The sequence below is a fragment of the Perca flavescens genome, chromosome 8 (genome assembly GCF_004354835.1).
Source record: "Perca flavescens isolate YP-PL-M2 chromosome 8, PFLA_1.0, whole genome shotgun sequence".
NCBI classification, from domain to species: Eukaryota; Metazoa; Chordata; class Actinopteri; order Perciformes; family Percidae; genus Perca; species Perca flavescens.
Window position 1 is genome coordinate 13,726,531 of NC_041338.1, and position 72,089 is coordinate 13,798,619.

General features: G+C 43.8%; 2 protein-coding genes across 4 annotated transcripts; both read right to left on the reverse strand.

Annotated features, from left to right (window-relative positions):
• Positions 1–7,305: 7,305 nt before the first annotated feature.
• Positions 7,306–55,425, reverse strand: dusp8a (dual specificity phosphatase 8a). Of its 3 annotated transcripts, none has more exons than XM_028585576.1 (7): positions 55,158–55,425; positions 47,865–48,281; positions 35,546–35,684; positions 12,047–12,213; positions 11,776–11,935; positions 11,395–11,518; positions 7,306–11,001 (listed from the first exon to the last, which is right to left on the reverse strand). In XM_028585576.1, exons 2-7 carry the CDS (start codon positions 48,099–48,101, stop codon positions 9,774–9,776), a joined length of 2,055 nt encoding a protein of 684 aa, XP_028441377.1. In that variant the 5' UTR covers positions 48,102–48,281; positions 55,158–55,425; the 3' UTR covers positions 7,306–9,773. The 3 variants fall into 3 exon arrangements, with proteins under 3 accessions (XP_028441377.1, XP_028441378.1, XP_028441379.1); XM_028585577.1 differs by lacking the exon at positions 55,158–55,425 and adding an exon at positions 54,894–54,973; XM_028585578.1 differs by lacking the exons at positions 35,546–35,684; positions 47,865–48,281; positions 55,158–55,425 and adding an exon at positions 17,596–18,431.
• A 4,028-nt stretch (positions 55,426–59,453) lies between these two features.
• ptpn5 (protein tyrosine phosphatase non-receptor type 5) lies at positions 59,454–65,840 on the reverse strand. The gene is made up of 12 exons (XM_028584489.1): positions 65,571–65,840; positions 64,812–64,934; positions 64,569–64,664; positions 64,017–64,273; positions 63,481–63,673; positions 62,896–62,980; positions 62,493–62,572; positions 62,160–62,297; positions 61,949–62,059; positions 60,213–60,373; positions 59,773–59,886; positions 59,454–59,547 (listed from the first exon to the last, which is right to left on the reverse strand). Exons 1-12 carry the CDS (start codon positions 65,838–65,840, stop codon positions 59,454–59,456), a joined length of 1,722 nt encoding a protein of 573 aa, XP_028440290.1.
• Between the last annotated feature and the right edge of the window lie 6,249 nt (positions 65,841–72,089).

The following is a 72,089-nucleotide window of genomic DNA, read 5'->3' on the forward strand; positions in this document are numbered from 1 at the left end:
GACTGATCTAGAGAAGATCTGTGTGGAGGAGTGGGCCAAAATCCCTCCTGCAGTGTGTGCAAACCTGGTGAAAAACTACAGGAAACGTTTGACCTCTGTACTTGCAAACAAAGGCTACTGTACCAAATATTAACATTGATTTTCTCAGGTGTTCAAATACTTATTTGCAGCTGTATCATACAAATAAATAGTTAAAAAATCATATATTGTGATTTCTAGATTTTTTTTTTTTTAGATTATCTCTCTCACAGAGGACATGCACATACGATGACAATTTCAGACCCCTCCATGATTTCCAAGTGGGAGAACTTGCAAAATAGCAGGGTGTTCAAATACTTATTTTCCTCATTGTATATATATATATTCCTAACACACTTTGCTGGTACTTTAAAGAGGCTTATTTGATCATTTTATCATTATTATCCTATTATTATATATGTCCCATGTAAAAAAAAAAACATTGTTGTTTTTGTTATTGTCCATATCTTTTTTTTTCATATATCATTATAAGTTTAATAGACGAAAATGACAAAGGTGTGTTTTAATAGTGTTTAAATAAATATACAATTAATTTAAAGAATTTTAATGGAAATGTTATCAAATTGGACAAAATTAACCACCATATTACAAAAATCATTGAGGTTTGTCCCTGTCAAGTTTCATTAGCATAAGATGATAAGAGAGAATTTTCTTTCTTTTTTTTTTACCGCAGGTATGTTATAAGAAGAAAAGTTGTACGTACCCCTGATCATCTAAAGCTAAAGATCTGCGGACAATTACGATATGCTGTTTAAAGTATACACAAACAAGGCTCTACATTATAGATTCATTCGGGAATACCGTCATGGTTAATGCCAGAAAAAGATGACCTTTAATTTAAGTCAGTAAGAAAAGGAAAGTATTAACAAGACTGCCAGGCTTTCCCAGAGGACCAGAACCCCTGACAAAGGTTAGGCAGTTATGGTACCTGGGTTGGTCTGGTTGTACCGTTTGCCACCTGAGGGAAAACTAACACTTACACGTGTCAAAGCCAAATCTCTAGTTAAATGACGAAGAATGAAGACAACTGAGATGATTTTATTTGGATCCCCCACCTATACAAAAAACCTGAGTAATGCCCTTGGCCCTTGGTCATTAAATTTACAGTGCGAGGTTTCTGACCTCGCACTGTAAATTTAATGACTCTCTTAATTTTGATAAACAAGTTGTTAAAAGTAGTTTTTACCAACTTAGAACAGTAGCAAAGCTGAAATACTTGTTAACTAAGAACGATCTCGAAAGACAATCACTCATGCCTTTATTACCTCACGCCTAGATTACTTTAACTCACTATACACTGGCCTAACACAACATAATTTGAACAGACTCCAATTAGTCCAGAATGCTGTTGCTAGACTCCTCACTGGCACCAAAACGTATGACCACATAACTCCCGCTTTAGCTTTAGCTTCATTGGTTGCCAGTGAAATTCAGAATCGATTTTAAAGTTTTACTTTTTGTTTTTAAAGCACTCCATGGTCAAGCCCCTCCTGTCTACTTACTCTGCCACCAGGGCACTCAGGGCCACAACCCAACAACTCCTCGTCATCCCCCGGACACGCCTAAAAAACCAGAGGGGACCGAGCCTTCTCTGTAGTAGCCCCCAAACTCTGGAATTCCCTCCCACCCCATATCAAATCATGTAATGCAATTGCTAGTTTTAAATCAAATCTGAAGACGCATTTTTACTCTCTTGCTTTTAACTCCCTTTGATTCCTATATAGGTTGTTTTTTTTATACAAACGTTGTTCCTTTGTTGTTTTATTCTATGTTACATTATTAATTCTTTCTTTGCCTAATTATATTCATGGTACCTCGCACATACGATTATGTATTTTTAAGGCATATTGTTTCTGCCTTCACTGTTTTACCTGTAAATCACTTTGGGTCAACTGTTGTTCGTTTAAATGTGCTATACAAATAAAAATGACTTGACTTGAGTGTAATGAGTCTAGTTTTCATACCGGTCCTGATCACTCAGAGAGGTGAGGCAGCGTCTGACCTTGTGTCAACAGTGCCACATTGACCTGAAGCGCCGTCTTCTTCGGTGGTGGTCCGGGATGTGGTTTTTGGAGGTGCAGACGCTGAGCCATGGGATATGCTGTGTGTTGCCGACTACAGTGGCAGAAAGTGTGTGTGTGCGTGTGTGTGTGCGTGCGTGTGTGTGTGTGTGTGTGTGTGTGTGTGTGTGTGTGTGTGTGTGTGTGTTGACGCATTGATGGGGTTTGGACCAGGGCAGAGAGTGCTGATGGGGCTGATGCTGGGAGAGAGAGAGAAAAGAGAGAGAGAGAGAGAGAGAGAGAGAGAGTTGCAGTTTGTTCCACCATTAGAAAGACAGAGTCAGATGTCAGCACCATCAGCTGCTTTAGTCAGCACTTTGAACACACACACACACACACACACACACACACACGCACACACACACTGACAGTGAGGAGGGGCTGCCCTTATGTTACATACAGCACACAGAGAGGAAATACAGTACTTTTTCTCTTTGTCCATTCATTTGGTTTGGTTGCTGAAAACAGAAGCTAAGCGAAACCCGAGGACTGGCAGACTGATGCACATTCAATCTGCCACTGGCTTGACTCGCGGAACAAAAGTATTGATCGCCTCTCACCTTCCTGTCAGGGGACAAACCGAAAACCTGCTGACTTCGATTGGGAGCCAGCAGTAGGTGGCAGCAGTCAGTTACACAACACCCGCCTGAGTAATCAGAATGGCTGTCTACTTTCTGGTGTCTGTGTGCACAAATCAAGCCACTTTAGACTCCATCAATGCCTCAACCTCCTCAAATCAACCAGATGGATCCCTGACAATTTCTATAACTTCTTTGGCTGTTTTCATATCAAAGGCTCCAGACAGCACAGTGTGCTCCTCGCAGCCTTTCTTTGTTTTCCGGTGACTTGCCAGTCTAGACACCCCCTCTTGTCTCGCTGTAACGCTGCGGTGTGTAATACGCAGGTGGCCATGACAACACTAACTGCATTAAGTTGGATTACCTGAGGCCTGCTGAGCCTCAGAGACAGCCAAGGCCCTCCTCTTCACCACAGGCCTCACAAATACACACATACACACATATAGACGCACTTCCCTGCTGCCCTAATGATCTGCCTGCCTTCATTTATTCAGCTCATTTCACTGCGGTGAGTTGTAAATCATGTTGAAATGAAGACAGACTGATGAATTGTGCTTATGAACTGCACAAGGGCAGCAGCAGGAAGATAATATTGGACACATATGTTTGTACCAAAGCTCTTGTTGGCCTGGCACAGAGGAGAGGAGAACTACCACTGTGCTGCCCGGCCTTCCAGCCCACAGGGCTCAAGTTTTTGCCCGCTTGCGTGAGAGATGGATAGGGATGACAGAGAGGTTAGAGTGAGGGAGACAGACAGAGAGAAAGAGAAGGACAAGCAGGCTGCCAGACTACAGGGTTATATAAGGACAAGAGTTTTCCATGAAAAAAAAAAAAAAAAAAAAAAAGGGGCAAGAAATGCTGTTTGGAGTCACTCATCCTTGGTGACGCGTGGAAAAGTGTGGAATGCTGTGCTGACGCAACTTTCGAGCAGTGAGCGTGTGTAATGAGTATGTGTTTGAGATGAAAGTGTGCGAAAAGGGAGCAACACAGAGAGAAGACAGAGAGGATGAGAGAGTGGGCATGTTCTGTGAAAATATGTGTGAGTGCACTTTGGATGTGTGTGCACATGTGTGCGAGTGGAAAAGCAGAGATAGAGTGCCGTAGCCTGCTGACGTAACAGTTCCTAACTGTTTCCATATAGAAGGCCTGGGACCAGGCGCCAGGCAGCCCCTTAGCATGGATACGTCTGGTACCCATCAGACGATGTGAGAGGGAGGATACTCACTCACACGCATGCTCGCACACATGCAACAAACATTCGTGCACGCTCGAATGCGTCACACTTTTCGTTCAATTTAAATGAGCTTTACTGGCGCTAAACATGACCATTCATTCACATCCACGCAAATGCATATACACATTACGCATTTTCCATGTAGAAACACACACACACACACACATGCAGTTACGGAGAAACTTAAACAATGCCGGCCACATCTATACACACATACTGGGTGGACAAGCAGCAAACAGTACATTCATACAAACATGCACACATACAGATAAGTGACAAAACCCGACTAAATGAGAGCCTAACTAATTGTTGGAATTGTTGGGGCTTTGTAAATTATAGAGTGTGGTCTAGACCTACTCTATCTGGAAAGTGTCTTGAGATAACTCTTGTTATGATTTGATACTATAAATAAAATTGAATTGAATTGAATTGAATTACCGAATGCAGATTGGAGCAGAAACAATGAAATGTTCATTGAGAAAATACAATTGGCAACTATTTTATAGATGGATTTCTTTTTTTCTTCTTGCAAAAATACCACACGTTCTCCGGTTCCAGCTTCCCAACGTGATGACTGCTGGTCAGACGATGCATGACATTTAAAGGCATTACCTTGGGCTTTAGGACATTGTGACGGACATATTCATTATTTTCGATCATTTTATAGATCATGTGATTGATCGAGTAAATAATCAGCACATTAATGAATAATAAAAATACTTCACTGTTTGGGTTTTCCTTTGTCCCCCATCTGTATTTGTGCACATACACATTCACATACACACAAGTGCATACACTTACATGTGCAGATCTCTTATACATGCATAGAAACACATATATACACACACACACACACATATATATATATATATGTATATATATATATATATATAACTAGATGTTGTCAACAAACAAACATTTTGCATTCTTTCGTGCTGACTGTCTGGCTTTAACCTTCTCATATATTTGTTCAGTTCGTAGGGTGGCTAGTTCAAGGCCCGCACGGACCTAAGTAGGGATCGTGGACTGCTGGAGAGGTGCCAATTCAACTCCTGGGCACTGCCATGGTGCCCTTGAGCAAAGCACCGAACCCTCAACTGCTTGGAGCTCTCACACCTCTGTCTATGGATCCTGTGTGTGTATTTCGGCATCGGCAACATCTGAGTGTAAAACAATTGCTCCATTGACAGAAGTGCTTCTTTCTATCTTCAATATATGAATGAAAACTAAACAAAAGGGATAACTATGCAAAACTGCATCAGAAAGCTATTTCTGGCCACGGTAGGAGTTTACAGTGCGTTGGAAACAAGAAACCTGCATAGAAGTGCAGACCTCAGCACAGTGGACGGGAGACTGTCGACGGGGCAGGTTACCCGAGATGCAGATCCATATGATACGAGCTGAGGGCACCTTGAAAAAAGAAAACACACATCACACACAGAGGAAGCATATTGTGAAAGGATTATCCGTTATGATCCAGGTGATATATAGAGACACCAACATGCCGGGCAGGCCGCTCAAGTTAGAGAGAATGAGAGTGAAGAAGAAAGTGGGATTTACTCCATTACCACACTGGTCTTGTGATGGGGAATTCCCATTATGGCAATACAATTAACACACACACACACACACGGACGAGCAGAGGGACTCAGCTGGAGATGCTGGTGATGTCATTACCTCTGCCTGTCTCCTATTGGATTCAGTGAAAAGCTCATTAAGACAGCATTGTGCTCATTGAAAAAGGCCAAGGGCCATCTGGTTTTGCATCTGTATGTACGCTGTGTGTGTGTGTGTGTGTGTGTGTGTGTGTGTGTGTGTGTGTGTGTGTGTGTGTGTTGAAAGGACTTGCTCCATCTTCTTTGCTGCTTCTCCTTACCTCACTCAGTCCCAGAACAACACGCTGGTTGTTCTGGCTAGATTAAACCAAACGGTCGGGCTTTGGGAGGGTTGCTTTGTTTGCCGAGAGATGTTGTTTGATTGCACGAGGTGAAATTCCACCATGACATCATGAAACCAAAACTGCCTTTGTAGTCAAGCCCCCATTGAGGACACTCGATGAATTGCATCCAAATCCAGCGGAGGAGGACGCCGTTTTTCGTAAAATCGGTGTACTCTGTGTCCTCTGGGTGCAAATACCCCTCTCTTTGTCTTTCTCTTTCTCACACATGCAACACAGACACAGACACAGACACACACACACACACACACACACACAAACAACTACCTCACCTCATTCTCTCATCCCCTGGAGGTAAGCACTGTTCAAACACATCACATCATGGCAAACACTGCACCCTCAGTAGCCGCCCTTCCACTCCATAGAGTCAATCTGAGAGAAGATGGAACATCAGGGTGACGTGGGTTAGAGGAGTGGCTAACAGGTCACTTCTTCTTCTCTTTTTAAGACACATACATATATATATATATATATATATATATATATATATATATATATATATATATCTCTCTCTGTCTCTCTCTCTACTGTGGGACTGTATCACTGATGGACGCCACACACACACACACACACACACACACACACACACACACACACACACACACACACACACACACATACGCACATTTGAGGTAGCCTGCCTTAGGGAAACATTGTTCTTGCTAATATGCTACTTTGCTTTCTCAATCTCCATCTCATATCTACAGGATCTATCCAACTTTTAATTTGTACACTTTGTTTTTTGTTCAGAATAAACAGACAACATATAATGTCTTAATTATTGAGCTGCAGAGGTGCTAGTAGGCAGATTGAGTTAGTTTTGGGTGGACATGATAGAGCTAGGTTAGCTGTTTCCCCCAGTTCCAGTTTTTAAGCTAAACTAAGCTAACCTTGTCCTGGTTGTATAGCCTCATATTTGAGCACATTTAGCTGATGATACCTTTGCACTTTTACTACAAAGTATTATTGTTAGGGCTTTACTGTAACTTAAAGTAAGACCATTTTTTTTACATTGTGGTACTTTTTACTCTTAACATTTGTATTGAATTGTCTTTCAAACTTATTACACTATACGCAATAATTTGATGTAAACTTAATACAGCTAGATTGCCTTTCCAGAAAGTTATTTGGAACGCATCTGCTCTATTAAATAATTCACCATCCCATCAGCAGTTAGAAAGCTTGTGGGACAGTCTGACAAAAAAAAAAAAAAAAAAAAAAAAAACAATCAATGAAGCTGTGTTGTGTGGTCAGAGTGGAGTTGGTTAAACACAAAATCAATAGCAAGACTCCAGGACTCGGGATGTCGTAACGTGTTGTTTGTCTGTTTGGTGGGATTCCCTTCCCGGGCCCCAGGTTAGCCCCCCATACAAGCACACAAGAAGAAGAAGAAGAAGAAGAAGAAGGAGAAGAAGAAGAAGAAGCAGAGAGTTTGTATTTTGTCATGTCTGTATTTTTGTCTCATCTTCACAAAACATGTACAGGGGAAGGAAAAGCCTTTCAATAGAACCTGAGGTATTTTTGCATCAAGCAGCCTAAGGTATCAGGATTTTCTTTTAAAAACTCACCTAAGTTCTGAGTTCTTAGATGAGTTGCTATTTACACAACAACATAATAATAATAATAATAATAATAATAATAATAATAATAATAATATAATATTTCGATAACAACAATTTTAGCAAATGGGACAGCCTGCATCATTTTTGTTACATGTCATAAATAATTCTAACAACATTTCTTAAAAATATAGGGAGGAGGGAGAGGAGAGGAGAGGTTGCTTGAGTCTCGGGTGAACAGAGGAATCTAGCTGAACTTACTGTAGCTGCAGCAGCCCAGGGTCAAAGGTCAGAGAATACCAAAGCGAAAAGTTAAGCAAGGGTCAAAAGAAAAAAAAAGAAAACCCATTTTACATTATGAATAAATAACCACCTCGCACCAGGAGAGCAACGTTTTCATTTCGTTCAACCTCAAGATATGAAGTTGCGCTTTCTTTTCATTCTGTTTTGTTACGCTGTTTTCATCAAAGCTTTGGAAAATAAGAAATAAGACCAAAAAAAAAAAATTTAAAAAAGGACAGAGAGGGGGAGAAAGCGAGGGAGCTTTACGGACATGCATTGTGCTGATGTACCAGCAGCTGTACCTGTACCCAGTGCCGGGGGCTTGGCTCACTGAAAGATCCCCTGAGAATGAACAAAAGGGTGTGTGTGTGTGTAGGGCCTAAGCTTTGAATATGTGAAAAGAAGTGTAAGTGCATACAGTAAAGGGCATGTGTGTGTGTGTGTGTGTGTGTGGTTTCAGCTTTGGTGGGACGCGCTATGATGATGACGAACTGGTGCTGGCTCAGAGAGAGGACACTGGTGCAAGTCTAGAAATCTCAAACTGGTTGAAGAGTATGCATTCGGCTGCATACACTTTTTACTTTACTGTTACTGAGCGATCAATGTGTGGGGCTACTTTGTCTTCCTCTGCACACAGTCAAAACTGTTAGCGCTTGATTGTGACAAATCCATGAATACACACTTATCCTGTTTCAGTGGGACGTCTGTGCCGTCATCCAAATATGAAACAGTGGCTCTATATTTATACTATCAAATCTTAAGACCTTGCTTTCCAAATGATCTCGTTGCCATGGGTGTGAGGGGTAACTTAACTTGGTTACCAGAAAGCAGAAAAAAAGTGCATTTCAAAGTCATACATCACTCTCCAAAGAAGGAACGGCACATATTGCTTGAATTTGTTGAATGTGTGTATTTGTTTGAGTGTGTGCTCATAAATACCATACAGCAAATAATAATAATAATAATAATAATAATTCAACAAAAGAAAAAAGAAATAAATCCACAAAACATTATATTATTTCTCATTACCAGAATGAACCAATACAATAAATTAAAACTATAACTGAACAAAAAAAGTCCATTAAAATTGCTATATGTATTCATATTGTATATATAGTATTTGTGGGTCTATAAAGGAGCTGAAGGGCCGTTAAAGCGAACCCTCGCCACCATACTGAAACCTCAGTCCCATCACGCTGTTAACACTGAAAACAAGGGAGCCAAAGTCAGGAAAGACACACTGTGCTTTAAGGTGGGGGGGTGGGAACACTGCCTTGCGCTAAGAGTCTTTAAAAGTCTTTTCAGCAACAAAATGCTGGGGATCCTTCATTGTTTGGATACAGTACCGCCGTTAGATGAAGTCCTTGGGATCTCTCTCCCTTGTGCTGTGTGATGTGATGAGACGGTGCTGTTAAGGAGTTTGTTTCTTTTAAATTGTTTTTGATGTTGCTATGCAGAGTCTGTAGCAGGCAGAGCCACTGGGAAGAGGGAGGGGGTGGACGTAGCCGTGCAAGGTTCTGAGGCTTTCGGACACTGGGGTGAAGATTTGGGAGGAAACATGGGACTTGGTTCAAATCACAAGCTATACACCCACTGAAGTACACTACATTTGACCGGCAGGCGAGCAATTTGTGTCCAAACTCTGTCAAAATAGGGATATTCTATATAGTAGGGATGCAACATGACACTTGTCCTGGGTCGTTTCTTTTTTATCTCTCACAGAGCTCAGAAAAATTAAGAGTTTCAGTACCTATAGTCACCCCCTTAACCCCACCCTCCCCCAGACTTTTATTCAGATTTGTACGAGAGTTCAGGATGGCTAAGGATCACATCACAGGCTCTGTCTCACGTGTGAACGCTAGTTTGCTTGCTAACCTTTTTCACATGAACTCTCTGCTTGTGTATCTGGTTGTCCTTCTCTCAGGTGGAGTCTTTAACACTGTCTGTGAGGGGAGCACAAAATAAGCCTCTTCTGCTCCCCGTCGTATGTCCTTCCTTTTGCACTCCCTCCGACCAGGTCCATTTGTGCCCCCAAGGGACAGCCCCGATCATGTTCATTATCTGTCAGGACACCTCGATGATCTCCATGCTCCCAGAGAAGCTGGACTGCTTCCCGATCTTCCCCAGTTCTTCTCTGGATCGCGTCTCGGAGATGCCCTCCTCGAACTCCATCTGACAGCTGCGCCGCTTGAACTGCTTCTCTGACGCAGGCCCGCCGTTGTTTGCGCTGTTGGACAGGGTCACTGTGGTCGACGACGGAGAGTCCCGGTGGTCTCTCTGGGTCTGTGGTGATGAGGGCTTCTCCCTCTGGGATTTGTCTCGTAACCGCACGCCTTCGCTGCACCCAAACGCCATATACGCCGAGCTGCTCCCGAACCTTACAGACGACTCCTCTCCTCCTCCGTCCCCTCCTCCTCCCAGCTCCATCTCTCTCTCACCGCCCTCCACCGCCCCAAAGTGCCAGGGAGCATCTGTGGTGGGGGTGACTGGCGTGACGGGAGTGGTGGCCTGGACAGTGTCTCTGTGTTTGGTCCACATGGCCCCAGACCCCAAGGTGGGAAGGGAGGGTAGTGACAGGAGCAGGGAGCCCTTTAGGTTCTCGTCCACGCTGGGGCTGTTGTGGTCCAGCGACAAGCTGAGGGACAGTGGAGGTTGGTGTGGTTGGGAGTGGACCGGGGAACTGCCGGAGCAATGCTTGGGTTTTCTCCTGGGTCTGGATGAGGAAGAACCAGACCGATGGACTGGACCCAAACCTCCAATGCTGCCCCCGCAGCCCGGTGAGGGAAACGGTGAATCGGCGGAGCTGGGGCTGTCTAGGACGGGAGACTGGGAGCAGACACCATTGGAGGTGCCTGTTCCTGGGCTGTCAAGCTTGCACAGCTTGGGGACGTCTTCAGAGTGGGTGGGTGCCAGGCTGGGGCAGGGGGTACTGTTGGGAGAGTAGACCGACTTAATGTCCAGGGAGAAGGAGCGTTTAAGCCGGTTAGTGTCCATGATTCTCTCCGCGGAGAGGTGTAGGCCGTTGAAGCCTTGCTGAAGGGAGGTGGGTGATGGCACCTTGGGTTCCGGTGGGATGTGTTGGTCTGCCACCGATGAGTCGTAGTTGCTGTGGTGACCGTTCATCTCGAAACCCCCGTTAACCTCCGAGCTTTGCTTAGTGTTGTTATCAGAGATCTTGTCGTCGGTGGTCGAAGTTAAAGCTTGCAGTAATCGCAGACCCTTCTCAAACTCCAGAAGCTGACCCAGGAAGTTGAAGTTGGGGGATATGGACGGCCTTCGGTCCTTTACAAACCTGTTAAGAAAGAGAAGAAAAAAAAAGAAAGAAAAATATTAGTCACAGGAAAACAGTTTTAACAAGGCCACTCTTGAAGCACTATCCGTGGCCAAGGTCTGAGAGTAAATCATGTCTGTTTTCAATTCATAACACATACTGAGGGGTCAGAATGACCCCAGATGAACTATAGGCGTAGGGTGTGAACAGTTTGACTGATGCACAACACATAATCCTGTGCCATGTCCAGACAAGGCAAAGCAAAGCTTTTTGTCCGCACTGTTTCCTGGCAGGCATCTAACATTTTTTTATTATTATTTCTCATCGTCTAGCATTACTTTCAACAGTGAGTTGCCTTTTTACTGGGGCTGACACCTTAGCTCAGTTGGTGGTGGGTGGGAGGAGCAAGCGTACCTGTAGGCATCATCTGATGACAAGCCCATTGTCTTCATGATGTATGCAATGGCGATGGTTGCTGAACGCGAGATTCCAGCCAGGCAGTGCACAATGACTCTGCAGTTCGACACCTTAGCTTTGTCTGTCGGGGTGAAAACGAACAGGTATGAATACACGTGTTTAGACCAAAGTGTCTGGGGACAATCAGCGTCTATTGAAAGCCAACTGGAATTGTAAGGGGTGGGGGGGCACCTGAACGGATGTGCTATACCTGACCTATGTTGTATTGAATATCATGGCATTTGTCAACACATAACTTGAAATGAATTCACTGCCTGTGCTAATCTTCAGCCTCAATCCAAACACGTGATTGTTTTATTACATTTTCCCTCCTCTTACCTATGAATTCATTAGTTTTGTCCAGCCAGGGAAGCAATTTCTCGCAGTAGTTGTCATTGACTGGGATGCGCATGAAGTGGCTCTCGCTGATAAAGTCTGGCTTGGGGCAGGTGTTGCTGGCATTCAGCACATAGGTGATACCATTCTGAGCCATCAGATCCTGCAGAGATAAAGATACAATGACTTCACGGTCATGTTTTGTTGCTAGGTAACAATAACAAGTCAAGTTCTCTTCCAATAAAATGAGTGAAAAGATGCAAAGAAACTCCACCTTGTTGAGGACGTCCTTCTGTGAGCCCAGGTAGAGGTGTGGCAGGATGCGAGTGGGCCCTACATTAGCCACAGGCAGGCAGGGCTGGGACAAGCTCATAGGTAGAGAAGTGGCAGGCTTCCCTTCACACAGGCCGGGGAAACAGGAGGTAAAAGCAGCAAAACCTCCTGCAGAGAAAGAAGAGAAGGAGAGAAGGGGTTAGGAACATTAATGATTCTCCACAGAGCAGTCACACAACACACTGGGAACTCTGCAAAGACTCCTAAGAACAATGCGCCACTATTAGCAGAGCAAACAGACATTCTGTAGGCTTTCAGAGGTGAATCTGGGCTACAATGTCTGGGCTTAGTGCAACATGAGCAAAAAAAAGAGTTTCTCTGAGCTTCTGTGTGCGAGTTAGGTTAACTGCTGGGCAGCAAGGAATGTGTGTGTCTGGCCCTTTAAGAGGCAGGCGGCTCCACTTTTGGCATATGTGTGTGTGTGTGTGTGTGTGTGTGTGTGTGTGTGTGTGTGTGTGTGTGTGCTCTGTTTCCTGCATGAGCTCATGTCCTGTAGCAGTGCATTGCGTCAGGCTGGGGGAATGAGAGAGGCCACAGGTGCAGGGCCAGGACAGAGGCCCAGTAACATCCCCCCTGACGACCGCACAGCACACACACGGCCGCACACATACACGCACGGTCATACAAATGCACGCATGCGCACACGCACACGCACACGCACACGCACATGCACACAGGTTGACAAGATGATTCTCTCCAAGAAGACATGATCTTGCAGTCAACATATGCTCAATATTGACTCTCACTGTCTGTAATTCTCCACACACACACAACACACACACACACGCACACACACGCACACACACACACACACACACACACACACACACACACATCATTACTCTGCAGTACTGCGGTTGTATAACTACAGGGTGAGGGCCAACGAGAGGAGGTGGGGATGAGGTGTGTGTGTGTGTGTGTGTGTGTGAGTCGGTAATGACCTCGCTGAAGAGTGTTGGAAGGGAGGGGAGTGCTTCAAGGAAACCCTGAGCCCCAGAAGGGAGATTAGAACCTAATCTAGGTTCAGCCCTGCCTGACCCAATCTGGGACGTAGCACACACACACACACACACACACACACACACACACACACACACACACACACACACACACACACACACACACACAGTCACAGAGTGAGAGTGAGTTAGACATGACATCACTGTTCTAAAGTAGCACACACAGCACAGCGCAGGCAGGACATTGCCTTCCGTTGTAACACACACCCAGCTGTGCTACTCATGTAGCGCGCACACACACACACACACACACACACACACACACACACACACACACACACACACACACACACACACACACACACACACACAGGTTGTGCAAAAATCGTTCAGAGGATAGCAGCTTTGGCATTTCGCAACACAACAGCTACGGACTCTGGAATAGAGCCTAAAAGCTATTCTGGGTGCACTGTCCCTTTAAGAGCAAAGTGAAGAAGGGTTGTCTGTCTTTCCAGCTATTAATGGCAACCGGTGGAGCAATGACATCAGCGCTCTACATGGGGTGGGGGTAGATGCATAGATGTACTGTAGATGATCAGCTACGATACAGGAAGGAAAGCATAATGCAAAGAAGGTGAGGCTGATAGCTGCTGTGCTAGCGTGTGTGTATAATCTAACATTTTTGGGCTCTTTAGAGTAGACTAAACAGCCATTTGTAGTTCACAATTTGGCTTTAGATGGTGCTGGCACTGTACAATTTCCACCCGAGCCTCTTTCTAGAGATCTTATGGGCGGCCCTACAGTGTCAGTAATTGATAAAACAGAGGGAGGAAGGGTAGTTCTTTGAAGGGTTTCTTCCTGGTTTCTCTGTTGCCAAGCTGCTGCTGTGGAGCCTGTGCAAACACATACACATACACACGCAAAGAAAATAAATGGTGTTGCATAGCCCCCCACCACAGGCATATATATATATATATATATATATATATATATATATTGTATCAGTGTGAGGAAGTGGTATGTTCCTGGAGACAGTTAAATCAACAGGAAAAGCCTCACGTCACACAGCAACCATTTCCTTTTCTAAGCGAGGACATTGTTAGAGAGTTGCTAGAAGGACAGGACGTTTCACAGTGGAGACAGTGTTTGTGTGCGTTTAACACTGAAGAGAAAGTGTGTGTGTGTGTGTGTGTGTGTGAAGGGAAGTGAACACATGAATGATACACTCTAAAAATATTCGCGCCCTTTGATCTTGTGTGTGACTGGGAGAGTGAGTTAGGGGGTTACTGGCATGAAGGGAGACTGAAGTCAGAGATAAGAGAGCAGGACTGAGTGTGCCTGCCTGCCTGCCTGCCTTGTTTAAGGGCTATGACATTACAGTGACGTTACGTCAACACAATTACAAACACCTTCCTTGTAGTCAAAGCTTTACACGGTTGCCGCAAAAAGTGTTAGTCACACGAGATAGCGTGTTATTGTCTCCTCGTCACCTGACCCCACTCTACTTAGGGTTGCCATGATGGCGAGGTAGGGAGGTGCTGTTAATGACAGTTGGCTCAACGTGTCCCCCCCTGAGTGCTGTCAAGATGGAATTAAACACACACACACACACACACACACACACACACACACACACACACACACACACACACACACACACACAGCGAGCACCAAAAAACCCAGAGACATGGACTCACATTCTCCAAAAGACAACGATGACACATCCGTCCATTCCAATCTAAGCATGCAAAGCACACACACACAAACACATTGTACACTCATGCTGAGGTCACTGAAAATACCCCGTGACACACACACACACACCAGCCCAGCTGTCTGTGGAGATGACATCAGAAAGTCAACTGGGAGAGATGAGTTCACCTTCAAGCGCAGCATGATAATCAGCAGAGACTTGCTACGTTAAACTCAAGAGATACTGTACAGCTAACTGGCTGCACAAGTCAGGCTAACTCCTGAGTTTCCTTCGTCCTAGGGTAAGGTTGTATCCTTCCCCGACCGTTCTCAGTAGAAAATGAACAGAAACACGTTTTCTGCTGAACAGAATTTTTGGCTGCTGACATTTTCAGTCACATGCTGAAGTAATGATCTTGTGCCACACAGAAATACTATTCAAACAGTTATCATTGGGCTTCCAGATCACGTTTTTTTTTTTTTTTTACAGCGTTATGTCATGTATCACGTACTTCTGGAAAATGTACTTGGACAGGATGTGACTAACCCAATTTTGAAGACACAAGAGAGAGAAAAAAAAAAAAAAAATCACACAACCGGGAAAGAGGGCACTGTGTCGCCATTGGCAGTGCTAGCCAGCGGTGACTTCCTTTTTCCGTTTTCCTCTGCCCACTTCATCACTTATGAAACTGCTTATTTTCCTCTTATGCCCTGTCAGAGCCGAGAACTCAGGAACTCAGGCCTCTTTTGTTCACTGGTTCCCCCCTCGTCATCACGCATTTCCTACAACTAAATATTCCCATTTCACTTCAGGAGTGCAGGTTATTATCTCACAGACGCGTGTTCGGTAGAAGCTATTTGGATCAAATTCTGAGCTTTTGGGGGTCCGTGCTGCAGATCGATGCAGAAAGCTGAAAGACGAATGGAAGCGGAATCCCGGAGATATTGACCGGACGAACAGAGACACACAACACCAGCTTGGCTGTTATGGTTAATGGGAGCTCTGCTGTTACATCACTGCTGTTGGTACAATTGACTGCCTCGTCAATACAAGCTCACCCCCTCCCTGTCGCCTGTGTGTGTGTGTGTGTGTGTGTGTGTGTGTGTGTGTGTCTCTGTGTAGCTTTCTGTTGCCCTCTTTAACTTGTCTGTTACACACACACACACACACACACACACACTCCGCAGCCTGGGGTCATTAATCTGCCAGAATGAGTCTCCCCACATCCCTCTGTCCCTCCCTCCATCGCTCTCCTCTGTGGTTCATATCGGGGGGAGACATGACGCCATCCTCTGTGCCCCTCCAGCTGTCCTCTCCACTATGAAGGGACATTAGCATCTCAATGTGACCACCCCCCCCCCCCCAACATGACATCATTGCAAACATGGTTACGCTGTTTATCCAGATAGCGGGTGTATGTCACTTTGATCAGCTGCTGTTTCAGCAGTACTGTGCTATATCGCAATACAGGAACATAAACCATCCTGTAATTTAGCCTGAATTCACAAGTCTATTTCCACAGAGGCATGTTAAAGTGCCTCAAAATAACACGTGACAGACACAATTCTATTTATTACCTGCTGATGGCAAATGTGTGATTTGTTTTTTTTCTCTGAGCTGACTAGTTTAACACTTCGGCTGCAAACCTGACTGAGATGGACTGTACATGCACATGTGCACACAAAGAACCACCACACAACAAACAGTGTGAAGTGTGGCAGGTGTGGACGGCTGCTGTGCTAACTGCTTTGAATCAGCTTTCTGATATGCACATAGCGTCTACATTTGCATACAAACTTTACACCCATATTCTCATACGTTTATGAAGCAAAGGATCCAACCAGCATTTTTTAATGGCTTGACTACTATTTTCTGCAATATGCGTGCAAGTGTGCTGGTATATAAAAAATGATTTTTGTTTCACAGCACCTCAGCTCTGCATTGCCTCATCGCTCTGTGTGAAAGGTGTTATGTTAAACACCTGCAGTGCACACTGCACACGTATTGATAACATAATCTCCACAAGACACCATTCTGCAGAGGGAGAGGGAGCAGGAGAGAGAGGAAAGCCAAGAGCAGAGGAGAAGAAAGGGAAAGAGAAAGAGGCTTTTGTGATAGTTTTACATCTCAATGACCACAGGCTGAGAGAGCATGAGCACTATGTCATACCGCGGGTCACAGCTCTCTTTCTTCCCCCGCCCCCCCACACACACGAGTCCTTTTTCTCTGCTCCCTTTCCTCTTCTCGCTTCTCGTCTTCATAACGTCATCCCCTTAATCCTCTGTCTTCCTATTCTGTCTCTCTAAACACATTAACTGCGCAAACAAAAAAGGTGAGAAAACAATTAGCGGGCGTTTTGCGATGTATTCTTTCAGCTTGTTGTAGCATTGATCCAGTACACGTCCTTAAAATTCAATTCACATCTATCTTTCGCTTTCAGCAAGCCTGGACTGGAATACATCAATATCTGAGAGCCCACTGTGTCTTTGTACTCATCTGCAGTGCACACACTGTTATCAGTGGCTTTCCTCTCATGCTGTACACACCTTCAACTCTCTACAACAGTGGTGCATTTTACAATCCCCAAAAACTTCAGAGTTTACATTACATTAAATCCTACTCCTCGCTCTTTGCGTGTTCACTATGTATTACAGCTCTGTTACCTCTGTATACAAAGGCCTATACATCCTCAACATGTATTTTTTTTTTTTTACCAGAGAGGGATACTCTCATACCCTTATTAACTTGCACCGAAACACACACACACACCCACACACACACACACACACACACACACACATCACTTTTTTTCTGATCTGAATCCAGGTGGATACACACCTCGTAGCTCTCTCCCCTGCTTCATCCGGCGGACCCTTATTTTCAGCCTCATGTCCGTGTCCTGCAGGTCCGGCCAAAAACAGTCCTCCGCTGGGGCAATCACCACATCCAGAGGCATCCCCCAGAACACACTATGTGTCATACACGCACACACAAATGGAAATGTTCTGGTTCCCCCTCACCCCCTCCTTGGAGCAAGCCCTCGCCACGCAAAAAAATGTTAGAACAAACAAACAGAAGTGTTCTCCCTAGAGGGCTGATTGAGATGAGCCCACAGTCGGAGTGTTACAATCCCACATAGACAAAACTCCTGCTGGTGCTCAAGCCCACTCTGGTCAAGTCAGCTGTTCCAGTGTCCAGGCGGTGACCATCAGAGATCAGACCCAGCACAGACAAAAACTAGTCCAAGTTGTATGTGGACATGCTCCTCAAGTTCACCTACAGTATGGGCAAAATGCAATGACCACACAAATTCCTAAAATGCTCCTGCGTCAAAATTCAGTAAGTCAGTGGTTTGGTGAAGAATAGTTGCCACACAGAGACCAAAAGGAAAAAACAAAACAAAAGTGAGTAGTCTGTATTGCCTGGACGTATAAGCCAGCTGCAATGAGCCTGCAGCTGGTTTACAGAGCGCCTGTGTGTCCCTCTGAGCGCTCCCTCTGTCTCTGTGAGTCCACAGCCACAAGAGCAGCCCACTATTGTTGTGCTGCTCCACTATCCCCGTCTCTCATTCGCTCAGTCACTAGCTTACACTCCTCCCTCTCCCTCCCTCCTTCTCTCTCTCTCTCTCTCTCTCTCTCTCTGCAAATAGGATGACGGAGCTGCACTCTCTCCTCGAGCTGTGGAGGGGAATGAGCTCACTTGCCGTGAGCTCAGACTCTATCCTCCCTCCCTCTCTCCCTACCTCCTCCTCCTCCTCCTCCTCCTCCTCCTCCTCCTCCTCTTCCTCCTCCTCCTCCTCCTCCGCTGCTACCTCCCTTGCACCCTCCCTCTCTTGTGGAGCCAGCGCTCTGTCATAGCTAATGTCTAAGGCATGTAACCACATTCCTTACTCACCCAACAAATATGCGGCCACCTCAGGGGCCTAGCTGCGGAGCAGGAAGGAGGCTCAGCTATACGGCTGATACATACACACTGCTACAGCACTATGTGCTGTTGATTACAGGGAGGAAAGGGAAATTCTTGTGTTGATGTGCACGGCAATGTGCTTCTTAAGATGATATTTGCAAGTTTGCTAGGGTTTCTGTGAAAATGTCAAAGCAATAATAAATAAAAACATGACAGATTCATGTGTTTGAAATGCCCTGTATTCACATTTAATTTATAATAAATACTGAACAAGATTATACACCTTTAATAAAGCACTGGAATGCCTACATTTGGTTGACTGCCTTAAATGTACTGTAGCTTCGAAGCCCATTACGTTTGCTGCCGAGGGGGATTACGAGTGTCAGTGTGTTGAAAACTGATTTGTCTCTGAAGGTGAGGGAATGTGTGCGACTCCACCACGTTTCCTGCGCTGGTTCATGTCTAACGCGCCTGTCTTTGGACACTGCTCTCCTGTTCGAGGAGGAAAGGAGAGAGGGAGAAAATGAAGCTATAGAGAAAGGAGGAGTAGGAAAAAAAAGAAAAGAAAGCAGACCAAACAGGAAGGGAAGACTAGAGGGGATGAGAAGACCAAACAAGCTCGTGGTCGGCAGCCACCATCCCATTTGACAGGCCACAGACTTCTGGTACTTTACTATGGAATGACAAACATGTAGGCCACAAGTCCAGCTCCATAGCTAGACTTGTGGCCTACATGCAGCACAGGACTTAACATAACCGCTGGAGGAAACTGAATGCTAACTAATTATGATGCTAATACAGCTATTTTAAATACATTCTTAAGCCCCAAAATGTTAACATAGGTATGTATAGCTGATCAATTTAACATTTTAAGTCATTTAACTTCTTACTGGTAATAAATAGCATAGATTTTTTTTAAAACAGCACCTGTCTGACCGTCGATCAGTCTCAGGTTGAGACATCACGCTACACTGATTACATTCAAAATAGGTCAGATGGGCTTCAAGTACATTCGGTCATCGCCACAGTGAGCCACGCTCCAAAAAAAAAAAAAAAAAAAAGGCAAATAAGATTGTACAAGTAGTCTAGTAAAGGGGCCAGCTGCATGCTCACTGACTGACCTCATCTCATCCCTGAAAACCCCTGAATGATCACACACGGGTGAGAACAGCCTTATGTCACCGTCTGTTTAACTGCGGGTCACTCGGTGTTGATGAGATTGGTAAAAAATGCAGACATTGGTTTTGGGAGGATGTCAAACCAAGAACAAACGTGGGGGATTACACACACACACACACACACACACACACACACACACACACACACACACACACACACACACACACACACATTCATCATTCACAGGGAGGAGAAGGATCCGGAGATGAGAGCTATATACATCTGAATAGGCCTGTGGAATAAAATCAACTCTTTCTGTCATATAATACACGCTCATTTAAAAACACGCAACCTGACAAACACAGCTAGCACGTAATTGAACTTTTATTGTAATTAAAACCCTTTATTTTCTGGAGTTGGGAAGTTTGCACACACACACACATGCACACGCACACAGCTGGTTGGAGCAGGTGGTCACCTAAGGTCGCTACACTTCAAAAACACAGATCATCTACCCGGTTTGGTTTTTCTGTCTGTGTGGCTCGAAGCCATAAAACCAGCTTTAAAAACACACAACTTCCTAACACCTGCAAACCCAACAGCAGTGGAAGCCAACAGCAACAAAACAAAGTAGCCACTGGTGTTTTAATAGTCCAAGTCTTTTGAAATCCTAAAGCAAACACCGTGCCCTCACTCTCGTTACACCCCTCTCCTCCTCCAGTCCTCAGCAGGGTAACAAGGCTCAGAATAGTAGGCGTGTTAATTAGAGGATTACAGCCAAGATGCTATAAATGACAGCCAGGCCTTCTTTATTGACTGCACATGTGTGCCCTGCTGCGACAGAAATAGGTAGGACGGTCACTCCAAACACCCCCCACCCCCCAGTGACATCTCTTAGATTTAGAGCGTGCTTTTATGGTAGAGGACTTGTTACTGGGACAACGCACAGTTTACACAGAGACCAGCCAAAACACATAGGGAGAGAAGTGGAGATGAGTATGAAATGGGGGTGTAAGACAGAAAGAGAGAAGGTGTGTAAAGGCCAAAGGGGCCTTGGAGAGTAGAACAGCATGGCACAGGCTTTCTGCACTGGAAGTCCCATGTGTTTTCAATGGTGCAAAGAGTAGGAGAAGAAATCAGAAATCAGAAAAGGGTGTATTGCCACAGTAAGTTACACTTACTGTACGTGGAATTTGCCTTGGTGATCGGTGCATACATAACAAACAGACACATTAAACATATATTCGAGAACGAATGTACAAGCAATGTGTTAAGACTAATATATTAAGATGTAAAATGCTTTCTCCGCACTTGACTACTGTCGAAAAAAACAAGTGAAAATGTTTTTTGTAGTTTTGTGACTGCAAATATATAATGTACTGAAGTAATGGCGCTGTAAACTGACAGGTGTGACCTGAAAGTTGCTTATCTTCTCTCTGATCTGCATTATCACTCTAAACACTTTTCGCACTTCGCCTGTAATTCTTGTACAAAGTATACTTAACATTTACTCAATTTTACGGGTTTTGTAGATGGTCGTTGTTTTTATTCTGTTCTGGAAGAGAACAAGAATCTTGTGTTTCTCTTTCACAGCTGCACTTTGCAAAACCAATCGCCCTTTGGCTACAAATAACGTTGATTTCTTTAGTGAAACCTGTGTTGTTCTAATCCACAGTTTTCAAGAAACAGAGCCTCACACCTATCATCACAGTCTAAGATGACCAATTCAAACAATAATTCCTAAACAGTCTTAATAATAGATTTATATTCTACACAAAAACCTAGCATGGAAGTTTGTACTAACATTAGAATATAAATCAAATATTTATCATTTGATATATTTCGTCAGAGCCCGTACCCACATCACTCCTCTGTGAGACAGGCAGTGAAAGGAGAGTCGTCCGACACCACAGATCATCTGTCAGGATATCACGGAAAAGAGAGATGTCATTCTCCGGATAGGGCAGGTTAGGTGATGAGTTAACGTGTGTGTGAGTTCATCCTTGTGTGTGTGTATGTGTGTGTGTGTGTGTGTGTGTGTGTGTGTGTGTGAACCCATGTGTTGCAACCATGTGTGAAGAGGATGAACGGAGCAAGGTGAGAGGAAGACAAGAGAGGACATTGCTGCGGGGGTTAGACAGGACAGGGTAGACAGTTATTTGCTCCAACATGCGTAAACACACTTAGGTGCACAAGTGTGGGTCTGTATGTGCATGTGTATTGGTGTGTGTGTGTGTGTGTGTGTGTGTGTGTATGTGTGTGTGTTGATAGTGCTGGTTGTCAGGGGATCAGTAACAGGCTTCTCTTTCAGTGATGTAATGCCTACAGGAGAACACAGCTGTCATGCCTGGGGGGTGAGGTAGTCACCAGGGGAGGAAGAGGGGAGGATAGACGGAAGGGATGGAGCAATTGAAGGTGGGGGAGGTGCTGGAGGAGATGGGGGAGTGATTAGGTAGCTGGGGGTGCTGGAAGTAATTGGGGGGTGTTTGAATCCATAGGGAAATGGTAGCTGAAATGATGTAGTCATATTGCAAGGGGACATTAGTGGTGGTGTGGGTAATGGCGTGTGTGTAGACAAGAAAGGACCTGGACTGATATGAAGGCGAGGTAATTTATTCATCCATTAGATATGTCTTGATCTAAATCAGGAAACCTTTTTTTAAAAAAGACCTATAATTTTGTTTGGGCAAAAGTCTTTATTTAACACTGGCGCATTAAGCTAAAAAAAACGTTATATCCCCATATATATATATATATATATATATATATATATATATATATATATATATATATCTGTGTGTCACTGTCAATATTCTCTCCTAATTTATTAAAACTCCCATTAAAACTCCCTTACTCCCGTTTTCAGACGGATAATTGAGCCGATTATGTCAAAAAGAAAGGTTGAGGAGATGAAGACGAGAGCAAGATGGAGGGATGGGCTTCTTAGATGTAAAGACAGCACTATAATTAACTACTTGGTCATGTGGGTGGGTGTGCTCATGCATGCGGTAGTTTCATCTCTATCTGTGCAGCCTGGAGGGAGGCCTGAGACGCATCAGTCATGCAGAAGACCCCCTGCCCTCCAAACAACTTAACCCCCTGGAAGAGCTCAGCACCCGGGGCTACTGCAGCAGTAAATCTATCTCACTAGCAAGAAATTAGTTTACACACACACACACACACACACACACACACACACACACACACACACACACACACACACAGATATACAGATATATACGCTCAAGCAAGCGCATATAGAAAGACACACACACACACAAAGAAAGAAAGAGAAGAGGGTAAGCTATCAAACACACCGAGGGGGGCTTTCAGGACCAGACGGGCCCTCATAAACCAGATGCACTACTTAAAAAATCTCAGTTGGAGATGTTTAGCGTTGTGTGTACGTGGAGAAAAAGGGGGGCAGTTAAGGCTCACAATGTGAAATGCTGCTGGCCACCGCAGGCATGTGCTTACAGTATGTTTGCATGCACATAAAGCCTGTGTATTCACTTTGTGTAAAAGTGTGAGTATATAAAATGAACGTTATTTTTAGCCGGGAGGGAGACGGCTCACAGCTGTTTTCTGAGGTTGTATATAGATGAGTAATGCATGTGTGTGTGTGTGTGTGTGTGTGTGTGTGTGTGTGTGTGTGGAATTGAGAATAAAAGGTAAATATGAGCAGGAACCATGCATCAGTCTTCAGGAATAAAAACTTAAAGAATTTGTGTGTGTGTGTGTGTGTGTGTGTGTGTGTGTGTGTGTGTGTGTGTGTATGCGCAATCCGCTTTCGTCTAATTTCCCCAGAGGTGAGTTGGTCTACACAGGTTCACTAGAGCATAACGGATTTTTTCTTCTAAATGCTAATGGCCTGGGATGTTAAGTCAGCTGGGATGCTGGGATGCACAGGGTTCCTTGCAGCACTTGAAGGCAACAACACACTGAAAACACACCTGAGCTCTCTCTTTCTTACTGTCTCTCGCATGTCTGGCGCGCGCACACACACACACACACACACACACACACACACACACACACACACACACACACACACACACACACACACACACACACACACACACACACACACAAGCAGTGTAATGCACTGCTCCGACAGAGAGGAGCTGACAGCGGATCAGTTTGTTTTTAATGAGTTTGTACCACTGGTACATGCGGACTGACAGGCAGGTCTCAGATCAGTTCAGTGTTAGTTAGCTATCAGTGCAGCGGGCAGGCTGACAGACACAGTGTCCTGACAGCAGTGCTGGAAGCCAAGCCATCTGGTCCACACACACACACACACACACACACACACACACACACACACACACACACACACACACACACACACACACACACACACACACACACACACACACACAGTCTTGTCTACCTGTCTCATAATTAGCTCAGGCAGTGTCAGACTGTAGCAGGGTGTTTGCCTGTAGTCCATCCAGAGTGTCTACCTGTGCCTGTCACTGACCGGTATGATCAGTTTCCACCCAATATTCTTTTATACAACAACTCCTATTATCTCATCACAGCACGCAGTACGACTCATGAAAAACATGTGAGTCCAAGTTATCTCCACTGACCTCAAATGTAAATCGGTGCATTAGGAAAGAAGTATTTTCAAAAATCATTCTTTTCCAAACATAAATGGAAATTCAATATTCCTGATGGCGTTTCCAGTGAGATACAATTTTAATAAATTCACTCAAATACTGATACTAAATCGAAGATTATGGAACAGATTTTTTGGAAAAGAAATATGGTATACATAAAATAAACAAACTCTGCACATTAATTCCGATTAAAAGAACACATGACTGAAGACTCGTTTTATTATTCATTCAGCCTCGACATGTACGGCGTTACACCCTGGAGACTGCATTTGGGCGTACAGGACATGGTGACCGTGGCTATCGCAACACCCGCAGTCAGGGTTGGCTTTCCTGCCATTACAGGCCCTGGAGAGTGTGTGTATGTGCGTGATTGTGTCACATCCACAATGCTGCAGTGACATCACTCCACCAGCTAGAGAAGAACAATAGAGAAGGAATGACGCGATGCTGTGAGAGGAACTGGGCAAGCATTTTCTGTGTGCACCCTGCCAATGGCTTTATGGTGCTTTAAAATTTATTTTTAAAGCGGCTGGTGGTGCTTCTGGCCTTTTTTTTTTCTTCTTCCTAAATCAAAAGACACTGTTAAAAGTGAAAATACACAAACACTCATGACACACATTTGTATACATACATGCTCAGTTCCCTAGGCGTCTCCCTCTTTCACCCCAGGGAGCCCTGATGTCACTTCATCAGAAACAGGAAATAGTTACACAACAGAGAGGGAAGTGGCCTCTCTGTGGGTTGCCTGCATGTGTGTGTATGTGTGTTTGTGTATGAGTGACTCTGTGAGCGTGTTTGTGTTTAATGTGTGCACAGAGGGGCGAAGATATCAGGAGGACCGGGAATGATCACAAACTGCTGCATTCCTCAATCCGGGCCCTGTGGGCTTGACTGGAGCTCCAAAATTAGCCTGTTGCTGTGGCGATGAAAAATCTCTCGCTTTTATCAGGAAGCAGCGGCAGCCCCAGAGTTTCAGCGCAAAAAGTTTGTGTGGTCAGCACAAATTCATGGCAATAAGAAATCTGTTACAAGTCTTAGTAAATACCAGGAAAAGTGCTGTCTTCATCTGCTCTGCTCCAGGCAACTAGTCTACTCAATGCCAATGAGCCTTGAAAAGTCTTTTTTTGGGAATTCATTAGCAAAGTGCACATTACAATGGATTTTCTCATGCTGTAACACACTTTAGAAGGCTGCCAAGAAATAGAACCTCATCCACATGGCGGAGGTGCAGTCTAAATCTGATTAAAACAGCTGGAGAAAGAAAAAAAAAACATGGCAATTGGGTAAATAAGGAAGCGGCGCTGTGGTATGCCAGAGATAAAGTGCAACGGCTTCAAAGCATCAAGGCAGCACAGCGATAAACAGGAATCCACCATTGTTCCAGGGAACGACTATGACAGGAGCGCCAGTGGGCAGTCCGAGCACGAATGGAATCTGGTGGATGCGGGCCAGCTCTGTGTAGGATAAACTAGTATCATTTTTAGCTACTCCTTTCCCGTATCTTCTGCCCTTGGAAATTTCCATTCCACATGTCAGAGTCATCAGGATAAACGCCGCAGTGGTAAACTGATGGCGCAGCAACCAAACTACGGCGTGCTTGGCCCAAATCCATGGTGAGGTTGGAGTTATGAGGTGCTGAGAAACTGGCTTGGGTTAGCACGCTGTTCAACTTCAGCTCCTGTTGACCCGATGTGTTGACACTGCCTAGGTAACAGTTTAAACAAACTATTTTTATTCCATGCTGGATGAATGCCTGACAGGGGGGCGGGTTGGGATGTTCAAAAGGCTTCTAGAGGAACTTAAAATGCAGCAGGAGCCAGAAGGTATGCACTGTGAATGGACTGTATACACAAAGCAGCTTAAACAAGTATGGTGGAAGTATTTAGGGCACTGTGGTACAAGCAGGAGTTCTCCACATGCTTTACTTAGTATAATACAGGCCGACTGCATCGTGTAGGGAGCAAAGGTAATTATGCAGGTCATATTCTCTGTATAAGGTCTACACACTTGTTGATTGTTTCTATTTTAGTCATGCTGTAGCTATTTGTTTGTATCCTCCAACAAACTCAAGTATCTAATCTTTCTAACTGCCTTTAGTCTTTCAATGAAGTTAATGAATTAACTTAGTTTTGGGAGCAGGGCCACTGACCAGCCTTTATATTCCAAGCCAACCCACTCAGTGCTGTTTGTCTCCGCATTCTTGCCCCACCCTCCCTTTCCCTTTGGTACCTTGACTTCTCGCCTACCTCATCTCTTTATCCCCTCTTCCCTCATCCCTTCATCCATTCACTCCCCCCCATCCCTCCCTCCATTCATCCCTACTCTGACTTATCTAATCATCTCCTCCCTCATCCCTCCTACCCTCTTCCCTTCCTACTCAGTCCTGTGCATTCCTTTCTCATTTCTCATGAGAGGGGAATGCACAGGACTGAAATCAGCTCGGGTGAAAGCACCTCTCCAGTACATCCTCCAGGACCAACCAACCAGACGACATCTCTTTTCAATCTCACCCACCATCCAAATCTATTCCCATGCTCTTAACATTCATTATAATCAAGCATTCATTCAATCTTTAAATTACATATTGTTGTGGCATGGTCCTCGCTAGTGAATAGTTATGTAGTGACTTTATTAACTGAATTGTGACATACTGTACAAAAGAGTTATTATCAGTTTATTATTTATATTTAATATATTTAATTATGGTAAAATTTTACACTGATCTTGTGAGTTTGAGGACATAATAGTACATGTTGCTCATTCTGTATGCATACAATACAGTAATAGAAAAGGTCAGTCACTTTGCTTTTAGCACATCTAGGCTTAAATATTGTGTGCGTGTGTGTGTGTGTGCACTGACATCTTGAGCTCTAATCTTTATCTGCACTGCTTGGAATTTATGACATCTCCTATGTGTGCATCTGGGAGAAAATGTCCTTTTATTTGCATGCTAGAGTATATACGTATGACTGTTTTACTTGTGTGCATTGTGTTTGTGTGTGTGTGTGTTCCCCCATCCCCGAGTGATGGAGGAGAAGGGGAAGAGGAGCAGGAGGCAAGCAGAGCAGTGAGATCACGTCATGGTGGAAACATTTGGCAACAGCTCACATAAACACACACAGACGCATAAACACGCACGCACGCACACACACACACACGCTGGCCTGTTTTTGTTCTCTGGTTCTTAAGGGGAAAGAAGGGGAAAATGACATCAAGCTCATCATGTGAGGCCAATCAGACAGACGAGGGAGAGGGTGAGAACTGGCAGAAACAGAACATTGTTACATAAAACTCTGTACAGGCCTCCTCTGGGCCCTGTTACCATATTATGTGTGACTGAGTCTGCCCATGTGTGCATGCTTTTTGCTCGCTCGCAGGAGTGTGTGCAAGTTAAGTATTTGCACAATCCCTCATCAAGGTGTGGGCCTAAAAAAGGAGCTCCTTACATACCTGCAGCATGACTGTTTGCAGAAAACAGAGCATTGTGCCACCGTGCAGCTCCACAGCTTCTCAAAGTCTGTAAGACTTTTCAAGTGCAGGGGAGGTGATGTCATAGATATTTCTGTAGGCCATTTTCTTTGACCTTTGTGCTCCCTTGGTGCTGGCTGGGGCTGGGCCCGTGTGTGTTTGTGTATCTACAGGCCAGGGTGAGAGCACCGAGGCCACTGGCGCCAGATGTGACGACCGCAGGAGTCTGGAACTAAAAATAGAGCTCTGTTCTCAGCACCGTGAAACAGAAGAGAGGAGAGAGGGAGGAGAAGGAGGAGGAGGGGGGAAAAAATAGGAGGGAAGGTAAAGGGGGGGCTGAAGGAGGGATGGAGAGAAAGACGAGGTCATTGAGAATAATGGGTCAGCTCTCCCCGGGGAAGGTGAGCTCACCTCCTAATGGCACCACTGGCTCCTTCTCAATGAAATCATTGATCTGCTGGAGCTCCCCATGGTGTAATGGAGAGGGGTCCGAGGAAGGGGGTGGGGGAAGGTGCAAGAAGGTGCAGAGAGGGCAGGTTAGGAGGTTAAGAAAGGGGATGATAGAGAAGCTGGAGAGAGGAAAGACGAAGGACGGAGGAAGGGAGAACATGGACCTCAGGCACACAACCGCAACAACCTCTCTGACCGGCATTGCGGCCAACACAGCCATAGGCGCAGAGTGGTGAATAACTTTGACTCATTGATCATGTCAACCTGATCTCCATCACACAGGTATCTCCGGAAATTGATGGCGCTGTCGGCAGCGCCATCTCAAGTCGAGAGAAAGCATTTCACTGTGAAAACGTTTAAGCTTTTGGCAGTTTCTAATCACATAACATTTGTGATCCGTGCCTGTTGGGAGCACACACTTGCACTCAATAACTCTGCAGGTGTGTGTGTGTGTGTGTGTGTGTGTGTGTTTAGAGGAGGTGGAGACTTCCTGCTGGGCTCCAGAAGGAGGAGAAGAAGAAACCATAAAGCGAGACTTTCAGCTCTGAGGAGGCTGAGGAACACAACACGGGTCAGAATGATGGCTTGTGTCACTGAATGAGCTCTCCGACCACACACATTCTGACTGACATACACACATGAGTGCACATAAATGTAGCCAACTGAACACATGCACCCTTACAAACACACACACACACACACACACACACACACACACACACACGCGCGCGCAGGACCTACGTGAAGACACCCACTCATTCAGGATGAAATGAGGAGTATTACCTCATCTCCTCAATGGCCGTCCTCTTTTTGTTTTGTCTTTTTCTTTTTCTCACACGTGCACTCTCAAACATTGCCTCATGCGCGTGCACGCACTACTTCATATGCACATATTCATGCACACAGACATACAAAAACACACATACACACTGACACAAACAGACCTCCTTATGTAGCTCATTGGAATGTCTCTGTGAACGGGTGCATTGTGAGATTCGGTCTCCCACGATTACCTCACTTCTTCAACTTCTCTCAGATGCGCGCACACACACACGCGCGCCCGCACCTGACACAAACACACACAGGGGTCGCCGCCCAGTTGTATAACAGCACAGAGGAATGACACATAACTGTATTGACCTTTGCACCTCTTTCGCTGCAGTCACACCCTAACCTGATCTCATCAAAGCCCCAGGGTACACAGCAGCTCCTGTGTGTGTGTGTTTTTAGTGTGTGTGAGAGAAAGAAAGAGAGAGCGAGCGAAAGAAAATGAGAGAGAGGCACCTTTCATGTCCTAATACCTCTCATCAGCATGTCATCGCCATGTCTCGTCCTGTGTGCTTCTGCACTGAGCTGGCAGGCTGACAGCGTGGGAGTCAGCATGCTAACCTGTGAAAACCCAAACTGCCTCCCAGTTCCATACTACAGTATGTACCATATAACAATCTCTATAGTCTACTCTTCTTCTTTTAATTTTACAAAAACTGTATATCAATCAAATCTTGGAAAAGTCCTGCCATTAGACTTGACAAAGACAAAGCTAAATATTTAATACAACTGGGGGAAAATAGTACAAGTTCCCCTAGATTCTAGCAGCATACTCAGAAATTAAGAGAATTTAGTATGCAAGTATACAGTCACTTTTTAGTGTGAAAGTACAACACATTCAAAACCTGGTTAGACTTAGTTAGTGCACGGTATGGAATGTCACACAGCGCAAATGTCACCAAGCCTGTTTAACTGGTACATGACAGGTGGAGGTATGAGGCCGATCTACAGGTGAGCAGCTAGTTCTGCAACCAACTATCATATTCATTATCAAATCATCAAATCTATAGATCTGATTATGATATGATAATATGAATTGATTAATCATTTATAGGCCTGTCCCGATAACAAATTTTGCTGGGCGATAAATTGTCCCAGAAATGATTGCGATAAACGATTCTGAGACCATTTTCATCTAATGTACATAATAATGCAGGTACACCTTTTCAAAGATCAATACACTTTTTCTAAATTTCTAAAGAATATTTAACACTGGAACTGGAAGACATTTTAAATATCCACAATAAATGAACAAAACAACCAAAAACAAGAAATAAAATGGACTCTCAGTCGCTGTTAACAAAAACTGCACTTGAATAAAAACCAAACACAATCAAAAACAATAAATGAAATCGACATTTTTCCGGCGACAGGCCTATTCATTTCGTCTATAAGTGTGAGAAAATAGTGAAAAGTGCGCCAAACACTTTCCCAAGGGGATGTCTTTAAATTGCTTGTTTTGTCTGACCAACAGTACAAAATACAAATATATTCAAATTACAGTAAAACAGAGAAAAGCAGGAAATATCCTCACATTTGTCGATTTGGAGCCGGGAAAAATGTTTTATTGAGGAATGACTTAAACGATTAATCCTTTATCAAAATCGTTCTGTTGAATAGCTTATCGTTTTAGAACTCAAAAGCAATGCTAATTGGCGACTGTTTCGGAGTAATTTCACCCTAGGGTCCTTTGCACCATGACCTCGAGCCAAACACCCCCCCCAGAAGCTTTTTTCACCTGGGTCGAAAATTGGTCGAGTTGGTGTTATCAGCTGAATAGCTTAGTGCAGCCGCTAATGGATCCGAGAGTGTGTCTTGTACATTACCCCACTAATAATGCCCGAAATGATACCAAACTTCTACACTAGTACAAATAGGTTATGTACTCATAAAACGATGGATTGTAAAGTTTCTAAGTACACCAGAAGTTAATGTAAATAACACTTGCCTGTTGATTTCTGCTCTCTGCTGCTGCTGCTGCTGCTACTACCGGGCAGTAAGAGTGCCTTGGGCCGTCTACAAATTACAACACCGAAAAGAGATGCAACAAAAATATTTATTAATTTAATGATTAAATAAGGTAATGTCTCCAAACTTACCTCAATTATAACTTGTCTCCTGCTAGTTATACTACAGCACTTACTTTAAAAAATATAAAATAAAATATATATATAATATAAATATAAAATATTTTTATTGTATCTCTTTTCAGTGTTGTAATTTGTAGACGGTCCCTAAGCACTCGTCTTACAGCAGCAACAACAACAGCAGAGAGCAGAAGCCAGCAGGCAAGTGTTATTTACATAAACTTCTGGTGTACATACAAACTTTCCAATCCATCGTTTTATGAGTACATAACCTATTTGTACTAGTGTAGAAGTTAGGTATCATTTCAGGCATTATTAGTGGGGTAATGTACAAGACACACTCTCGGATCCATTAGCGGCTGCGCTAAGCTATTCAGCTGATAACGCTAACTCGTCCAATGTTCGACCCAGGTGAAAAAAGCTTCTGTGGGGGTGTTTGGCTCGAGGTCATCGTGCAAAGGACTCAAAAAAAAAATTACTCCAAACCATCACTTTAAGTCAGTGCTCAGAGGTCTCCCAGTACAGAGAATCTAGACACGTACGGCACGTGCCACCATTCCTCATCTCTATCTCCTTTGCTTGTGCGTGGTCCTTTTCTGTCCTTTCGCTCTCTCTCTCTCTTTGACCCAGTCGTGTGCCGCTTTAGTAATCTCACAAAAAACACTGGCAGATGGCGCAAGGGAAGATTAGGAGCAGCCTTGCACAACTGAAAACTCCACACACACACACACACACACACACACACACACACACACACACACACACACACTCACACACACACACACACACACACACACACACACACACACACACACACACACACACACACATGCATTAGATGGATTAAATACACACCTGCAAAGCTGCATCCCTGTCCCTACACCTTAATTTCCTGAGATGATAAATCTCTGCGTTTCCTGTCAGCCCCTTCTATAATCTTTCTTTTGTGCATTTTTTTCTATTTTCCAGTGTACTTATTTTCAGTTGACAGTTTTTACAATATTTCAACAAAACGCCTGCGCATTGAATATAAAATGCATTGTCATTTTTTAATCACCACCTCCCATCCTCTTTTTATCTGCAGAACATGAGTGCATATCCAACACATTCTCTCTCTCTCTCTCTCTCTCTCTCTCTCTCTCTCTTTTTGCTCTCTCTTTCTTTCTCTCTCTCTTTTCCCTTTTTGATTATTATTCTCTTTCTATGCCGTCTCTGCAGCTTCTTCTGCTAAAACTGGAACACGCGGTTCAGATGCCAACATCAATACATGTCATCCCGGTAGGCCTACATCAGAGCTGATGTGACGCATGACACAGCTACACAGTTGGCATCAGCTAACACAACACCTAACTACACGCTAGCAGGCAGTGTTGTCTTTGGTTTGGCTGTGTGCAGCAGATTGGTGGGAAACACGCAAACTTTAGACCCACTGGGGAGGCAGCTGGCTCCAACCAAGCAATGTTCTCCTTCTCTACAAAAAAAAATACACACACACACACACACACACACACAAATACACACATACGTACACACACACATGCAAAGTCCGAACTCTGAAAAAGGCAAGACACATCAGCCTGAACTCCAACTGGGTGAGATCATTGCTATGGTAAATATACTGCTGTCCTCAGAGAGACATGTTTCTCACAAACTCTTTCACACAGTCGATGAAGTAATAACGCAAACATACGCGCGTACACAAGCCTACGTACAAAGACACGTGCGCACATCAACTGCCACCACCACATCCGGCGTGAATATACATTTCAAAGTAAACACAGGGTGAGAGAATTCGCTACCCGGATTACTTTTCTCATTCACAAAAACAATGGCCCTATTGGGACATGGCTTGCTCCATGACATCATCCACATGTTGGAAGTTGTGTGCTTTCTGAGCCCGAGTTATTGATTATTTAGTGAATGGAGAGAAACCGAAGACGAGTCACTGATAGTTATTAGATCAATACATTCCCAGTACACGCACTATGGTTGTGTAACATCTCATTCAAGCAGATTATCTGCCAATCTCCCATCTTTCCTGCAATGAATACCCCCAGTTTATGGACAGTTTAAGTCATTAAAATGTAACTTCAAAATGTGAAAAACATTACATACATACATAACTACTTTAGAGAAGTGTATCTCTGCAAGACTGTGCCCTAATCTCCCATTGGCAAGCTTCTGCATAAGTAACATTTCGGGCAGAAAATCCTCTTTCCCCCCAGACAGCTCAGTGATTATTCTTTTATTCACCCTGTCCATCCCATTTATGGATTCTTTTCTTTTTATCTCTCTATCTGACCCTCATTCCTATCCCCTCCCACCCGTATTACCCCTCACTTGATTTGCAGCAATGTCACGGTGTGTACTGTAAGTGTGCCTGTGTGGTCTGCATACGTGAGGCTGAAAAGAAGTCATAATAAGATATGAAGTCATCGCAGGATTTATTAACATAATAAACCTGAGGTTCAGTAGAGGGGCAGGGGGAGAGGTGGAAAAGAGGGAGGTAGGGGGAGAAGGAGGACAGGGAATGAAGGGAAGAGAGAGGAGGATTACTGTTTGCAATTTTAAACTACCTTGAATCTTTAAGAATGTGACGGGGGTGGGGGGGGGGGGGGGGTTAAAGCCAAGCAAAGCCAGGAATGATGAAAAGATGGAAAAAAAAGGGTATGAATGGAAAAAAGGGCCTCAACTAATGAGAACTTTAACTTTTATTTTTACCCTATACATTTTAGAAAATAGTGCCTGTGACAATTTTCAAAAGCTGGGTGGACATTTCTGCTTCATAAATGACATTTATTACGGTAATTGCAGCCAATACATTTCTGTAGATCGATTTATGGTTTTAGCAGTTAAATGCTAACAAAACAAAACTCTATCCTTGTGTGCTTATGTGCAAAGCTTTAACCATTTCTCCTTGTCTCTCATGCATGCCATCTCTCTCATGAAAACTCTCCGCTCCTTTGACACGCAAACAAATCCTGCAGCACTCATCCACATGTGATCAGGCACAAATCTGCCCACTCAAATACACGCATGCACGCATAAACATCAAGTATTCACAGACGCAGCTCCTAGCTAGTGCTAGCTCCACTAACCCCAATAATGCACCCACCCAAACAACGGCCAACGCCATTGGCTGAGTCCTTGTGGGGAATATTCTCTGCCACTGTTGTCGTGGAAACAGCAGAAAAGCGGGGACAGAAATGGAAGAAGTGCGATTCTTCTTCTTTTTTCCTCCAGATGAATCGCAGCGAGAGTGAGCTGAGGCGACTGATAAGGAGGAGGGAATCGCTGACAAGGGGTCTCTCATTAAAGAAGGGTATGATGTCTGATCAAAAAAGCTGAGGAGGAAAAACGTGGCTTTCTGAGACAATCAGCGAGAGTGTGTGTGATATTGAACATGGCTGCATGTGTGTGTGTGTGTGTGTGTGTGTGTGTGCCCAGCCTAAGCATGTGCTCAGTACATCTCTGTGACTGTGACTAATTGTGGAGCCCGGGTGCCTTGAGGCAATCCTCCTCATCTATGAATGACTCATGAAAAAGCGCTAATCTCCCAGCGGAGGGAGAAAACTGAGAGGAGGAGAAGATTGGGGATGCAGAGAAGAGAGCAGAGATTTGCCTGAGCAGCATGCTACTGCCGTCTCATTTCCAGTCCGGACTGAGGCAGATTACACTCCCCTTGCTGCGCTGACACATTTGGGACAGACTCATAAGCCTCTGCTGGTGGATGTGTGCGTAACGAAAAGCTGCAGCCACCGCAATCGAGATATTAGCTCAACGAGGCTATTAACAGTCTTGCTGAAGCTCAATTATAAGTCTAAGTGTGCTAAGTGGACACTATGACAGGATAATAACTGTGGTAAATAAGGCCAGAGGATTGAAGTTAAGCTTCAGCTTTATTTCAGTGATGCTGGGTACGAGAACAACTCCGGGGAAGCTTAGACATCAAAGAGTCATCAGAAAGGCTTTTTATCCGGGGTTTTTACACTTCATCCTCTCCTTTCTAACTCCACGCATACCTGTAAACCTGTGAAAGTGTGATTACTGCCAGTCGGGAAATGAGGAACAACTGGTCTAATGTGAGGAGAAGACCCCCTTTTGTGCTCATCAGTGACATCTGCTGACCAAACTGTAGAATGACAAACAACTACACTCAAATCAGACAAGGGTGGTGAGGTGAGGCGCACCTGCCCGCTGTACACTAGGAAGTGTGTAATAAAGAGAGAAATGTCCATTCTGTTTTTACATAAAAACACAAAACACCATCACCATCACACTCATGCTCCACGCTCTCTCGCGTACCAGTGAGCAGGGAGACTTTGTGGAAGGTGCCTTCCAACTTCCCCATCAGGATGTGCACGAAGCCATCTTTGGACAGATGCCCCGCTTCTTTGGAACTCTGGTCGTAAACCACCACTTCCTGCTTCCTGCCCAGCTCCACCTGCACAAAGGAGAAACAACAAGGAAGAGAGGAGAGATATTTTTCAGTGCTACTGTGGAAAGTATGTCAAGCATCCAGTGCCAACAAGAAAGACAGAGTTAGTTACTATAGATAGATAGATAGATAGATAGCACTTTATTGTCCGTATAGACGGAAATTTGTCTTGCAATACATGCTCCAACAATTACAACACAACAACCTAAAATCAAAGAGCTAAAAACATAGAGGCATCAATAAAAACATAAATCAATACTTAATTAAAATGAGGGTGGCCGTGCCTTGCAAAAGTGGTCTTAAATAGCCATAAATATATAGCTGAAAGTGAAAGTGGCTGGAATTGAAAGAATTTAATACTGTGTAATTGAGATTTCATTGCAATTGGGTCACACACACACACACACACACACACACACACACACACACACACACTAAATATATATATATATATATATATATATATATATATATATATATATATATATATATATGTTATCAGACCAACTGATCCTTTTCAAAGGGAGCTAGGGAGTATTTCCTCTTGGCTGAGAAAAAGTAGTTCACTCCTAACAGATTTTGTAACAAAAACTACACACGAGATGCTGCAGGGTTCAAACCTGCAACTGTCTGACACTGAGCTAGTACCCTAAACACTTGACAACTCTGCTGCCCTAAAACACACCAGGAAGCAGCAATGAACTCACAAACACACCACAGGGAGTTATGGCAGTTATAAACACTGGCTTTATGGATGCTAGTGACTGCAACAGTAAGCAGGATGAACTACAGGTGATTCTAAGTTATAAAGATAAAGCATAGGGTTATACATAACGCATTAGGGCTGAGTGCTGCACTGTGCATCAGTGGCGGTAATATTTATGGCACAGATACTGCTGAGAGGTTTGTTTTGTCATACTGGGCGGTAATATCAGTAAAATCATAAAAGCTGGCTACGTCGCAAAGGGTGTTGGCATCCATCGATGCATCAGTGTGATGCTGTTTATATCAGATTGTGAGAAGATATGAGCATGCGCCAGTGTGATAGAGTGTGCCTGTGTGTGTGTGTGTGTGTGTGTGTGTGTGTGTGTTTGTATGGAAGAGTGTGAGCATGTGGCGGCGCACACGCCAGCAGGGCTGTGTTGTTGCCCATGTTGTCAGGCAGGCTTTGGTCACATGACCATCAGGCAGCGCCTACTGCAGCTATGAATCACTGCATCATTGAACCGCCACTGGACAGGAGAGGAGAGAGGGAGGAGGGCGAGCGGAACGTATGAAGGGGGGAGGGTAATGGAGTAGTGGGGCAGGGGGAGATGGAGACGAGATGGAGAAAGAGGCAAGAGGAAAATCAAGAGAAAGAGAGGGAAGAAGAGAAAACTGAGGCGAGGAAAAAGGAGGCAGGCACTTGAGGAGAAACGGAAGAGGGAGGGAGACGAGGATGAGAGAGGGCAACCCATCGCATTTATTTGTTTACCTTAACACACAGTGCACAATCTTTATCTCAAATATGCCGTTGAAAAGCCACAAGCTTCCAGGGAAAACTGCACTTTTTCATGGCATCCTAAACCACCCATCCCCTTCCCCGCTCTCTGTATGCTGAAAGGCACACTGGTTCACAGCTACACAGTGTGCATGGAGTGTGCCTGATAATGTTTCTGCTTACAGAGTAGCTGTCGCACAGCGCCTGGGCAGCCATGCAGGTGATTTAGACAGGAAAAGGTCAGTCTCTGAAGTCTGGTCACAAGTAACCCTGGCCCAGTAAAACTCCGGCGTAGCTCTGCCTGCCTGCATGCAGCACCAGTACTGACATAAAGGCGTGAAAAGCTGAGGCTGATCAACCGTCCGTGAGTGACTTCAAACAACCTGCTTTCTGGTCTTTAAGATATTTTGATGACACATTTGATGCACAGAGAGGTCATGTTTTCAAAGTCAGTGTGACAAAGGGTGAGACACCCAGAAGAAAGCCTTTTGTGTCGCTACGCGTGGGTTGTTACTATTTTAACTTTTTAATGTACTAGTTATTTCAACATGAAATAGCCATCCAAATAAAATCTTTTAAACTTGTTGCCCGTACAGTGCCTTGAACCTTTTTCTTCTCTTTTTGAAATGGTGTGTTTCCTATCAAAGAGCATCTTCATTTATTTATTTTGTCTGAGCACTCCTGGCTGAGGTGTTAAAAGGAACAGACCATAAAACGCGATGTTCCAGGTTTGAGACTGGATAGGGATCTTTATTACATGTCAATCCCCTCTCTCTATCCCCTAGTTTCCTGTCATTTCTCTACCGCTGACTGTACGATAAAAGGCATATAATTAACACAGATGACCTGCAATAGCATCTAGCCCAGAAAATGCTTACAAAATAATGTACAGCCTGGTGGCTTTAGCATGCACCTGTCAGTGAAAGACAGCAAAGCAGTTGCCATGTGTTTCCTTACTTTAGTTTTTTCCTGCCCGTTGCGATTATTTATTTTTCCTTCTTCTTAAATGTTCATCTTCATGCCTTGCTTTCTTTGTTTAAATCCCCACTATCTTTACTAACCCTGGATAATTTTGGCTAATAATCCTAATGGGATCAGATCTAATTTGAGAGCCTGATCTCAAGGCCTGAGGATTATTGGCCTTTAACTATACATACGCGCACAGACAACACAAATTCACCCGCACATACACACACACACAGTACAGCATACTCAACAGTTGTGTTTGTCAGCTGCACATTACAAAAAAAGGATGGAGAAGGGACGGCGTTAACAAAGTTAAAATACTGATTTCATCTGTATTTTCTCACAAAATCCATACTAAGCGTGGAGGATTCATTCAATGTTTCAGCTAAGAGGATGAAATTACACCTCCAATCATCCCATTTGAAAGCGCTCTCTGCCAGTTAGGAAGAAAACGGCAGCCTCTTTATTTAATAGAAGTGTACGAATGATAGTGAAAATTGTTTTTAAAAGTAGTTTGGCTATACTTTATATTCTCCTTCAATAATACACCATAACTACATCTCCAGCTCAGTATGTGATATGCACAGAGTTTGCTGCAGTGTTAAGAGGTCAACGACCCGCGGGAGCGTGGGGCTGGCTGTCAGACTGCAGCACTACAGATCCCTCATCCCTCTGCAGTGCTACAGCATCACTACTACTACTGTGCTGGCCCAGGCGCTCTGACGCATGCAAACTGCAGGTAAACAAGGAATGCCACTGGCAGAGAGAAGGAAAAAGGAGGGGCCATGGAGACAGAGTGAGGGGATATGAGGAAAGAAGGGGGAAAGGACGCCCAAGCGGGTGATCTGAGGGAAAGCTGAGGCAGGAGGACGATCAGGAGGGGGATGGTGCAGAGAGGGACAGAAGGTGGCACTGGCAGACCAAATGCCACGATCCTGCAGCGCCCAAGCTTAAAGGATCTGAAGGCTGGCATCACAGCAAGGCAGAAACAAGGATTGGTCACAGGGGGAGAGGTTCTTTTTTTTCTCCCATCATTTGCAGAGGGAGACGACGGAAGGAAATTGCAAGGGAAGCAAGAGACAGAGCGGATGAAAGCCACTAGGAACTAGAACTTGTGTTAAAGTGCTCATATTATGCTCATTTTCAGGTTCATAATTGTATTTAAAGGTTGTACCAGAATAGGTTGACATGGTTTAATTAAAAAAAAACAAAAAAAAAAACTGCTGTTGTACTGCACATTGCTGCAGCTCCTCTTTTCACCCTGTGTGTTGAGCTCTCTGGTTTAGCTACAGAGTGAGGCATCTCACTTCTGTTCCATCTTTTTTGGGAGTCGCACATGCGCACTACCTAGGTAAGGACTACTAGCCAGTCAGAAGCAGAGTACAAGGGAGTGCCACACTAGCAGCTAGGTGAGCATTATAACGTGTGTTACAAAGTGACCACGTTTGTCTCTGAAGTAAAGGCTGGACTACAATAGAGCTGTTTGGAGCAGTTTGTGAACAGTGTTTTCTGTTGGAGATGGTAAGTCCCTTTGGGGTGGACTTTGGGCTTTTTCACTTTGTAAACCTATAACGTGCACAAATAGATATATAACACAATAAAGGAAAGGGAAAAAGCCAAAAAGCATAATATGAGCACTTTAAAGAAAGAGAAAAGAGATAATGTGGGTGTAAAGAAGAAAGAATAAAAGGTGCTGGGTAAGAGACAGAAGTCTCTGCATGTTTCTTACTGACCCCGTGTTATAAAATATAAAAGGAGTGGGAGAAAAACATGATCTGACAGGAGGCTGCAGCCTTACTGCCAAGGCTCCTCTGCAACAACAGTCTGCACGCACACGCACACGCACACACACACACACACACACACACACACACACACACACACACACACACACACACACACACACACACACAATGAAACATAGATGATGGGTAGCAACAAAAGTTATTTGTAGAATTGTGGAAACACAGCCCGGGCGTACGGTAAGTGCTCGTGTAAGAAAGTGAAACATTGTTTTTCTCCTGACCTCCGCAGCGCCTCTGACCGGTGACAAGGTCATTGCTGAGCAGGGACACTATGTGTGTTTTGTGTGTGAACTGGCCTGTGACACAACATCAGCACAAACAGTCTAAAAATGGCCCCACATTCCTGAAGCACAGTCCGGGTCCTCTCAGTGCGTCCTCTCTGGGATGTCCTGCAGAGAACAAGTCGACTGCAGTATGAACTCTCTTCGACTAACAGTGTTTTCAGCTCAGACTGTGAATATAAAGCAGTTTGGAGCAGGGGAGAACAAAACACACTGTGCATTTTGAACATCTTTTGTTTAACAAGAGCAAAAGATGGCACTGTGTGCGAGAGTCAGCCCTTATACTGATTCAACAACGGCAGAAAATAGTGTTCATATCACTCTTTCGTGCGCTTATTGTTGATTGATTGTTGGCACATTTTTACAAGGCTTATTATGTCAATGTGGCTACAAACTGGCTTAATGGTCAGAGCTGCTGCAACAGGCAGTGACCTCTCCTCGCAGTCGATCTGTCAGTTTAAGACTCCGCCACACGGGGTGTGACATATATCACTCGCCGCTGTAAAGACCTCACCCCCCAGGGCCAGATGATGTCACTGACTGGCACTGGCAGCTGCCACTTCCACGTATACTTGTGTAGGTGTGATGTGTGTGTCACAGATTTCCTGTACTTCTATCCTTATGAGGACCAAATACAAAGTAGTTTCGACTCATGGGTTTAGGTTAACAGATTTGGGTTTTTGTTTAGAATTAGCATCGCGTTGAGGATTTAGATCACGTTCAGTGGATAGGGAATCAATATATTCAGTGGAAAAGTTAAGTGCTCAAAAGTACAGCACTCAACCGTGTGTTTTTGACAAGGATGTGAAGCTGTGGCAGGGTGTTGAAAGTCCCTGATGCCTCTGTGCATGTGCAGTGTGATGTCATCACTGACCATTTCAGTCACCTGATCTGGTCCCACCATCACACCGCTGAATGTCAGAGGACCTTTAACACACACGCACACACACACACACACACACACACACACACATATAGTGCGTGGCACTATCTTTGTGGGGACCCGTCATTGACATAATGCATTCCCTAGCTCCTTACCCTAACCTTAACCATCACAACTAAATGCCTAACCTTAACCCTTACCCTCACCCTTATCATAACCTAATTATATCCCTAATCCTAAAACCAAGTCTTAACCCTCAAACAGCCCTTTAAACTTGTGGGGTCCAGCATTTTGGCCCCACACAGCTGTCCGGACCCCACAAGTATACTGGACTCCAAGTTTTTGGACCCCACGAATATAGTTAAACAAGAACCCCCACACACACACACACACACACACACACACACACACACACACACACACACACACACACACACACACACACACACACACACACACACTTGTTGTCTACAAAGAGCACATGCATGCTGTAGATCCGGTTATACCACATCATCCTCCTCACTTTGCATACAATGTAAGCCGCATTTCATACCCGCAAATCATCTAAAAATCATTCCCTCCATCTTTCATTTACATCCATGAACTAAAAATCAATTTTTAACATAAATGTTAGTCCTTCTCTGTCGTGCAGTGGGTTGTGTCTGACACTACATACAGTATGTGTGTGTCTATGTCAAACAGTAGGTACTTTAAGCAAACAATGATTCATGCCATGACCTCATAAAAGCAAACACATGACATATCCGGCTCTGTAGAAAAACCACCGCCGGCTACAGCGTCTTTCTTTGAACTTGGCGAAAGGAAAAATGTGAATGAAACAAAAAAATTCCCTGACTTTGCCCTTTGGGTAATCTGGGAAACAATCCATGCAGTGACTGAATCATCAGCTAAGTTCTCAGCTCTGCTGCTGCTGTCAAGACAGATGACACATGAAACCCTCATGTTTTGTCATTCATTTAAAAAAAACTGTAGTGTTTTCCAAAGACATTAACAGTGTCTTCCTCTGTCTGACACTAACAGGCAAGTTCATTTTAACACAATCTCAGGAATTCTCACCCTTGATTCTTCAAAACGATCCACAAATTACCCATCATGATCATTACAGCCTCCCGAGGAAGATAAACATGACATATGGTGCGTCATAAGTAGAATTGATGGGGATCTCCTTCGTTGCATGAATGCATTAGTTGGTCACGTGCAGTCTCCCCCTGTGCTAGGCAGCAGGGGATTCAGCCAATTAAGATCCCAGACAAGATCACAGACCCATTGCCTGGCTCTCTTTTTTGCTACATTATTTTCACTACATGGCCATTATACCAAACAACAATAACTGGGCAAATATTTTGGTATCACAACACTTTACAGACATCACAGACATACTAGAGTGTAATTACATGTACAGGTCTGTGACTTTACTTTAAACAATAGTGCAAAAAAATTGTGGCATGATACAACCAGTATGGCTGCAACTAACAATTATCTTTATTATCGATTCTATTATTATTATTCTATTATCTATCTGTTTTATCTATTACATTTCTATTAATCTTTAATCTATTGTTTTTTTTTTTCAACTGATCTTTAAGTATACAGTAAAGCCACGTATCCCAACTTCCCTCAGTTAGTGTTTAGTTAAAATTGTTTGTTTAAACTACCAACCAGCAGTACAGAAATAGAAAGTATTCACTCTACAATTTGACAAAACAGAGAAAACAGCAAATGTTAACATTTGAAGAGCTTGAAATAGAATGTTATTTATTTATTTTTGTTATTACCAAAAATGATGACAAATCACAGCCAGATTTTTGGCTATATTTCTGACCTCTCCCACAAAAACGGCATAGTAAGACTTGAAACATCCTTGTGAATAAAATTTTAATTTCTCCCTCATTCCTGCATGTGACAGCTTGGAAGAGTAACTTCTGTCTCTATATGAGTGGCCTGCTATATTATCACTACTACTCCGGGTCCCATTCATCAGAGGTCTGGCCTCCATGCCTGCATACAGTAGGAAGGGGTAGATGCTAGATTGGATCCACTAGACGTGTCGACGTCTCAGGACGTGCCTCGTGGCCCGCCTTATTTTTGCCTTATTCTGCCTCTGATTGGCTTACCCTGTTATGCTTACCCTAACCATAACCAATCCACACTCCTCATGCCGTAACCTAACTACGTCGACACATCTAGCAGATCTGATCTGAGCATTTACCGGAGGAAGTGTGCTTCCCCAGGCTGGCTGCTGGAAGAGAAAACCTCTGGTCCATCTGTCAGGCCGGCCTGGCCGGCTGTCCCTGTCACAGCAGCAGGGATTAGCCAGACTTAAGCCAAGAAACCAGCCGCTTGCCCTCCAGCCTGTCACAAAAGGCACGAGGAAGCCCCATTCCCCGACTAAGCCTGTGCCATCCCTCTCCCAGCAGAGGTCCACCACCACCTAACCTAATGTATCCAGCTCTCTCTGACCTACATTAATAGAAAGCATTAATAAAAGAGGTTGTGAAAGGATGGCATGTGAAAGGGAGAAGAAAGGGGACACCATTTTGATTGCTGCTACGCTGGTCATGGATGTTCATTCAGCTCAGTTAACTGAAGCGTTCTATGAAAGAGGGTGAGTGCAGTGCCTTGGGGGATGCAGGCTATTAGTGCTCAATGGGATGTGAGGAGGGAGGCAGTCAGGGAGGAGGCGGAGGCAGCAGCCCAACCATGAATACCCTCAGTGCTGCTCTCCCGCTTCCTGCATTCACTTCCCTAACAAAGAGCCACAATGGTGTCCTTTGCTGTCTTGGCTGGCTGAGGCGGCTCCTGGCGATGCTCAGAGCCATGTGGGGGGTAGAATGGATGGTGTGTGTGTGTGTGTGTGTGTGTGCGTAAGGGGTTAGCTGGGAGCCTGCTTTAACATCGCACAGCCCGTCTGCACGTGCCCAGCCCGTGGCCTGCCAATGGCCGCACAAAAGGGATGATGTCATGCTTAGCCAATAATAAAAGAGTCTGCGTCCGTCAGGCCCTCCTCTCTCACACGGCTAGTTCCAGCTTTATCCAGCCTAGCATTAATCGCTAGCCTTATCCTCTTTACTGGGGGTGGGAAATGGATAATAACAAACCAGCCATGGGGCAACACGAGATAGAGAGAGGAAGGAATAAATGATGAAGGCATGGGTTGGTGGTGGAAAGCTGCAGGCTATGGTTGTGGGAAACAGACAGACAGAGCTGTCATGAGATGGAAAGTGAAAGAAATCAGAAAGGAAGCATGGCTCTGTGGGGTGCCACAGTGTGAGACCTGCCAACCACAGGGCCCCACGCAGAGATGGACCCAGCATAGAAACACACTCAAGAAAAACCTCTCACACTTCACAGCTCTATAACTTTTTCTAGTGCTGTTTTTTTTTTTTTTTCTGCTTTCTTCTGTCTAAATCCGTAGACTACAAGAGTAGGTCATACATCATCATCACTCAAAATGAAACCATTATCTGACCAAAACTGGATGTTTTGGTCAGGATGAGTCGCACATTCTGAGATGCAGGATCTCCCTTGTGGCCTTCAGGCGTAGCAGTCTTTTTTTTTTTATCCAGGTACTTGTAACTTAGGCTGGCAGAATGCACTAATACAAGAGGTGTAACACAAGCGACTTGTCCAGTTTTCAGTGAGAAGAAAGGCATGTGGGTTTGACTGCCAGAAGCCCTTGCAATAAAGCTGAATTAAAACTAATTGGTATAACAGAGAGTCGGTGAGAAACAGCAGGCACATTGGGACTCTCAGCCAATGTACCAATTATACAGACGCCATTAGCTGAACCGAGGCTCATTTGACTTGAGAAAGTAACAATAATCCACAGTTCTCCTTTTTACCATCGGACTATAAGAAAGGGGTCAGTCACCTTCAAGTGTGAAGTGTAATCCAACAAGGAGCGGCAAAGCAATAATGTATAATTATTTGCCATTTGGCGGGCAGGGTGTGTTTTTGGTGATTAAAGTTCTTTAGCTGTGCACCAAATGGAAATACATTAGGGGCCCTATCTTGCACTCAGCGCAATTGACTTTGTACACCGTTGCATGTATCATTCCGATTTTGCACCCAACGCACAGCTGACTTTTCCCTCCACATACTCACGTCGGTAAATTAGAGAAACTTGCGCTCCTGGGGGCGGTTCAGCAAAAATCCGCCATTATAATAGCAATCCGCCATGGAACAAGCGCGCCTGCTTTTAAAGGGAATGAGAGATAACGCTCTGATTGGTTTATTGCACGTTACGCCCAAACCACACCTATGAGTAATGTAGCTACTTCAGACCAACTCATTTTAGCCCGAGATCCGCCCACAAAGCTGCTTGCGTTTGGTGTTTGATACTTGCGTTTCAGATCATTAAAATAGGGCCCTAGGACTGATACAGTATCTAAAAGGGCATAAAATGGGAGCAGGTCATAAATCACATTCATAAGTAGGTTCAACCCACTGAGCTGCGTTACAGGTCAGACTCCTGGCTACCAGGAAGTAAACAACAAAAAACAAAAGCAACAGCATTTTATGCTGCCATTCTGATCCAATGTGTCACTCAAAAGTAGAATGAATACCTAAATGAATAATTTGAGGTGTGAGCCACATTTGATAATGTGGCTGAGTGGTAGAGCGGTTGCCTGCCTATTGGAAGGTTGGTGGTTCAATCCTTGGCCCTGCAGTCCCATGTCGAAGTGTCCTTGGGCAAGACACTGAACCCTGAGTTTCCCCCGATGCTGCGCATCGGAGTGTAAATGTTTGTGACTGACTATCTGATGAGCAGGTGGCACCTTGTACGGCAGCCTCGGCCACAGTGTATGAATGTGTGTGAATGGTGAATGGTTCCTGTACTATGTTAAAGCGCTTTGAGTAGTCGTTGAGACTAGAAAAGCGCTATATAAGAACAGTCCATTTACATTTACATCTCCACAGCTTTGTTGATTTATTTGTCCAATCGTGTAAAACTAATGCACACACTTAAATACCCAAAATTCCCCACCCCTCCCTGCATAGGTTTCCCCTCTCAGAGTTCCTTTAGTTTCACACAGCGACTAAAAATACGAGAGTCAGCGTGCCACGGGTGGACATGCCATGGAAAAAAGGCTGTCATATTCGGAGGAGAAGTCATGGAAAACGGGAGGATCCGATTTCAGGGTCACTGATAAGCAACAAACCTACAGTACGCCCGCCTGCCCGCCAAATATAGCACCCACTGATGTTATGCAGGCTTGGGCTCGCACAGAGGACGCCAATGTAGAACCACAGTAGTATGCGCGTAAGGCTGTTGGAAATGTTCTGAAAAAAAAACCCACAGAGATGTTAGGGAGGCAGTGTCTTGCTCAAGGACACTTCAGCAGGCAGAATTGTTGACCAATATTTTTCCTGTGTCTCTATGTCCATTTAAATTTGGTCACAGTAGTCCCTGCTGTATTCCTGTTTTGCATTCCCGTGCTGATTCTGCCACTTCTGCTGAAACAAGCAAGATTATGCTGACTTGTCCCAATGCACTGTACTGTAAACGCACTATTTCAGTTCCCAACCCTCATTTGCCATGCAGTTACCAGGTTTTTCTTTGTACAGTATGTCACAGGAAAATCTTGTAAATCCCAAAAATCTACTAGTATACGTGCATTTTTTAAGTCAAATAATCAGATTTTCACCCAGGTGTGTGTGAGTCTGTGGATAAGGGGATTTATTAAACACACAAAACAGCGTTCAAAACAGCAAGGAACCTTTAAGAAGACAGTACAACATTTTGGCAAATGCACATATTTGCATTCGGATGGGTCAATGTTATGCTACAACCAGCAGCCAGTTAGCTTAGCTTAGCAGAAAGACTGGAAACATAGGGAAACTCTGAAGCTCACTAGTTAACCCTGTGTGGGCCCTATCTTGCACCCGGGGCAGCACAGCGCAAAGCCCGACGCCAGTGTCTTTGCTAGTTTAAGACCGACACAGATGTCAATTTCCCGTCCAGCGCTCACGTCGTTTAAATAGCAAATGCACCTGCGCCCATCATTGCGTCCATAGCCATGCTGGTCTTACAGGGAAGTGTGTTGTATTGCTATCTTGAGGCAGCGGGAAGTGATCGCGCCATTGACCAACAAAAACCTGGTCTAAAGTCATTGTTATTTTAACAGCTAATTAGTAAAATGCGCCTAGGCTCATGCACAGCATGCACACACAATGCTTGTTACACACACACAGGGAAGCGCAGCAGCACACATACAAAAGATTACAAATAAATATATTACGGTGCAAATCCGCCACCATAATAGCAATGCACCAAGGTACATACGCGCCTGGCTTTTAAAGGGAATGGGAGATGACACTCTGATTGGTTTATTGCATGTTACGCCCAAAACACACTTCTAAATTAATGATTAATTAATGACACTAAGTACAACCCTTTTGAACCATGCACGAACCCTTTTTTCTGCCGTCAAACTAGCAAAAGGGGATTTGGACACGCCCTAAACGCACCTGTGCCATGCGCTTCACGCCGTGCACTTAGATAGTTAAAATAGGGCCTTATATGTTGGCTGTTAAATTTGTGCAAAAAACAAAAAGTAAAGAAAATTCACAGGGATTATGTGCCGGATTGTTAAAATGGTTGGGATCCAGTGTTTTGACCTCATCAGCGAGGTGGAAGCTTGCCACACAGACACTTTGAATCTAGCCTGGCGCTAAAAGGAAAGGCTCTCTAATCACTGGCATCACATCCCACCACACAAACAGCATGTCCGCTGTGCTTTAACTCACCTTCACCTTGCCGTTGGGTTGCAGCAGCTCAGTGACAGACACCTTGTCCTGCTGCAGTCGCCTCTTCACCAGCTTGGAGCAGCAGACGTTGACCGCGCCTTGCACGTGCGACGCATTGTACTCAGAAAACGTCCTGCTGTCGATCACCAGCAAACGGCCTGTTCCTCTCTGGATGAGGCTCGCCAGGCGCTTGATGTCCATGGCGCTCCGCTTAGTCGGACCTTTCTCCCCTGCCATGATGTAGGAGGTGCAGAGTGGTCACCCTGGGTCACAGACACGAGGGTAGTGAGGGATGGGGCGTGGAGAAAGAGGGCTAGATGAGAGAGGTAAAGGTGGAGGAAGAGATGGGGAGGAGGAGGAGGTGAGGTCAGTGGAGGAGGGCTACCACCGAAGCAGGCGCTGAGAGATCCATGGTGCCTGAAAAAGGGGAGACAAAGAGAGCAGAAAAAAAAAGAAGATTTAAAAAAAAATAAGAATCCCAACTGTGTAAAGAAAGCATGGCATTCAGTGGTTTGTTTCAATGCTATTAGTGGCCAGCAGTGACATTCAAAACTGCCAAACTGATGTTTGTTGTTGTTTACGAGACAGCTGATCATCAGACATCAAGGGCATGATCGCCTCTCGTCCTGAGCTTCACTCCACTCATTCCTTTCCAAACCACACTCACGTGCATATTGGACTTTTATGCATTTGTAATATCTTGTCCTGGCAGACTTTGAGCACATTGAATATTAAAAATAGCCACGATGCTAAACATGAATATAAAAGTTATTTAAAGACTTAAAAGCCTACTGGATCATCCGCTGGGATTTATCTGTCCTGAGATCTGAAGGAATATCACACATCCACATACAAAGCCAAAGACTTAAGACAGACATGCACAACAATAAAACGTGTATGTGTGTGCGAGCGCGTCGGCATAAGTGTGTGAGAGAGGGTTGGTTGTTGTTGATCGAAGGTCTCTTGGTAGCTCATGAAACAGGAAACTGAGGACGTGAGATAAATTAAGCCAGGGGAATTCAGAGAGCAGGTCTGGACACAGGCAAACGGCCTGTGTGACATCCTGTGTATGTGTGTGCGTGTGTATGTGAATGTGTGTGTGTGTGTGTGTGTGTTACAGAGAGCCGTCCATAAACTTGATGAACTGCCTCCTCCTATCTATCACTACTAATCACTCCGATATTCTCCCTGCTCACGTTCACCACAAGTGCTTGTACATTTAACTTGAGACACATGCACATACGTGCAATCATTTGTCAGGGTTGAGAGACCAATGGCTGTATGTGTGTTTGAGATAAAAGTGCGCTCGACTACACATGACCATCGCAAAAAAACGAGAGAAAATATAAATGAAAACCACGTTCAGGTAGAGGACCTTTTCCTTGGTCAACCGGGCGTCACACGACAAGCAAGAAGGTCAGAATGTGAATGCAGTCGTGTTGTTTTATTCATCTAGAGGCACATGGTGTCATAAAAAATGAATGGGCCTTCTCTTGTTTACCCCAAAGCCTAAATGAAGGTTTAAACATCGGTTGAAAAGGGAGAGTACGACACACATCGGTGTAGAAACTGATAGTGGAGGGAGATAGAGTAGAAAATCACAAAAGCGTTGCCATGATTAAACAGAAGAATCACACTAGAATGAATTACATCAGCAACACTAAGCCATCTTCATAAAGTAAAGAGGGGAAATGATGGGGCGACATGGCAAAATAGCTAAAAAGAACTGTGTCATGTCATGCTAATAAGATAACAGAAGAGAAGTGTCTATGTGAAGCAGAACAAGACCACAACAGTGGTGAGAAGGTGGGCAAGAACACAGAGACTGAGAGAGAGAGAGGGAGAGAGAGAGAGAGAGAGAGAGAGAGAGAGAGAGAGAGAGAGAGAGAGAGAGAGAGATATGGAGAAACTGTGTGTTCTGATCGGTGGTGTCTTGGGAAGACATCCAAGCAGCTCTGAAACTTTTCAACTCTGTTCTGACACCACCGCCGTGGAGAGAGGGGGAGGGAGAGAGGAGGGGCGAGGTAGCGAAGATGTTATTCAGTGAGGAAATCTCCTGCCTAGCAACTCAGCTAGCTCAAGGTACAGGGAGGGGACCATTTGGGAAGATGGAGCAGGGGAGAAAATACATGAAAAGAAAGAGGGAGCCACTTAAAGGGAGAAGCTGAGTGACAGAAAACGAAGAGAAACCGCTAACACTCACGAACTAACTTGCAGACGACTGCACCAACCTTAGGATGTGGAGCAGATCACGTGACGACATGAGTTGCGGTGACGTTTATAACAGCCAAGGCAGTGCATCATTCCTCTACTGATCGGCAAAAATAATGCTGGCCAAGCCTGAACATAGATGTACACATGCTGTTGCTGCTTGGCAACCTGCCTGATGTAAGAGCAGCAGCAGCAGCAGCACAGGAACATGAAAGAACATCTAGATAGACACTAGCAACTGCCTTCACTATAAACACAGCCAGTCTGCTGCTGCATCGGAAAGTAGCTACAGTAAAGGCACTGGTGTGCAGACACAAACAAAGTTATAACTGACACGTCTCGGGGTAACTAAAATATAGGATAGTACGGTAAAAGCAGTCCATAAAGACTGCACAAACATAATGCGGCTTATGCTGTATCTTAACAAAGACACAGACAAATACATGCAGTTAATCTGATCTAATCTGTCTGTCTGTGTCATAGTGTTGACTGGATGCGGATTTCTGCATGAACACTTTCAGCAAAGCCCAATTTTGTGACCTGCAGCGATACACAGCACACACTGACACAGTGACATTTCCCCACTTTCCCACAATGTGCACCCCAGAAGCCATTCTGCAGAAATGTTATGCCTTGCTGCAACGCCACGCTCCCCTAATACAAACTCTTGCATGCTACATTACGACCTGCCCCATCACCTGTTATATCATACCTTATATGGCGCCGAGCCCTTGAGCCGAGGAGCTAACAACAACAGCTTCCAGGGGTCTGGGTCTTTCTCTCTCTTTCCCTGCAGCTGAGCATAACATCTGACGCTGCATATGTCTAATGGCGACTGCTCTCTCCCACCACCCGCCCAGCCTCTCTCCCTTTTTCCTTTCTGAATCCCTCCTTCCTCCTCTATCCCTCTCTTTCTTGCTCTTGAGCAGTGAACGGGCACGGGGAAGGGAGGGTTGTGCAGGTTTACATGTGTGGCGGTAGTCAGAGGGAGAGACTGGCGCTCTGCATCTTTCTACGCTGCGAGACAATCATCCTACCGGTTACCTCGCTCTCACCGGACCCCCTGTTTGTGTGGACAAGGTGGGGAATGAAGAGAGCAGACAACAGGAGAAAGTCAAGGAAACAGAGAGAAAGACAGACAGGAGCATATCACAATATGGAAAGGGAGAGAAATAGGACTACGAATTGTACAGAGAGGGAACACAAACCCCAGTATGCTTACTCAGCACAACAACCTCAACCCAACCCCTTATGCAAAACCGTCTTTCTTCCCTCATCAGGAACAATAAGGAGCAACAACAAACAAGCTCCTCGCACTAAAATAAGCAACAGCCAGGAGCTTGCTGTGAGGCTCTGGCTGAACAGAGGAAAACAAGTCGAGAGGAGAGAAAGCAGAGAGACAGAGACAGCGTGTACAGGCCCGGAGCAGATTTTGTTGTTGCCATAGAAACAGCCCAGATGGAGTGAGCAGGGGGCACGGGGAGGGTGATGGTGATGGGATGCTACTGGTGCTGATGCAGAATCAGGATACGAGAGGTGAGAAAGCTAAAACTGACAATGCTACATACACTTATAAAATAAATTCTCACAACTTTAGCTGTATTACTATTAAAGGTCCCATGACATGGTGCTCTTTGGATGCTTTTATATAGACCTTAGTGGTCCCCTAATACTGTATCTGAAGTCTCTTTCCCGAAATTCAGCCTTGGTGCAGAATTACAGCCCCTAGAACCAGTCCCACAATGAGCTTTCCTTAGTATGTGCCATTTCTGTGTCTGTAGCTATTGAGGAGGAGAGGGGGGGGGGGGGGCAAGGTGGAGGGTGGGGGTGTAGCCTTGACCAACTGCCACTTTGCTCGTTTGAAAGCCATGATGTCTCTCTCTCATGGGCGGGCCAAATTCTTTGGGCAAAGCAGAGAAAGGGGAGGTAACCTTGCTCCTTATGACCTCATAAGGAGCAAAATTCCAGATCGGCCCATCTGAGCTTTCATTTTCTACACCTATCACCATTTCTAGCCACTGGGGGACCATAGGCAGGCTGGGGGAACACATATTAATGTTAAAAAAAAATGTCATGCTAGGGGACCTTTAAAGTAAACAAGAGATTTGTTCTCTGCGGGTTCTGTCTGACCCATTCTACTCTAATCTGAGACAGCACATTTAGTGTGACTTTTGTTCTATATCTGTTCTATATCTGCCCGGATATGGTTGAAAAACAACATCCTTCTGACCACTTTTCCAAAAACGTTTTGAAGGATTTTTTTTTTATGTTGTTGGGGAATCTGAATTTACCAGAGAACCCTGAATGGTAAGTACATGGATCGCAACCTACATTTATACTAGGGCTGGGCGATATGGAGAAAATCAGATATTACAATATTCTTGCCCAAATACCTCAATATCAATATTGCGGCGATATTCTAGGGTTGACAATTGGTGCTTTAACAAAATATGTTCAAACTTAGATTTTAGATAAATAATCATCAGTAATGTGGACATAATGTCAAAGTGGAGAAAAGGCAAATAATAGAACAGCTAGAACAGTCTGGTAAATTCAGAAAAGTACATCACTTTACTGTAATGTAGCCTTTAAAACCAGGAAAAGACGACACTTATGTCATATCAAGATATTACGATATCCAAAATCTAAGACGATATCTAGTCTCATATCACGATATCGATATAATATTGATATATTGCCCAGCCCTAATTTATACAGAGTTTACAGGTCTGTCAACACTAACCCCAGCAAACGTATGAAGTAAGCAGAACCTCGCCATTCTCATGTTTAACCTGCCGTGCAAAACAGGTGCAATACTTCTTTTTTATATAGAATAATGTCACAGAAATCATCAACAGACTTTATGGTTACTCACTTTACAGCTGATAATAAAAGACTGATTATGAAAAAAAGCTTCTTTGTAATAGGTCAATAAAACAAAGTTGGGGAAGAAGCTTTATCTCCATAAAATGGACAAGCCGTGCAGACGTATTTAAAGGCGCTTCATACTAAACCATGAGCTAAGCAATGTCTGATATGGCACAATAATGCCATATCAGACATCAGGGAGAGAGGCAACCACAAAGAGAGCAACTGGAGGGCAACCAACGCAGATGTAATAGCATCCAGGTTATTCATTAACTCCCTGCATAACGTCACCTGTGGCCAGAGCCTCGGGTAGACTGATATAAAGCTGGCTCTTCGTTTCATACAATGAGAGACATGAGTTGTTTGTTTAGACCACAAACAATGACATCATCACAGCATCCCATGCCCTTTACTCTGTGACACTGGCTCTCTCATGAACTAAAAGCCTGCATCTGCGTGTGTTTACACACTGTCTCTTTTGAGTACATGTGACCACAACAAGGGACTGTGCAGGTATTCAAGCCAAATCGTCAACACGAAGCTGCTGGAGGATTACAGGGTCACCAGTTTAATGGTGGCAAACACAAGAATAAGAGAGTCTCTAATTGTTGTTACTAAATTCTCTAAAATCTCTAATAAAGGTCACGTCTGTGTATGCTGATATGCCTTCAAAACATTGCTAGATTAATTATTAGGTAACTAGTCTGATACAAGTATTTCTAACCTATTTCCTGACCGCAAGATTAGTTATTAGGTAACTAGTCTGATACGACATACGATACGATACGTCTGATTTCCTGACAGGTTGTGTTATTGATTTCGTAACCAAATTAAGTCATATTTCTTTGAAATGAAGGGAAATAGCCTTAAATGACCAATAGAAGACTCAATTTCCTCATGTTGCTGTGTTGCCTGTTTTGTCTGACTCTCCAAAACGTATTTGGTTTACTATCACATAAGACAAAGAAACTCAGCAAATGATCACAAGTGAGAAGCTGGAACAAAATAATGTTTGGTTATTTTCTAAAAGAAAAAAAAGAAAAGAAAAGAAAAAAAAGACAGTTAAATGATCATCAAAATAGTTGAAAAACCAATTTTCTGTCTATAGACTAATCAATTAATTGTTTCACCTGTACTTGAGTGAACTCACTAAAACGTCTGACATCAGCTGGAACTCTCACTTATTTATGAATGCTTATATGTGGTTGATAGCAATTTATTCAAGCAGCTGGATGTAAATAATAAATGTGTGTTGGTCACAAAATAGTGACATGCCTGAAGTGTGTAACACAGAAATCGCATAGGCCTACATGGAAGAAATAGTGCAATACGAGAAGGTCCTGGTGGAGCAAGCATTATCATACTGTAAACAACATAACCAGGTATAAAGCTGGTGCCCCCTAATCAATACTCTCCCAGCAGGCTGCTGCAAATTGCGGGGCCATATAACAAGCTGGGACTACCCCGGACTCTACCATAACAATAATCACGACATGGATACTAATGCAACCTGACATAAAATACACTGTAAATAATAAATATGTGGAAAATCCCTTCGTGAAAAAAAAAACTAAATATCTTCAGATATTGTGACCAAGAGATGGGGCGCACAAAGAAATAGATGGGACATTGTGGCCTGCGATAATATTGGAGTGTGAGCGGTCGTAGTGCACCATAATAAATAAGAATATATAACACAATGTAGACATCGGTCATTGCCTTTACGAACGTTGCACACTTAGCATCAAGTATAATGTTAAAATACACATTTATGAAAATGTTCACTACGCTTTGTTTGGATGGGGAAATCTGTCCTGTGTTGTTATGACGCGTGAATATGTCCGCATGCGAAAATGAACCACTCCACTGATCGGACAGGCTGAAATGATTATAAACAGCAGCGCGCAAAAAGAATGAGAAAAAATATATAAAAACACCTATTCTACCTACCTTGAAATGGTCGGACGGTAAACAATCACATGTTTGTCAGAATAAAAGATTCGATAACTTGCCACTTCAGCCTAGACGGGTTTAATTCCCATAATAATACGGGCGCGCTCATAAAGGGGGGAGTGCGCGCTGACGGACTCGCCGCAGCCGCGCGCGGGGGGGGGGGGGGCACAGATAGAAAGCAACCTCTGCTACTAGCTTAGAGGGTAGCAAGGCACTTGCTAACAGCATACTTGTTCTCCTAATGAATACACACACACTTACCTCGGACTCCACGCGGCTCCTGTGTTATTCAACTGGCCTCCATGTGTGAGGGGACAGCCGCCGTGTCTTCATGGGGCTGGCCGGTGTTTACCTGGCTGGGTGGCGGGGGACAGTGCAGCTGACACTGGGTGACAGCGCCAGGAACAAACAAGACATGAAAGCGCGGTGACAGACTTCCTTCAGCCGTTTAACTGACCAGGATACGTGGTCAGCTCGTGGAGGGATAGATTAGCTTAGCTAGGCTAGGTAAAACGATTAGTGTGTGTGTGTGTGTTGGGGAGGGGGGGCGGGGGGGGGTAGTTACAGAAGGTGCACTTTACCACTTTCCTGAACTAAAGCGATGAGGTCATGGTCCAGTAGGGAGAGAAAAAAAAGAAGAAAAAAAATGAGGTTGACGTCACCTCCAGCCAATCAGCACGAGCGGCTCAGGGGCTGGGTGACGTCAACGTTCTGATCCTCAGATTAAAGGGACAGTCCGCCTTTTTAAAGGAGACGCGCATGTAGTCACTGGGCTGCCACAATTAACCAGCTCCAACGATGCAAAAAATACAACAACATTAACATTAACAAAACTGATTTTTTTTTAAAGCAAATCAGCGTTATATTGTGCTAATGATTATATTATTTTTCCTTATTATAATTCCTTACAATAATTTTGCTTTTGAGTTATCTTACTAAGATTGGTATAAAGATACACAATGGCTGAATTGTGTTTCTACTGTATGTGTTAACACAAAGTCTGTTTTTTGCACATATATTGCAACATTAAACATTTTCTTTATACATATTTAAAGGCCCTGTATGTCCGCACAGGTCTTTTCAATTACCCTGGCTAATTAGACCTCTAATGAGGGGAAAGTTGGGTGGGGCTATTTTGGGATTTACATGATGTCACAAATCTCTGTGTCCTAAAAATAAAGATAGAGGTGTTATTTGTAACAACAAAACTAACAGGAGACTAAGGGGGATGTCAATCATGCACAGTCAGTTTACAACCCTGAGAAAAGCTCTAATGAGAGAACATAAGTAAAAAAAAAAACATCTGTGTGGGTCTATTATGTAGGGGCTTTAAGAGAAATAGATCAAGAATATCTCAAAAACATATTCAGATTTAAAATATATGGTTTACTGAAATGAACATTGATTTATTAACACTGTCACATTCGTACTTACCACTGAATAAAACAGTCATAACGAGTGTTGAGGTATTTGAATTCAGTATCATGAATTCTCTTTTGTTTGATTGAAAGCCTTTGTTCTGTTGCTCTGCCAACTAAATGTGTCAGAGAGTAAGCAGATGAATGCAGGGTAAAAAAAAAAAAAGCTATTGGCAGTTTGGGTAATTATTACATTGTATATACCGACACCTAGTGGTAGAATTGTTTAACTGCATTCTGCGGTGCAAGAGAGAATTTCTGCAGGTCTGGTAAACACGCAGAGCCACCTTGACGTCATCGTTCCTTTAAATCTCAAAGCTATAATTTCATTACAACCTTCATATTTATAATTCAGGCACACAGTGATTAGCTTTACTGATGCCATGGTTTAAAAGGAGGTTTGTGTGTTTGTGTGTGATTGAGAGTCATAGAGACAGCAACACAGATTCATGAAAATCTACCTTTATTTAGATGCAAAAACTCACAACTTAAAGCAATACTGTAGCAGGGGAGAGGAATACTGATTGCTGGTTGGTTGTATATGTCTGACTGTTTGGCTATTTCATCATCCCCATTTTGATCATCAGAGGAGGACCAGGTAAGCATTGAAAACAAGCACTTAAAAATAAAACTGTTTCAGTCGAGTACACTGGACATTATCAGAGGATTTTGTCAAAAGTCTGACAACAGATTGTAGCTTTTCTTATAAATCCCAGTCCTATTTTCCTGTAAATTTGGCAGTTTAATTTGCTAAATGATTTGATCTTTATAAATTGGTCCGAGGCCACACGGTTGACTCCATCTTCTGATAATGTTCATGACTGTTGATCTGATGCATCGAGTCAAGATAGAAGTTGTTTGAGTGTGATTTGTGTTACATAGAAAATTGTCTTCACTGTTTTAGCTGCCTTACACATAGCAATTATTTCTCGTGTTGTCAACTGCGAGGTGGCCTAGAGTCACAGATGGAATCAAGTGGGGACTGCGTAAAAACTCAGTCTGAGGTAAAATTCTCCAAGAAAAACGATAAAAACATACACAGAAAGCAAAGCATACTAAAGCAAAGCCTAAAGGCATAAAGTAATAATACTGAAGACTGAACATAATCTATTTATTTTCTGTACTGTAAGGTAACTTAGGTAGTTGTCACATTTTGTTCTGTCAAATCTTGCAATATAAACCGATGGTTTGATCCACAGTATGAGCTACATTCCATCATGGTGTAAACGGAAATATACACAAGGCATCTACTCGAAAGGATTGTATCAAAATGTTCTAAAAATATCTCTGGTTGGTTTCACAAAAGCAAACTGTATCAAAAGCATTGGCCGAGAGCAAGCAATATAATAGGCTTAAACCCTTTTACGCAACAAAAAGCAGGACAACCAATCACGTCGCTTTGATTGTGGACCTATGGAGTCCCATACAGCACATGCAATCCATTAAACTCAACACAATCAAAACACAATACGGGAAAAAAAAGAGAACTTTTACAGTTGAACATCAGAGACAACCATAGTTGGTCTATTGTGCTTCATACAGATTAGGCCTGGCCTGTCTATACAACAATCATGGGCTTCTTACTTCACGGATGTGGTCAAGCTACTGTTGAAAGCAGAGGCATCACGGAGCATGTAACTCTGAGGGCGATCATGATAGTAATGGAACACTTACAAGAAGATTAGCTGTATGTGACCATCCGTCATCAATTTATGGTGTACTTTCTTTGCTTTCCTGTGCATTACATTTCCCTGTGTGTACATGTCAGAATTTCCAGAGCTTTGATTGGGCTTTGTATTGATTTTTCTGACGGTCTGATTCTATTTCTGGCCTCTGTCCCCTCAGTGTCGCCGGCTCTGTGACGCCTCTGAGTGTACGTGGCCTTAATGTAGGAGTTGTTTACTGTAAACATCATGGGCCATGAGGACTGCACAGGCAGCATGGTAAAACTGTAATAATGTAGATTGCACAGAAATCCTAATTAGTTAATTAATAACCTAATTGTTATACATTCCTATGTTCCATAACATTGCACATGCCTTTAATGAACACTTAGCACCATGCAACCTGAAGATGAGGTGGCCCCTGAATGCATCAAAAGTTGAAACAGGCCTTCTGTAAGGATTTTGTACATTAAAAGTGAGAGTCAAGAGTCAATGAAAAAATATGTTAGTTAGCTTATGTTTCATGTGCACTTTTACATCTATACAATGTTTAATATTAGGCTGGCATTTGATAATTTCTGTAGGTTTTAATTATGCTGGCACTTATACTGCAAAAGGCCCTTACAGTATTATTGACACTAACTTTGGGAAATGGACCTTGGATTTAATCCTTACAGCAAACTGACAGCGCTGCAGGTGATCTGATTCTACTTCAGTTCCAGTTTAACCTTTTAAAATTGTACATACAGTATGTGAGGGGCCTAAGTAGGCTACTTAATGAAGCCTTGATGACTAAAACTCATTAAAGTGGCTGTACTCAATATTCAGAAAAAAAGTTGTCTGGGATTGCCTTCACATGGCTCTCACAGACCGTTCCCCAACTCGTCAAATACTGACGCTTTGTCACGGGCCTCGGCGTCTAATACCGACGCACAAGGCGCTCACACAGAGGGAGTGTGACTTCTTTCTCTGCTCAGGACGCCATTACTCGTCTATGTCTTAACATAGCAAATAGATGTTTGCTGTTATATAAATGTTCTGAATATCGAGTTTGACCCCTTTAACAGTAACGTGATAAAAGAAAAGAAAAAAAACAAAAACCTCAGCAGTGCAAATGAAATGATGTCAGGAGTGCGGGCAGGGATTATTTTGGGGCCCTGACTGTTACGACTCTCCAGGACTGTGTGGATCAATGACACTTAAGTTCCTGATCAGGATTTCTGGGGTCTATCTCCAATCCCACCTCTTTTGTTTGTTTGTTCTGCTCAAAGACATACTGTACGCACAGATTTCACGTCAACCCATTCAGTCCTGTCTGAGCGAGCCTGTCTAGGGTGAGGAGATTAGCATGGTTTGAATTTGTTAAAGGGTGAGATTGAGATGATGCTAGGTACAGTGGTGTATACCACCAGAGGCGGTACAGTGTACAGTGGTGTGTCTCGGTCTGGGGTGTGGGTGTGGCTGTGGCGCTCACTCTACTCCTCAGCAGTGTGAGACAGCTGCTTCTCATACAGGCTGAGGACATGATGCACAAACTGGTACTGCTCGCTCGTCTGGATCATCCCACCCCTGAGAAACATACACAGAAACACACGCACAATATGGTTGGTCAGTCAGTCCAGGAAGTGTGAAAAGATTAACAATCAATCATTTAAGCATATTGAAAGAAAGGCTGTGGTTGACTCACAGTGACTTACTCTACCTGGTTCAACTGAAACTACATCAACCATGCTCTGTTCCAATAACAAACCAAAAAAAGTTTGATGCCAAGAACTTAAGCTAAGAATATCTCACCTGTCCAGACGGAGCTGGCAGGTGGTTCTCAGGATGTCAACCACACCCTCAGTCCTCAGCTGCTTGCACAGGATGGAGGTGGCGATAAAGCAGCCAGTTCGACCAATTCCAGCACTGCGGACAAAAAAAGTCGCAAGAGAAAAAAATGGATGGATTGGTGTATTGATTAGCACTGATCCCAATCGTTTGATTAATGCTAAATTCTCCCTGGGGAAATTAGACAGCAGGGGATTGGAAGAAGAAAAATGCTCTGGTCTGCCATGTGGTTTCTATAGTAAAAACAGCAGGAAAATTAGTTTCTCTAATGTGAAACTGGGACATTTCCCCCTATGCATGTATATGATCAACATAGGTTTATTATAGGCCTTTTGACTGAGCTTTTCTTAACACATTTTTAACTCGTTATTCGTCCCTATTTCACTAACAAGCTACTTTTGTACCTGCAGTGGACAATTATAGGGCCACTGGAGGGCGGGGCTTCCTCTCGGGCCATTTCCACTTCCTGCACCAGTTCCAGAAGAGGTGGAGCCTTGTCTGGAGTCTTCTGATCAGGCCACGAGGTGTACCAGTACTGCCGCAGACTGCGCTCCTCTCCCCCACACTGACACACACACACGCACGCACACACACACACACACACACACACACACAAGGATGTGACCATGTTGTGCACACATGTAACGTACATGATACACACTGAGAATGATTTCCGATCAGCCTGTTGCTCTGCGTGCATACCCGCATGTTTACCTTGATAGTAGCATTTGCACTGCTATAGTTTTTATATTACTATGTCTACATTATTCTCTTATATTGTCCATATTTAATGCTGGTCTCTAGACTTTATCACTATTGGACTTATTTGCACTACCACCATGACACACACTCTCGTAGATTACCTTACCATGCATACTGAATCACTGCAAGCGTCTCATGCTTTTACATCCCTTAGTACATTCATGTGGATTTTTTATTTAGTATTTTTTCTTTCATTGTCCATATTATTCATGTGGATTTGTTATTTTATCTTCCTGTTTATGATGTATGTGTAAACAGGAAGCTACTGGGACCTTGGATTTCCCCTTGGGGATCAATAAAGTGTCTATCTATCTATCTAGTTGCTATGATAACAATAAACAAGACAGAAAAAAAAGAGTGAGGGTTCTAAAAAATACTGTACTGGCAATAATCATTATTAATCCAATAACATAAACAACTAGCTTTTAACTTCACAGTTATATAATGATCCCTTGGTGCTTTCAGATGCAGGCTGCATTTACTGAATTATCATGTTTGGCTTGCCAAGTGCCAATGTCCCCATGACCCCAAATTCAATATAAAACACCCATCATGAGCGCATGAAAGGAACCGAAAAGTACGGCAACGTCAAACGTCGCGCAAACCCCTGGCGAACACACATGTCTGTGGTGATTCTGTATGCACGTTGACAGTCTGATGAAAAAATTTTACTTTGGCAAAATGAAAACTTGGGTAGTGTTTGGTAAGTTGAGAACCCAGGAGCAAAATCTGGTGTGATGACAGACAAGTCTACACTACTAGTGCTTCATGTTTTTATTGTATGGTCTAATATCAATCTTGAGATCCGATGTGTTCAACTGTTGGATGAATTGCCATGAAGCGTGGTACACACACTCATTTTCCCCTCAGGAGGAATTGTGTTAATTTTGGTGATCCCGTTTAGTGCTGTTACCACGTCAAAATTTAAATGTGTCCAATACATTGGTTTATGACTAAATACCTGCAAAACTAATGATATTCCCATCAGCCACAGCTGTACTTTGTGTTTAGTGCTAATTATTATATGCTAGCTTGCTAACACGCTAGACTAGATGGTGAACATGGTTAACACCTGCCAAACAACTGCACGTTAGTATTGTCAGTGTGAGCATATAGCGTGCTGATATGTTACCATACACCCTTACAGAGCTGCTAGTGTAGCTGTCACATTAGACTCTTAGTTTTCTTGTAAAGTTTCAGTGCTTTGAGCAACAGAAATTAAATTACATTCATCTCCATTGTATTCAAAAATAAAACCTAAGGTATCCGCATAGCTAGATACCACTGGAGATGATTGAAAAAATTGATCAGCAATCGTGTGCAATGTATTCACCCTTCTTGTGTGACATATGACATTAACATTCTTACTATGTCTAACCTTCAAAGTAAACACCCTCAGACTGTAGTCATCCTCCTGGGTTACGGTGACAAGGGTGATCTCGATGCCCTCATGGGTCACAGTGTCCTCGGGCCAGTACTCTGCACATTTCTGCAACACAGTGAACACTCAATGGGATATTTGTACCCATCCCAATATCCATCATCATCATCATCAACATCATCATCATCATCTCATCACCCTGTCTGACCTCATTTTTTTCCTCCAGGTTGGTGATCATCACTATTATTGGGCTTCTCTCCTGCCACACCATCCTCCAGAAGTCTCCCACAGTGTTCACGGTGGGGCCCTGGGTGGCAATGTATGCACAGTCCTCATCCCCATAGCCCTGCACACACACACACACACACACACACACACACACACACACACACACACACACATGCATGTCCGGTTTTGTCATATACAGGTATTTGTTTCTAGGAGACCATGGGCCATGGAGAACGAACAAAGTTACAGTGGGTACATCACAGATATGAGCTGGAGCAAGACTTTGCTTAGAAATACACATATTTTCACTTACTTTGAGATAATTGGCATTGATGTAAGTGGTGAGGAAATCGTCTTCATCCTGTGACTTCAAGATCACTCTGCTGTGTGTATCTGGAGGTGGACAGTGTTAGATCGTCATGAGAAAGAGCGACAGATGGGTTGTAATTCAAATAGATGACAGCAGCAGAAGATGGGAAATGATATTCATGCATTCACACTGTATTACATCTTACAGCTCGGTTTTTATTACAGGGTTGGTTTGTATCTTTTTGTGTGCTGTGTCTCCGTGTGTGAGTATCAGTATTCTTTTACAAACCCATCTGAGTTAAATAGTTGATGAGTATGTGGAATTATTTAAAAGGAGCAGCACAACAACAACAAAATGTACAACTGCATGATCTCTTTTTAGTGACTGTTCCGACTCTAGTACTCACTGGGTAAGATGGTTTTGTAGCGGTTCTTTCTCACCAGCCCTGGGTAGTTGTACTCCTTAGGGTCCACAAAGTTCATGGGAGTTTCCTGCCAATGGACACAGAACAATGGGTGCAATAACAATCAATCCTTGCAGAAATGGAGGGAAAGTCCTAACCGTGCCTTCTACAAGGCAACACAACATTCAAAAGACATTAAGTCATCCATTGCCCTTCACTTTAAACCGCTGATGTCTAATTGTATGAGATTCAAATTCTACGGACAACTTGTGTGCGTTCTCGAACGCACATCTTTCTGCCTGGCAGACACTGGAATCCTCTGTGGGTTTTCATTTGCAAATATGCCTGTATCTATCCTTCCTTCGCCCACTAACAGACAATGGAAAAGCTTACGGGTGTGTGCAGAGCTCCGCTGGGTGTGTGTGTGTGTGTGTGTGTGTGTGTGTGTGTGTGTGTGTGGGGGGTGGGTGTGTGCATTTTTCTGCCCGTGTCTGTGTGTGTCAGTGTGTACGTATTTTCCGGTGAGTCTCTGTTCATCCCTGTTAATCTAAAGCGTGTAGGTGGGTGAGCTGCTGTTGTTGCGCTCACATAAAACTCAGCCTGCAGGCTCTGGTCATCCATGGCCCGTGTGTGTAGCATGGCAGGGGTCAGGCTGTGTGTTCCCTGTCGGAGGTACTCCTTTGCCGTCTGGTCTCTGGGGGAGAGCTGGGCTCCGTAGCCATAGGGCTCAGTGCAGCCTGGTGTACACATGTCCAAGGTCAGCGAAACGTTGGAGCCCCTCCTGTGTGATACATTGAATCATACAAATCGTGAGCTTAGAATTATAAGGTTCTATCTCCACTTTTGGCCGAAATTGAGTTTTCGACATAATCTGATCCCTTAGGTGTTTATTAATGCCTGTGTGGTGTTATTTTTGTAAAAAAATATTTTCTTAGTTAGTTATTAATAAAATAAAAAGGTTCCATGTCACAAAATAGCTGGGATGTAAAAACTTTGATGCTCAATATCTCAGAACTACCCTAAACGGAGATAGAACCTTATAATTCTAAGCTCGCGAAATGTATATGGATGTACAGCACCATCTACTATGTGCCATATGGATTGAAAATGCAGCCGAGTCTAACCTCTCCTGAAGCCCCACTGATGTGACAGTGAGGGTGGCGGCGTCTCCCTCCGTCTTCGCGTCAGTGCCCACGTCAAAGACGGGCGTCTGTGGCACAGGGTCCATGTCCATCAGATCCTCCTGAGCATCCGTCCACTCTGACAGGGTGAAGGAGGGTTGGCGGCTCACAGACTGACGTCGGTCACCAATGTCCTGCAACACTGTTCTCGACGACCACAAGCCAGTGCCGTAACGCCACTTACACGCCATGTGGATGACCTAAGGAGAGGTTAGTGGGAGGGATGAAGTGCTGCCATTCGCCATGTGTTCCCTACAAATGTGTATTTATTCATCAAACAAACAAATCATCAAGCAAGACGTTTTGCAAATGAAGAAATAAATGATCCAGTCAATCTAGTTTCTTTCAAAGAGTTGTGTTCCTTCATGGGAAATAGCAATAATTCAACATCCAACATAATCTCAGATTAATGCCGAAATTACCGAATGTTTGAAATTTGGCAACAAAACAAAACAAGTTCTGGGTAGGAATTGAATGGTCCGTCCAGTCTTTTACCATGATGACACAGATGGCCACACCGATGCCTGCAGTTCCATGGAAAATCCAGTTGTCCTGTTTGGTGTTCACAATCTCCCTCATCAACACCATAGACTGGCCAGTGCAGAGAGAGAAAGACAGGGGAAGAGGCAGTTAGACACAACCAACATTAGAATCAACATATCTTCAGTTTTTCTTTTTTTTTGCAGTCTCCATCCAAAACAAACAGCTCTATAGGTCACATCCAGGGCCGACACTTACGTCCATTCCAAAAATCGGGTGGAAGGGTAAGATGAAGCCAAGGTAGAAGTCGATGACCTGCAGGGCTTTGTAGATGGAAGAGAAAGGTCCATTTCCTTCCACCACAAAAAACACCCAGTAACCCTGGGAGGAGAGAGCGAGGGAAGGCAGATTGTCACTGTGAACTCTCCAGTCATTAATGCACTGGTAACCAGGCAGCACAGTGGCTGCTCTCATGTAAAAAAGTGAAGAAAAAGAGAAGAAAAGAAGATGGCCTATTAAGCAGGCATAGAAAATATGTAAATTGACCACATGCTGTCTTGTGTCATAATCATGGCGACGTTTACAAGGCTCTTTTTTAAAAACATTTTACATATGGTAATGTTGCACCTGTGCTTTTTGCTTCTAGAATGAATCAAACATGAAATCAACAGAGACAGAGATTGGAAGAGGGAGAGAATACTAAAGAGGTAAAAATACACTGTCGACTAAAGCACTTTGGAGAATATGACAATCTTTGTGGAAAAATATTAGTCAAGGTGAGAGAATATTTTGTGCTCGAGTTCCATTTGCATTGCTAATGTTGCAATTACACGATTTTTTGTACTGGTCTACGTTACATGCTGAGCTACAAACCATAACTTGTGCAGGAAGGTAAGCTCAATCTCAATCTAATTCAAAGCAGACATTCGAGTGAAATTCAAACAAGTCATCTTTAGATTTAGATTTTAGCCACTTTTACTTGACTTTTCTGGTTTCAACTGACGTCCATTCACGTACCGTGACTTGGGAGACGACAAACAGCGCAGCCCAGCAGTGGATCTCAATCACCAGCGCAAACACCTTGTGCATAAACACTTCCTCTTCCTTTGGGTTTTGGCCCCCTGCGGGTCCATCTTTGCATTTTGGGAGCCCGTCTTTTTTAGGTGCTCCATCGCCTATTTTATCAGACTTTGTGGGCTCATCCAGCCAGACGGGGTCTTCGTCAGGCCTCAAGAAGATGGAGTCCTCGGTGTGGGAACGGGTGGAGCTGCTCAGCCGGCGGGTCATGATCCCCCTGTTAAATGAAGGTATTCGACAAGTCTTACCTCTGCAATCACTAGGCTTTTTTTGACATGTATTAAATGTTTGTCATGTACACCATCTGAAAATCTGACAAAATGCTGAGAGATTAAGAGTGTGTGAGCTCCAAAAACAATCTTTAGAATAAAATAAAAATACAGTGTGTGCTTTGACCCCGCATAAACAAAAAAAGGACAATATGGGTAGTGTTATTTTATGGTTTTATACTGTTTTTGAGATGTCTGACATGGTGTTAGATTAAAGGACACCCTGCTTCATGTTACCTAAATGTTGTTTACATTTAGGTAACATGAAGACAAACTTCCCAACTCCAGAAAATAAAGGGTTTTAATTACAGTAAAAGTTCAATTACGTGCTAGCTGTGTTTGTCAGGTTGCGTGTGTTTGTCCAATTGTGTGTTTTTAAATGAGCGTGTATTATATGACAGAAAGAGTTGAGTTTATTCCACAGGCCTATTCAGATGTATATAGCTCTCATCTCCGGATCCTCTCCTCCCTCAGATTGGACTCTATTGTGTGAATGATGAATGTGTGTGTGTGTCTGTGTGTGTGTGTGTGTGTGTGTGTGTGTGTGTGTGTGTGTGTGTGTGTGTGTGTGTGTGTGTGTGTTTGTGCGTGTGTGTGTGAGAGAGGCTCTATTGTGGAGAGATGAGTCAGGGGTAGAGTGTTTACAGCCCTGTCCATCACCTTGGCAACAGAGTGGCTCTCATCCCTCTCATCCGTCCTGAGCAGTATCGTCTACTGACACACACACACACACACACACACACACACACACACACACACACACACAGACACACACACACACAGCCGTCTGGATCAGTCAGCAGTGTATTCAAAGACCTTTTCCGCCTTGCTCTTTTGTCCTTCCACCATTAATAAAGGTGTTTTGTACATTTGGCTGATTACCACCACGTTGAGTGTGCGGAAGTGTGAATGCGGGGGCGTAGTGTTTGTGCACATATCCCTTTTATCTAAATGTGTTGTTGATGTCTAAATTTATCATGAGTGAGTTTGGAAGTTTTCATCAATGACTACCAACCAACAATGCAGAATGACTTACCAGTTGGCTTACTGGAATATCAAAAAAAACCTGTAGATTCACCTATGATAGATGGCAGGGAACTGGCGAGGGAGTCAGATCACATGATCAAGTTAAATCCTGTATCCTGTGGCAACCGCCCAATATCAGCCATAGTGTGGCAGAGTCAAATCTGAAGGACACAAGACGAAAGCCAAACATTACATCCTATGTGTTTGAAATGTGAAAATAAAGGAAAGACAAAACACGAGTCACGGGTCATTTAAAAACTCTAAATGCTACATAATAAGAGACATCGTGTGAATCAAACTCAACTGGTCATGCTGAGATGAGGTTGGGGAACTTTATTATATCTAAAGATGGATCCGAGTAGCACCCATTTCAGCTCCCAGCTGTGATTTCATGAGCGGAGGATGGTGATATAAGGTGACACAGTAAACTGTCAATATTTCTTCCCCTCTTTCTTTCTCCTCGTCTCGCTCCCTCCCCGCGAGGCGGCATGATTCGAGCCAGACTAAGCAGACACCCTCAGAAATGCATTCAGATTGCTCCAGTCAAATCAGTATGCATGAAGTCAAGCCTTCTCTGCTCCCCTCTCATCTCCCTTCCTCTCCTTCTGTGCCACTGGACCCTGTTGAACGAATGAGGTGAGCTCAGCAGAATATGAGACCACACCAGCAGCAGTCTGCAGCATGTCTCTGTGTGTGTGTGTGTGTTTGAGAGAGAGAGGGAAAGAGAGAAAGAAAGAGAGAGAGAGAGAGAGAGAGAGTGAGTGTGTGTGCGTGTGTGTGTGCAGGTGTTGAACAGAGGGGAGCTGCATTGAGTTCTTTTCTATCTCTCTTTGCTTGCTGCTGCGAAGGTGGTTTTGAAGTGATGACGCCAGTTAGCCCGGCCTGTAGTCATCGCAACGTGCATACATACAATGTACACACACACACACACACACACACACACACATATAACGTATACACACACACACACACACACACACACACACACACACACACACATACATAGAATGTGTTCTATAAGAGAAGGTGAGAAAGTTCAGTGTGCTTCCGTTTATAAACAATAGATGAGTGGATGAAGGGATGAATGGGAGGCAAAGTAGCCCTTTTTTGTGTGAAGGTTGTCAGAGGCAATGACGCAGTGAGGTTGGCGTTTGGTAACTGTGGCAACCATCGTACTGTAGCACGCACGCACGCACGCACGCACACACACACACACACACACACTTTGGTATACACACTGCATGAAAAATGAAAAACATACATCTGCACTGGGAGAGCAGTGACAATATTCATGTTTGTCCAAAAACATTCTGCCACTCTTTGCTTTAATTCTTCGAGGTAAATATCTTTGTTTTTTTTCAGCCACTCGCTTTGGCTGCTGCTGAGTGCTTACTCGGATTTTTATAAAAAAATTTAGGTCATGAGTCCCCCCACCCTCAAGACCTTTTGAACAAACGCTGGAAATAAAGTCTCAGATTCCGTAAAAAAATATTTTTTCAACGGTTATGAACTGTATTTTATTTCCCAACATGCATTGTCAAAGTCTTTTCTCACTGCCAGGAATTTTGTTCGGCAAATAAATATTAAATCATTAAATTATTTATAAGCCTAAAGGTTGCAGAATTTATAGAAAATACTAACATCCCTGCAGTACCGGAGGACATGTTTTTCTCTTTTGTTTCCCTTTTAAGCTTTGAGATACTTCAAATTGCCATTTGGCACACTGTAAGTTTCAGTTTCATATAGATTCTATCTCAGCTTGTTCCAGCTCTTCATTGAAGCTATATGATGTAAACACTGAGAAAATCCTCAAAGCAAGACTCACGCACCAACCATCAAATGGAAATCTTCTGCAAAGTAGATGTCTTGTGCGTCATTTTGTAAACATTTCTCTAAAATTGAACTTACTTTGACACACATATTTGGTGTCTGTGGAAACTTTGGGATCCCAACTAAAATCTAAATCTAAATCTAAATTCCTGTGGGTTTGAACAATGATCATGGTTATTAATACGCAGAAAGTGAAATAAAAAAGCAAACTGTTTTTAAGCTGAAACAAAATGTCCCTGTTGATTGTTGGGGAGCTCACAACACACAGTAAAGTTGTCATTCAAAATGACACAAAATCAGAGATTGACAATACCAAGCTGCAGTAGCACGCTCAATATTATAGTATAGGGAAGCAGTTTGACTCTAGAATAAAACCCCTTTTGACAGTCTGATGATAAGTAATCTCCAATTAGCAATAACACCACTATTCAAAAACAGAGGAAACATTGTATAACAAAGTGGATTAATGGCAAATAAGTCAAACCTGCAGCTGATTCAGCCTCATTCCTCACTGAAGGTCTACTGTCTTTGGGTCCTTACAAACACCACCCCCTCAGTCTTCAAATAGAGTATGTGTGTAGTGTTTCCATTGATCTGCGTCCATTCAAAGCACCCAACATCCAGCTGAGTCTAAACGGAGCCTTACAATAAGCCCTAACAGAACCCTAGGACCAGGAAGGACTGTCTGCTGACAGCTGTGTTTAAAGCTCTTTCCCTGCAATCAGGAACACGGGGAATTAATCTGGTTTATTTTTGTTTTGGTGACAGCTGGCTCGTGCTTTAATGGATATTCCCAATGCATCAAGTGTGTCGGTCTGGAAAAATGATGTGTTCAAATCTGCTTTTTTTTTTAAAAGCATTTTTTGTTTATAAATGGTCAGGATTTGTTTGGTTTTGTCCCCACCATTACAGCGGAAAAAATCTCAGGTACAGCAGCATTTCCAGGTAAATCAAAAGCACGTCAAGAGTGAAGTATAGAGCGTGTCGTTGGAGTGCTGAATGTGGCAGGGGGACGAGGTAAGAGGAAGCTCTTACTGAAAGTGATGATGGGATGGTAACGTGAGATAAAGTCACGAGGGCCAAGACCTGCCTCATCAACCTTTCTCTGTCACACACACACACACACACACACACACACACACACACACACACACACACACACACACACAGAGGTTTGTGGCACTATCTTTGTGGGGACCCGTCATTGACATAATGCATTCCTTAGCCCCTTACCCTAACCTTAACCATCACAACTAGATGCCTAACCTTAACCCTTACCCTCACCCTAACCATTACCATAACCCAATTCTATCCATTATCCTACAACTAAGTCTTAACCCTCAAACAGTCCTTTAAACTTGTGCGGTCCAGCATTTTGGTCCCACAAAGCTGTCGGGACCCCACAAGTATACTGGACTCCCGGTTTTTGGACCCCACGAATATAGTTAAACAAGCCCACACACACACACACACACACACACACACACACACACACACACACACACACACACACACACACACACACAGATAACATCTTGATATCAATGCACACATAAATCTCCCATTGACCTTAGAATTAAATACCCAGCAAGCCTGCAGCTTCCTCCTGTATATCACAGAGACAGATCATCTATCAGCTTTATTGTTTACATACACTCCTACAATCTCTTGCAGCATCTCCAGGGGCATTTCAAAGAAAAATGTCATTACTGTAAGACACATATAAACTTACAATTCAGCCTAAGCTATACTGTATGAATAATTGAAATGTGCTGCATAGCGAATTGATTTACAGACTGCTGGAGATAAATTTGGATTCCCGGTGACAAAGGATTGTGTTACATGATTGCACTGCATCAAAACACCAGTGCAGGAATGGCATTCTCTGGCTGTCATTCATGCTAAAACAAAACACCATTCATATCACGTACATGGCTACGGTAAGCTAGAGCGACCACAAAGTGCAGAGCTGGATGGATTAGTAATGAATCACCCGGGGAGGTGGACTGTTGCATCTCTCTCTGGTAACTCCCACATTGTCAGAGAGACACATTATAACACAGAGGATATCAAGCTTTCAATAATAATAGATTGGAGGGGAAACACACTGTTGGAACTGCATCGAAGAACCAACCTGTTGGCAAATGATCAGTTTTAATAATCAGAAAATGAGCATGCACACACAGAGGCTACATAACACATTCCTACCTTTTCACAGCCAGAAAAGCGCAGCAGCCATATGAACCGTGGGGGCTTTGCTGAGGAATTGGTATTCACCTCATGTCGCACAGCCATGGAGTAGGGGGGGGGTGAAAGAGGGAGAGACATGGGGAGTAGAGGAGGGCTGGAACAGTCACTCACCCAGAGCCCTAAGTCTGGTTAGGATAAGTCCTCTTACCTGGCTGAGCCTGTCTTCACATCGCCATCTGCCGCTCTGCTCCCTCTGAGCCAAAAACCAAGAGCCAAACACCAAGAACCACGCCAATCCCCTTTACCGCTCCACTGTCTGGGAGAAGAAGGAGTGTGTTTGCTGGCAGTAAGAGGCAGAGGATGTGTGTGAGGGTAGGAGACACAGAATCTACGAAGGTGGGTGTGTGTGTCTGTGTGTGAAAGAGAAATAGAGGTATGAAAAGTCTGATTTGGTTTTCTTTTGTTTGTATCCTGGCGGAGAGAGAGAGATCCACAGGCAGCAGCTTCGTCTAGGTATATGCAGCAAGAGGCTGTACGGTAGCCTTGGCAACAGAGCCAGAATGAGGGAGAGCGAGCGAGGGAGCTGGAGAGCGCGCGCGCGAGAGAGAGAGAGAGAGAGAGAGAGAGAGAGAGAGACTCTGTGTGTGTTTGTATTAATCATATTGTGGGCACATAAATCTATTCACACAGTCACATTATGGGGACTCACCTCCAAACGAATGCTCCCACATTACATTTTAGAGTTAAAGGATGAGGTTGGAGATATTCAACATTTTTACTCACTCTATTTTTATAATTATTGTCAACAAATCCATTAAAAGTGCCGAAACCAACAGCATATTTATTCTACTAAGAAGTATTGTGTCACCAAAGCCTGATATATTTTATTCTTCTGTGCCACAGACCTCATTTATTGCCCCCAAAAATATAAAAAAAAACATCAATGAGCCCCAATGCTGTACTGGGGTACATGCTCCTTTATTAACATGAACATGGGAACATTTTGACTCAATCCCACATATCTCATTCTGCTGCCGTAAATACTCTGAATGTGTATTAATCCGCAGCTGAAAATAGTCCCCACCAAATGACTTATTTACTCTGAAAGATTTTTGCTAAAACTACAGTGTCCACCTGTAATTAC

Bases quoted from the DNA above. Each gene is read 5' to 3' on its own strand.
- dusp8a (XM_028585576.1), bottom strand. From the start codon at position 48,101: ATGGCAGGGGAGAAAGGTCCGACTAAGCGGAGCGCCATGGACATCAAG. The intron at 12,214-35,545 runs GTACGCGAGAGA...CTTTCTCTGCAG, and splicing joins CAAAGTCTCCCTGCTCACTG to GAGGTTTTGCTGCTTTTACC. The intron at 11,002-11,394 runs GTACGCTTGCTC...CTTTCTTAACAG, and splicing joins TCATCAGATGATGCCTACAG to GTTTGTAAAGGACCGAAGGC.
- ptpn5 (XM_028584489.1), bottom strand. From the start codon at position 65,840: ATGACCCGCCGGCTGAGCAGCTCCACCCGTTCCCACACCGAGGACTCC. The intron at 62,981-63,480 runs GTGAGCGCAACA...GTCCATTGGCAG, and splicing joins GCCTGCAGGCTGAGTTTTAT to GAAACTCCCATGAACTTTGT. The intron at 62,298-62,492 runs GTAAGTGAAAAT...GTGTGTGTGCAG, and splicing joins TCAATGCCAATTATCTCAAA to GGCTATGGGGATGAGGACTG.